We start from the raw sequence: 70,354 nt of genomic DNA, 5'->3' as shown, positions 1-70,354 counted from the left end.
GCCTCTAGCAAGACGTGCCAACTCCTATACGCACACGAAGATCATATCAGACGAACCGTCACAACATCATGTATATGTTATTCCCTTTGCCTCACGATATTTGGTCTAGCTTCAAGCCGACCGCTCTTTCTCGATCCTGTGATTCGGAATCCCTTTGTAGGTTAACTCTTAACCGTACGTAGCATGGCCATGCATTTCCGGATCCGATCACTCGAGGGGCCCAGAGATATCACTCTCAATCAGAGAGGGGCAAATCCCATCTTGATTGACCATACCTCACAGCATGCTTCCTAACAAACCCGAAAGCTACCTTTTTAACTACCCTGTTACGGTGTAGCGTTTGATAGCCCCTAAGTAAGTCGATCCACATCTTGAGTACATGCGATAATCTCAGGTCTAAGGACAAAGCGTACATGTTGTGTAAAGAGAGAACTAATTCTCGCGTTGGGTCAGTCCTAGTACATGTCTCCACATATGCCTACATTATTAGTTTGACATCTCCATGTCCATGACTTGTGAAATATAGTCATCAACTAATACATGTACTAGTCTAATATTCATGTGTGTCCACACATGAACTCCGACTAGGGACAACTTTTAGAATAATCATACAAGTAAAGAGTTTCACATGCAATTCACATAATTGCAAATCAATTCGAGTAGCCTTTAATGAATATTCAAGGAACACAATATAAATCATGGATACAAATGGAATATCATCATCTCTATGATTGCCTCTAGGGCATACCTCCAACAAGGAAGGGGCTGGCCGATCGGCCGGTGAGGTGAGGGGAGGAAGAGGAAGGGAGAGGAAGGGAGAGACAGGAGAGAGAGAGAGAGGGGAGAGAGGAGATGAGGATGAGGCCGGGCATGGACCAGGGAGGAGATAAGGGAATTACTAAAAAAATCTAAGTGTTTGGTGCATGGACGGGGAGGCTTCTCTGGTACTAAAACTAACATTAGTACCGGATCCAAATATAATCGGTACAAATGCTAGAGATAAGAGGTCATATTTCTAGTATTGATCGTACCACTAACTATCTGCTTTCATGCAAGTCCCACGTATTATTTCCCGGGCATGTTTGTATTTTTTTTATTTAAACACATAATTAGTACACAAACTTAGCAGTGCACCTAAGTATATATATCATCTTTCTAACTGCTTATTTAGGAACAACAACCTGACAGTTTGGTGCGGATGTGTCATCGGGATGATGCGTGGGCAAAAAAGCCACGTTGGCAGCTAACTGTTAGCCGGTGTTTTTTTTAAAGAAAAAAGGTATTTGTTCTTCTTACAATTTAGTTGAGTTGATGAAGGTACGTTTTAGCCAGAGAATGTTGTAAAATATTTTAAAATCATATATTTTCTGGAAAATAATCATTTTCTTGCAATGCCATAGGAAAATCATCCCTCATGTTGTACTTCTAGATTGACAATTATCGAATTGCGTACAGTCCAGTGACATACAAATGTTCAATGTAGCATTTAGTTTTCATTTTTCATAGAAACAAAAGTGCAAACATTCAGCAAAATTGAATCAAATTAGACCTATCTACCCAAGATCAATCAATTTTACATAATTCTGCTTCATACGCTAGCTCGGTAATCTAACATTTCTTGGTCATCAACGCTAAGAGAAATCTGCAAAAACACAAATAGTAGAGAAAGTAGATCGAAAATCAATTAAACTTGTTGTAATCTGGAGTTGATTTGCCATGTTCCCTCTTCTTTGATCCCATAGCATCGATCACTCATCAGCATCGCACTGTTGCCGCCGTCACACATCTTTCTCCATAACGAAAATCCAAAACTCTCTCCATGAAAACCGAGTCGAAATAAATAACGAGCAAATAAACTAGGAGGCTATATATTTACAACAGTGATGTACCACCGGTTATGGACAAGTCAGCTGCCAACATGGCGTTTTTTGCCCATGTGTCATCTCAACGACCCATGCATCTGTCGAGTTGTTTTTCCCAAACGAGCAATTAGAGAGATGGTGTATCAAAGTACATCTTTCCGTCAAATTTGTATACTAATTATAATGATGCATTTAACTCTTTTTTCATGCAAAGGTTTGGACTAATTGATTAGGCGGATGATATAGTATATGTCTGGTTGGGTTACACGACATAGTATGTTATTTTAAGTTTGCACTATTTTGTGTGAGGCAGTTATAAAAAACAAAATGGAAGAACGTCGTAAGTATTTGAGCTTGCATGTGTCTTACATTATCTGATGTGAGCAACCAGCAAATAAAAAATCAAAGGCCAAATTAAATGCACAAGATGTTCTTGCATGTGAAGTGACACCTACTGAGATGTAGACATGTTCAATAATCAGTATTGATCAACTAACGAAATGAAAAAAAAAATGAAAACCAACATGATGCATATCATCGAAAATCAAATCATGGCTCCTGACCAGAAAATCTTAATATTGCACTTGCTGAACTAACCGTTGTTGTCTACCTCATTGGCTATAACAAAAGGACCATCTGATGATCATTATTTGGATCTTGATATATAATTTCCTATTTGGAAAGGGATAATTTTGTCTCTTCTTGGTAGCTAAATCTTTCATATCAGTAAGATGGAAAAAACGGTTATCTGACACAAGAACACGGCTTCAAGATGAAGATTGCGACCAATAATGGGCCTGTTTTACTGATAAAGAAGATAACAGTTACATTGCACAAAGTTGCTCGTGGCATACATCAGTTAAAGATCTAGCTAGATGCTTCCTCTTGTCCTAGAAGCCTGCTAGAAATCTCTCTTCCAAAGTGATTCTCACTTGGTTTAAAGGGCTAAAGAGCCCGGTTCGTGTCGCTGCATGCAGTTGAACGGGGAAGAAAAAGAGAGAACAAGTTCTTGTTTTGCTTTGGCCTACTGCTCTTTATATCTCCTTTCACCTTTTGTCTTTTCCTTTGCATCACTCTCCCATGTAGTATGTAGAGCTCCCAATCTTTCTCTGATCACACCTAATAATTTCGATGTAATGAGCTCACGAAGTACACTGAGCAAAGATATCACGAACTCTATAAAGTGTGGCCGATCGATTTGATCCAGTGAAAAGCAAGCACTTGCTGATCAATCATTTCGTATATAATTTGATTCCGTTTCATCCAACAGGCTGCATATGCATGCGGAGATTGATGCAGTGAAATAGGAGATTACTTCGCAACAAAGCAATTCATGTGAATGTGATCTGCGGCTTGCAAGTAGAAAAGATGCCCTGAATGCGTGGCAGACTGAATTGTACCACCTCCATCTATCTTGCGTTGTTTGGCATCTTATCTTTTCTGGAAAGAGACTTCACATTCATTTCATGCATGGCTAGAAAGTAGAAAAAAAAATACTGTTTCATAGTACCAGATAGTGCGGCAACAACGATCATGTCCTTGTAGGAAAAAAACAAATAGCATCTTAAGATCAGAAAACAATCGAGTACTTGGTCATAGAGTTAGATACCACCCAAGAAATCAATTATGCGGTGACCAAAAGAGGTGCAATAATTTTTTAATTTAGTGCATGAAATCATGTAGTGAGCTCCTTATATTACTGTTGATCCAAGTAGTTTCAGGCAATCACATGACAGTTAGGAGTCAAGATAATGTTTCCCTGATTAGAAAAAAAAAAGAACACTTGTGAGTCCTGGTAAGCATTTCGTGGCTGGGGAATTGAAGAAACACAAGTTGATCTGATCTATGTTATTAATATTCTAATCATGGGCCTATAGTTAGTTGCACGGGCAGAGCTGCAGGTAGGCCCGTGGTATAAAAAGGACCGATCGAAATATCAGTAGAAATCGATGACGAACACTTTGCGAGTTGGCGTCACATGGCCACTACTCTTAGACCCATATGCACGACAGGGGGTAAAGAGCCCTCCTCTACAAAGGTAAACTTAAACTGAAAGATGCATATGGTAGGGACCGTACGTAATGTACGCAATGCCGATCGATCATCAGCAAAAAATGCAGACACGATTAATCTGATGCTGCATTACGTGTGCATGCACTATTGCATGCTCATGCATGTACGTGTGCAAACAAGGGCTTTCGCAAAGGTTAAGATTACATTGTGGCTAAGACGACCCGGCAGATCGATCTGGCCTCGACAAAACTGGTAGGATTTGGCCACATGCATGTGCTTGTTGGGATGGATCACGCATGCTGCGTTACTTGATTTTTGGTGTGCATCATTGCTTGCAGCCTTACAGCAGCCAGCTGCTACCTAGTAGATCAAGGCTAGATAAACCACTATAAGACCCGATTAAGATGATGATCTCTCACAGATGTTGTGGATTACCTAGTACTTAGTAGCTAATATATATTCTAGCTAGGTTAATAATGTGATCCGATCCAGCAAGGCTAATGCTTTGATTTAAAAGTATGAGAGTTTTTTTTTTTAGTCTCACTTAGAGATGTTCTCTTGAATCTTGATGGGAATATGATAGAATATGTGCCGGCAAGCTGATTCAATTCGTAGCCGAATCCACGAAATCGTTTAAATATAGTCTGGGTGGTCCCGAAAGTTCGTCCGAATATGAACCAGTAGCTAGGGCAAGTATATTGCACGGAAAAACTACCAGAAAATATCCAAAATGCGTGGCAGAAAATATCCGGTAAGAATTTGAAAGGTACCATATCCACCGGTATCCGATCCATTTTCGTTCAGCACCCTGGTACATGCATCACGTCAAGAACCTCGTGAAAAAGCACACGAGAGAAGACGTGTAAAATCCATGTGGTGTTCTGAGCATTCCAGTACACATACAAAAGGTTTACCCATGAAGTTGAAAGCGAGAGCTGCAAAGCGGCGCCTTCGCCCCTTGGTCCGGTGGAGACGCAGCCCCTAGAAAAGCGCGCGACGAAGGCGCAGCACCACGCTAGCTATAGGTACTGGAGAGAGAGAGAGAGAGCTTTGCAAAAGCACAAGGCCAGCATCAAAACTGAAGATCGAGAAAGTGGGAGGGAGAGAGGGAGAGTATGGATACGATTACGAACTCATATGATACAAACGCACGCTTTCCGATGTGCTATGTGGGGTTCGCCGGCCCCAACGCAAGAACATGCATGTCTCTCTTTACATTTTTTTTCGCTTTAGTTTCCTTTCGATCAAGAGCAAGCGGTGGAGCGATCCAAACTTGCAAGCCCCATCTTTGCATGCACAGCACATTTTACTGCTTTTGTTTACAAGTGTCCTTTAGCATCAAACACTTTTGATTAACTGTTCGTTCAAACACTTTTGATTAACTGTTCGTTCAAAGAACGACACTTTGGATTAACTACGGTACTAATATAATAGACAGTTAGCTGTAATTCAACTAGAAGGAGTTACAGTTCATCTTTATTATTAGTTTGTCCCGTTCTTGGATATAGCTAGCGACCGAATGCAGGGCCGGCGCAAATAAATTTTTTGTTGCGCCACTAGCTGTAGCTTTCACTGGAAATTTATATGCTGAAGACTGAGATCGAAATATATGGGTTTTTTTTGACATATTTCGACTCGAATTTTGGTTACATTTCGGCTCAAATCAAGTTATGGTTCCATATAAGGTTGGTTTTTGGATCACTCCCTTTCCCTTTTTCAGATTAACATGCTTGTGATTGTCTTGTTTGTGGCGCTTTTAGCAAGCGCGCCCCAAGATTCCTTTTTGTTTTGTTTGGGCTGTCCACACTTTGGCGTGCATGCATGAGATGGTGAGCTACTCATGCAGCCATGTGAAGGTGTTAGAAACTTCCTAGGACAGGAAAAGGGTGAAATTAAAAGGTGCGATGTAATGTACCAACTTGTTTCGAATCAATCAAGTTGATAATTTAGACTGGATAGATCATCAACTAGCATCGAAACCGATTGATTGGTAATACCCTTTTTTTCCAAAAAAATGTCTTCTAAGTAAATAAACAGAAAGTAGCAATACAAACTCGATCTGCACAATTCACAATTTTGCAGTGGAAAATGGGCAATGGCAGATTCTTTTGTTTCTTTCCGTTTTTTACTGTCATGAGAAACTGTTCCCTGAAGGGACAAATATATCTCAACGTGTTTCCAAACGGAACAAGAACACCAACAAATAAACTGCCATCTTGTTCCAGGACTAGAACACAGCTACCGAGGACAGGGACGTAGTATCCAGTATCCAGTTATCCACTGTGTCCAGTCTACTCCATCTCTGCATGGCGGAATGGGCGGATGCGCTTCCAGAACCATGCGTGGCAGGCAGCTAGAACTCCAATGCGGCAGCCGCCATCAATGTCCAAGACGCATGCAGAGATGCACTGGCAGGCAGTTCACAAACCACCAACCCAACGGCCGCAATGCAATGATGGTGATGGAATCCCCTGCCATGCTGAGCAACCCCACCGGCCGGCGACCCATCGGCGGCGGCGACCACCCACCCAGCCATCATCACCGTGCATTGCACTGCATCCAACCGAGCGCGAGCAGCCATCCGCGCTTCCTGGCGCCGTCCCCTGGGCCGGCCGGACACAATGATTCGCCCATGATCACACGCGCCAACCAGTCGAAGCAGCAAACCTTCCTGCAGTGGCAGTGGCACCACCACCACTGCCCACTGCCACTGCGCCCTGTTGCCCACTCGCCAACACTAGCATGTCGCAGTCTCGACGCAGAGCTGGGCAGCAGGCTGATCACCTGACCGCCACTGGAGTTTGGGTGCAGAGGGATCGGAGATATGGGTAGTGAGTGGCGTCGCTGGGGGCGGCCGGACGGGCGGTGGACACGGATGACTAGTGCGGCAGTGGTCGCAGTCGTCACAGCGCCGGCCAGGGTTTGGAGAGACATGCGTGGCGCTTTCCCGCCGTGGGCGAGCTCGAGATCGATTGACTCAGCTAGCTGGCTGCAGCTAGTGAGCGGCAGCCAGTGTGGCGGGCCGGCCGTCTGACGGCCGTGTTTCCTGCCTGCCTGGTTTCCGAGCTCCATCGTGCAACAGCAAGGCCGGATGGGTTTATCCGGTCCGATATCACTGTAACAGAAGCGGTGGGCGGAAAAAGGGGGCATGATGGAGAACAGGAGAAGCACTGTGGGCATCAGCTGCGTGATATATTACGGCAGGCACGCTGGGCCGAGGATCAGGAGGGCGTGTGTGCTAGCTGAGCTCTCCCTGACTTCCAACGACTGTTCCAAACCCGTCTCTTTTTACTTGAAACAGATATCTTCTCAACCATGCTCTAAATTTGTAATACTAGCTAGTTCATCGATTCTGCGCTCCCACACAGACTAGCAATTTTGAGAGATATTAGTATTAGCAATTCAGCCATGGAAAATATTAGAACCTATATCTACTAACTAAAATTGGTTACCTTGCTATCTCTCGCATCCTTCTCATTAACGTGCACATCCATATGTGTGTTGTGTTTAGTTTGAGTTATGTGTTTAACATGAAAATCAGTATTCTTGTCGCTTCCTCGTACTTGTATACATGGTCTATATTGTGACATACACCATGCACATATAGATTATGTTAGTATTTTCTATATTAATAATGATAGATATAGATAATTTAGAATGTGTACTTTGGGATTAGTATTTTATAATGACATATGTACGTAATTTAGATTTAGAGGTTACTTTACCATATTTTTAATAATACAAGTAGATGTTTGTAATTGGGATGCTTACTTTAGGTTATTTTAATGATGAAATATGGATAATTTAGATATAGATTTAGAGAGTTAATTAGATTATTCCATAGTGGCAGATAATGTTTTAAAAAACATAATAAATCAAATATGATGATTAGATCATACCGGATTGATTCGATGTTTTTTATTTTTCTAAGAATATCTATGATTTATTTTTTACCTAGTGTGTATGGTGAGGATTAACGTGGAAGTTCCAAAAGAAACCTCCAATTAGCATATGTAAATTTGAAGGGTTCTCCAATTGGTAATTAAAAGATATAATTTTCTTATTTCGGTCCACATCAAAGAGATACGATGAGGTACTTTTCACGGTTCACTTCTGTCTATGTGCATACAGGGAAAACACTATAAACATTGAAATTTTGCAAATTCGCCAAAAAACTGTAATCTCAGATGTAGGTGTACCAAGTTCTAGATTTCTACTGCAAGAATTCTCAAATATAGGTGTAATCTCATCCTGGGCTAAAGAGAAAAGATAGAAAAATAGAAAGCGAATCCAATAGCTAATTGGATTGTATTAATGTTTAAATGGGTGTGATAATTATTAGAGAGAGGAGAGGGGGTGGGATTGGAGATGCATATTTTAGAAGGTCTACCAAGATTAGTGCCGCAGGGAAAATAAAAGATCTGCTGAGGAAATCTTGACACTATAACAATCGGTATGCGCCGCATGTTGGCATGTGAGTATTTGCATGTGTACTATGTTCATAGAAAAGGCATCAAGTTGGTGCAATCAAACTTTTAAGCACATGTGAGCAAAATGTGTGTTCATCTCACTAGAGTAAAATATACGGCCGGACCTCAACCTTGGCCATCCAAGTACCCCCAACATACAGTTCATAAACTTCACATAGATCCCAATCACTATTAAGTTAAAAATTCCCATGGATCTGCTGATCTGGAACCGACATGTTGGGCCCACATGTCAGTTCTCTGCCCTTTTCTTCCTCCACAGCCACGACATGTGGGGCCCACACAGGTTGGATCGGCCTCTGTTCCATGACTTTGCCAGGGCTTGCCTTGAGGAGCGGCGGTGCTGGGAGGATGGCACTTGACCGCCCTGCGGCACTCGACGGCAGCCGGCCATGGAAAACGTCGCAGCCAAGCGGGAGCAACGGAAGGCCTCAGCTCAGTTTGATAAATGGGCGACGATGATTTTGGCGGGATGATCGGCCTACCATGGAGAACGGGATGGAGAACGACACACAAGTGAGGGAGAAGAGGGCAGCTGTGTGGGTTGTCACTGCTGCCGGAGTTGGGGAAGAAGGGAGCTTTTCCCAGGACAGGCCCCTCCGTGGCTCCACCCCCATCGCCGCTTCGGCCGCCCATCCTCCGTCTCCCTCATCTGCCACTCGATCCCTCCACCCTATCGTCGCTGGCTCACCCGACCTTGCCTAAGCCGCAGAATGAGCGGCGGGTTCATGGCCTCCCGTCGCCCCCTGGCCCAAACCGTCCCTCCAGCGTGGCCATGCATCGGCACCCTTGAACTCCTGCTCGAGTCTGAGCAACACCATTGGAGAATAGGTCATCGCTACACCCAAGCTTCTCCCCTAGCTCGGCAACACCACGTTGTCGCCATGGTCGGACGTGGGCGTGTCGACGGGCGGACGCGTCCATCAGGGACGGCTAGGACCAAGGTGGTGGCCTTGGCAGGAGACCGACGGTGGTGGTGGTACGATGAAGGGGGGAAGGGGTGAGAGAGAAAGGGCAGAAAAGATTGGATAAGGAAAGAGAGAGAGGGACCCACATGTCGGGTCCAGCATACATGTGCGCGATTTACTTGAGGATGTTTTGGACCTTAGATGAGTTGTTTAGCAAGTTTAAGGATCTAGATATGCATTTTGTAAGCTGGGGGACCTGGATGGCACACTGAGCTAAGTTGAAGGTCCAACCGTACATTTATCTTGCGAGCCGAGACGATGGAATGGATACTTGAGCTCACTACATGCTCAACACCACTCTTTAGGGCTCCGAGCCATGAATGCAAGCCCTTATAACTTGCCATGCTCGAGCTTTTCGCAGGGCCACACAACGTGGCACACGCGATGCAAACTCGAGCGGATGGGTCCTTTTCGGCCCGAGCCACGCCCGTCGAAACGTGGCACATACGACGTGAACCCCTTTTTCAAGTTGAAACCAACAAACCTCTCGTACGTCCTGGAGTGAGCTCTGCGTTGGCTTCGTCGTCGTTCCAATGCTACACAGTTGTTTTGTGGCAGTGGCGACCTGGCGACGCAACACCGCCGCTATTCCGCTAAACAAAAACCAGCATGAGGATCGCGGCGAGTCCCATCCGCGCCACGGACCCGGCCGCGTCGCTTTGCCGAGCTGGGAGCCGGACGCCGGGGGGAGCAAAGCGGTCAAGCGCGGCCTTTTGTTTTCGCAGCCGGGCTCGCCCACATCACCCGCTTTTCTGTCTCTCTTTTCTTTCTTTGGCTGCCCCAGCCCAGCCGGTGCCGGCCGCCTTTGAACGCCGCTTTAGCCGGCTGCCGGCCGCGCTCGCCGCTCGGCCTGCAATTGCATCTGCGTCCCACCACCAGGCACCATGGTGGATGGCAGCAGGGTGATATGGAACCCGTCCCTTCCTTGCTCGCCTTCCTGACCACTCACCTTTAGCATCTCATCTCCAGAATACTATTATCTGTTATTTTACAGGAATTCAGGTTCCAAAGTTATTCGTTGCTTCACCACATAAGTAACTTATCTAGGCGATATCTTGGACAGATGATTCAAAATGTTTCATTCTATCAGGCAAGCTTCATAGCTTTACGGCTGCTGTTTGGTGGGTTTCTAAGCTTGCCATGACTAAGGTTTTATCTTAACTGACCGTGATGACTGATGATGCCTGATATTTTAATTCTGAGCAACATGATTCTAATGATCAAATGAGCGATATATTATAAGGAAATTATTAGTCAAAGAGTGATCTTAGAGACCACATCATTTTGAGACCGAGGGGAATACCTGGCCGTCATTTGATCGAAAGAGCAACACGACAACCCAACAAGTGTGCACACACACCAGATCCATTTGTTTTGTTTGCTCTTTAATCATCTCAAGACCTTGATGGAGACCGGAGTGCATTCCTCTTTTCCTGTCGGGGGCGCCCTTGCCATAATTGAAAACAAAGCCTTTCCTCCCAAACACCTGCCTCTTACTACCCAATGGCACAAACTATTTGGCATCGTCCTTGGAGAATTCAAAGCTAGAAACTCCCTAGCACAGTGCGTAATATGCCGCCCATCTCTCTTTTCCATGGCTGCTTCCTCGCCCACAAAAAGCCTTCAACAGTTCGCTTCCCTCTCCTCCCAAAGAAAAGCAAAAGGAGAGAGATGAGATGAGATGAGATGAGATGAGATGAGAGAGAGAGAACCAAAGCTAGAGAGAGAGAGGAACACACAACACAAGCACTGAACCAGAGAACAGAGCACAGAGCGGAGCAATGCACTTGGTAGAGAGCAGAGTACTGGATTCCTGCGCCGGAGAAGACACCCTTCTCCCACACGCCGTCATATATACCTCAAAAGACAAAGCCCTCCTTGCCACAGGCAGCCGAGAACATATTCGATCTCCCTACCCACGGCCCTGACCTCATCATCATCTTCTTCTTCCACCTCCTCCCAGCTTCACCCTCAAGCCTCCCCTCCATCTTCTTGTGAAGCTTCTCAGGATTCTCGCATGCCTTTCTGCACCACCCTGACATTGCCTCCTCTCTCCCTACACGACCTTACTAAACCACTTCCAATGCCGACGAACATGGCGGCCGCGCTCTAGCCAGAAACTCTCCCACCACAGCAATTCTCACAAGAATTCCGACCCGGCACCCAGATGAGACCTTCGTCGCCTCTGCTCCTTCTCCTACTCCTGCATTTCGCGCTCCTCTCCGCAGATGCTGTCGCCGGTGGCGACAATGGCGGCGGCGGCGACCTGCGCGGCGACGCGGCGGCGCTGCTCGCCCTCAAGGCCGCGCTCAGCTGCCGCCCGGGTGCGCTGCCATCGTGGGAGGCGGGCAATGCCGGCGCCGTGTGCGCGTGGACAGGCGTGCGCTGCGCCGGCGGGCGCGTCGTCGCGGTCGACCTCGCCAACATGAACTTGAACGCGTCGAGCGGCGCGCCGGTCTCGGTGCGGGTGGCGGGGCTCGACGCGCTCGAGAGCCTCTCGCTCGCCGGGAACGGCATCGTGGGCTTGGTGGCGGCGTCGTCGCTCCCGGCGCTCCGGCACGTGAACGTCTCCGGCAACCAGTTCGGCGGCGGGCTCGACGGCTGGGACTTCGCGTCGCTCCCCGCGCTCGAGGTGTTCGACGCCTACGACAACAACTTCTCGGCCCCGCTCCCGCTCGGCGTCGCGGCGCTGCCGCGGCTCCGGTACCTGGACCTCGGCGGGAACTACTTCACCGGCGAGATACCGGCGGCGTACGGCGGGATGCTGGCGGTGGAGTACCTGTCGCTGAACGGCAACAACCTGAACGGCCGCATCCCGCCGGAGCTCGGCAACCTCACGACGCTTCGGGAGCTCTACCTCGGCTACTACAACGCGTTCGACGGCGGCGTCCCGCCGGAGCTCGGCCGGCTGCGCAACCTCACCGTGCTGGACATCTCCAACTGCGGCCTCACGGGGCGTATCCCCGGGGAGCTCGGCGCGCTCTCCTCCCTCGAGACGCTCTTCCTCCACACCAACCAGCTGTCGGGCCCCATCCCGCCGGAGCTCGGCAACCTCACCTCCCTCACCGCGCTGGACCTCTCCAACAACGCGCTCACCGGCGAGGTCCCCCGCTCGCTGGCGTCGCTGACCTCGATCCGGCTGCTCAACCTCTTCCTCAACCGGCTCCACGGCCCCGTGCCGGAGTTCGTCGCCGCGCTGCCGCGGCTGGAGACGGTGCAGCTGTTCATGAACAACCTCACTGGCCGCGTCCCGGCGGGGCTCGGCTCCACCGCCGCGCTCCGCCTCGTCGACCTGTCGTCCAACCGGCTCACCGGCGTGATCCCGGAGACGCTCTGCAAATCCGGCGAGCTCCACACGGCCATCCTCATGAACAATTTCCTGTTCGGGCCCATCCCCGGCGCGCTCGGCTCGTGCGCGAGCCTGACCCGTGTCCGGCTCGGCCAGAACTACCTCAACGGCAGCATCCCCGCCGGCCTCCTCTACCTGCCGCGACTCAACTTGCTTGAGCTCCAGAACAACCTCCTCTCCGGCGAGGTCCCCTCGAACCCGAGCCCGGGCGGCTCGTCGCAGCTGGCGCAGCTGAACCTGTGCAACAACTTGCTGTCCGGACCGCTGCCGGCGACGCTGGCGAACCTCACCGCGCTGCAGACGCTGCTGGCGAGCAACAACCGTCTCTCCGGCGCCGTGCCGCCGGAGGTCGGGGAGCTCCGGAGGCTCGTGAAGCTCGACCTCAGCAGCAACGAGCTGTCGGGACCGGTCCCGGCGGCCGTCGGGCGGTGCGGCGAGCTCACGTACCTGGACCTCAGCCGGAACAACCTGTCCGGGCCGATCCCGGAGGCGATCGCCGGCGTCCGGGTGCTGAACTACCTGAACCTGTCCCGGAACGCGCTCGAGGGCGCGATCCCGGCGGCGGTCGGCGCGATGAGCAGCCTCACGGCGGCGGACTTCTCGTACAACGACTTGTCCGGGCGGCTCCCCGACACGGGGCAGCTGGGGTACCTGAACGCGACGGCGTTCGCGGGCAACCCGGGGCTGTGCGGGCTGGTGCTTGGGCGGCCGTGTGGCGGCGTTGAGGCGCCTGCCTCGGCGGGGGGAGGAGCCCGGCGCGGCGGCGCGGGGGAGCTGAAGCTGGTGCTTGCGCTGGGCCTGCTGGCGTGCTCGGTGGTGTTCGCCGCGGCGGCCGTGCTGCGCGCGCGTTCCTTCCGCACCGGCGGCGGCGACGGCGGCGCGTGGAGGTTCACGGCGTTCCACAAGGTGGACTTCGGGGTGGCGGAGGTGATCGAGTGCATGAAGGAGGGCAACGTGGTGGGCCGCGGCGGGGCCGGGGTCGTGTACGCGGGGCGCACCCGGTCCGGCGGCGCGATCGCCGTGAAGCGCCTGCAGCGGAACGGCGGCGCCGGCGCTGGGAACGGCGAGAACGACGACCGGGGGTTCCGAGCGGAGGTGCGGACGCTGGGCAGCATCCGGCACCGAAACATCGTGCGGCTGCTGGCCTTCTGCGAGAGCCGGGACGCGAACGTGCTGGTGTACGAGTACATGGGCGGCGGCAGCCTGGGCGAGGTGCTCCACCACGGGAAGCGCGGCGCGTTCCTGGCGTGGGGGCGGCGGTACCGGATCGCGCTGGAGGCGGCGCGCGGGCTCTGCTACCTCCACCACGACTGCACCCCCATGATCGTGCACCGCGACGTCAAGTCCAACAACATCCTCCTCGGCGGCGGGGATGGGGACGGCGGCGACGAGGCACGCGTCGCCGACTTCGGCCTCGCCAAGTTCTTGCGTGGAGGAGGCGCCGCCGGCGCCGGCAACGCCACCTCCGAGTGCATGTCCGCCGTCGCCGGCTCCTACGGCTACATCGCGCCAGGTACGCCCCGCAGCTTGTTAGTACGTTACATGAGGTGGTGTCGATCGGACGGGTACGTTAATTAGGGACCCGATCGATGGATCGATGGTGTGGTTGTCGCGTCGCACGGTGGCGTGTACGCCCCGTGGCAGGGCTGTCGTCGGTCCCTTGGGCGTGGGGCCGAGAGGGAAGAAGTCAATGGCGGTGTGTCAGCGAGTGTCCGAGGCGTATCGTGGGGGAGTCGTCGATCTGGTTCTGGTCTCTCACTCTCGGCGCGGCGGGTCAATGGGGCTCGACGTCACGTAGACAGTGACAGTGACCGGCCGGGGCAGGAGCTCGTACGCACACAGTGCCCCCGTGTTTTGGGTCGAAATGTCGAAAACTACCCGTGTTTTGGGTCGAAGAAAAACAAACGAAATGTGAATGATTGGGGTATTATTGTTATATAGAAAACGGCAAGATCTGGGAGCACCATGCCTGCCACTTTAGTACACTACCGTACACAGCAGCCTCTGCAGGGGCCAATACGTACAGTACGTAGTACACGCACATCAGCCAGCACGTACACAGCAGTAGCAGCCAGCAGGCCGCGCCACGTCAGCGCGGGACGGGGGCCCCGGCGGCGAAAGCGGCCGAAAAGAGGTCCTCTGGTCAGGCTCGCTCGGCTCATCCACGGACAGCGGGGCCGGCGCACTCGAGCGCCCAATAATTCCCGGCGCGGGGCCCCCGACGGTGACCGGGCGACGCGTCCTGGGCCCGGGGTCGAGCCGGGTCAAGTGTGGGCCTCGGCGGCGCTGCCATTGCATTTGCCATCGCCCCCGGCGCGGCACAGAGCACGCACAGTGGCAGTGGCATTGCACGCGAGGGGGCGCGGCGGGGGTGCGCCCCCCACGACACGGCACGGCAGCTAGCCTGCCTTGGAAGCCGCGCATTGAACGAGCAGGGTCCCGTGTGGCGCGGCAGTGGTCGGACGTGCGCGTATGCTTGTGCCCCCTGAGGCGGCCGGCGTGGCAGCGGGCGACCTGGCACGTCAAGCCGCCGGCCATGCATGGCCAGATCAGGCCAGGCCGGAGATGCGCCGCTGGGAGCAGCAGCAGCATCGATCGGACTCGCCTGCCTATAGGATCCAAACGCCATCAATGGCTATAGCCTGAAAACCCGATTTCATCGAGTTCAAATCTCTCTCGCCAAAATCCAAACCCAAGGCACACTGTCTGGAGTAGTATACTACAGTAGCATAGATAGGAGTAAAAGTAAAATCGGAGGCGCAATGTGGAGGACCTGGCCGGCCTTGGTCCCCCGGCCGGGCTCGATCGGCTCCGGCTGCCGTATCTTTGACCGGCATGCGGCATGGGTGGTACGTACGCCTTGCAACCCAACCCCAAAAGCACCCGGTCATCCGCTGCTCCGGCCGGCCGGCCGTCGGCCTAGGGCTTCGCCAAAGCGAGCTTGCTCCTGTTACGTCGTCGCCAAAGCGAGACGGCCGGCCGGGCCATGCGTGGAACGGCGTCACGCCGTTGCCTTTTTTATTTCTACTGTTGCAGCAACAGCTACCACTCTACCACCAACTTTATTTTTTGTTACTCTTTCGGTAACAGTGAAGTGAAGATCACCTTCGCTCCAAATAACTTTTTTTTCTAAAATAAGTCGCTCCCTCCAAATACTTTATCGTCCGTTTTTCATGCATGCGGACGTGCTCAAGATTTGGGTTTAGGGCCAGGATCTTGGCCGGGTATGGGCGAAATGGACAAAGATTGGGGGAGCTGAGGGAGAACAATCTCTTGGTCCGGACGGGGGGATTTTCCTTGGATTTGGCGAAGCGTTTGTGGAATGGTTTGGGAGAGATTCCGATGGATTTGACGGGGCCGTGCGACGCATTCCCCTTGGGATTCGTTGCCGTGCTCTAGGTGTGGGAGCTACGTCTCTTGTCCACCATGCATGTTTAGGACCAGTGCTTAGTGCTGATAGCCAGTTTGTTCACTAGATCTATTATTCAAATCAAACATGCGAGTGACCTAGTCGTGTTTAAAAACAGCTTATACCTAGATACACTTGGATTTGCATTGCTCCTTTTCATAACCCATTATGTTACTGTTGCTTTAGCTTGAATAGCTAATTCTTTTTTTTTTCTCTCATTAATAATGCAGAGTATGCGTACACTCTGAGAGTAGACGAGAAGAGCGACGTGTACAGCTACGGCGTGGTCCTGCTGGAGCTCATCACGGGCCGCCGCCCCGTGGGGGACTTCGGCGAGGGTGTCGACATCGTGCAGTGGGCCAGGCGGGCCACGGGCGGCCGCCGGGAGGCCGTGCCGGGGATCACCGACCGCCGCCTCGGCGGTGACGACGCGCCCGCCGACGAGGTCGCGCACCTCTTCTTCGTCTCCATGCTCTGCGTGCAGGAGAACAGCGTCGAGCGCCCCACCATGCGGGAGGTCGTCCAGATGCTCGCCGAGTTCCCACGCCACGCCGCGTCGTCCTCGTCGTCGTCGTCGGCGCAGACGTCGCCGTCGGCGTCCTCGACGTCGGCGGTGCCGCCACCCCCGGGCAGGGAGGAGAGCAGCCCCGACGGGAAGGACCCGACGCCGCCGGCGGCGCCCAGCTGCTACAAGCTGTTCGTCCCGGACCTTCTGGCCTGATGAACCGCCGCATGATCATGATTCATGCAGGAGTAAAGTTACAGCAACTAGTGCAGATTGGAGCTAGCGTTCTACAGTTTGGTCGGCCGACATTGGAGATGGTGACAAGAGCTGGGGATCAATCAATAACATGTAACTTTATTTCATTTTTTTTGTAACTTTATTTTTTTTGTCTTCTTTGTTTTTGGTTCGTCTATCAAAGGTGTATAGGGTTTGATCATATGCTATCACCTACTTAGCAGCTACTAGGGGTTTGTGCTCTCCAATATGCAATAGCATCCTCCTAGCTTCCATCATCATCATAGCTTGGGCACTTTGTAATCTCCTGGTAATCTTTAGCCACCATCCATTGTCCTCTACCACTCTACTCATGCATCACTTTTACACTAATCCTTGTTTATGCCCATTGAGTACTCCCGGTACTTGTTCATAGCTTTTTGTATTATTTGGGCCATTTTTTGTCAGCAAGGGGTGTGCTGATCGCCTGTTGGAAGATTCTTGACCGGGGGCTTTGGTTTCAGGGAAAGCATGAAAGAGAAATGCGAGAAAAGAGTGGTACTTGACAGTCTGCGAAAACATCTCAGTTCCCAACGCTTAAAGCACTAGCTACACAACTGAATTGCACAACTTTCATGGAAGCAAAGGAGATAGGCTGAATCACTGAGAGATTTACAATTGGAAAAAAAATCAGAGATTCATGAATAGATGATATGCGCGTATATATTGACATGCAGCATGGTTTCAGGACTTGCAGTGTCAGCATGCAGTTTCAGAGTTCACACCAGAAGACCATTTCGACCATCGCGCTTATATAGCTTTAATCATGAGAGGTAAAGGATTGATGGAAGCTGCAAGGTTTATCAGGGGGGCAAAAGACACGAGGTAAAGGTGCTTACTTTACTGGAAGGCCTTGATGTACACTTTATACCAAGTCATTTCACCAAACAGGATTGACAGCATGATTGATTGCCAAGAACCTGGTAAAAGAGTGTCAAGATGAACTGTGACCTGACATGGCAACAGCTCATGTAGCTATGAAAACGATTAAGTGAAGGAGAGAATATTCTGATTACCTCTGATAGCACGGTCAACGAGAAACTCATCGCACCAGAAATCAACTGTTTGTGTTGGCCTTTTCATCTCTTCTGTAGTTATAAGACTGCTGTTAGCACTCTGTTTTGTACAAAGTATGGAAAACGGAAGCATCATAGGCAATTTAAAGGACAATAACTCAGAATAAACATGTTTAGAGATGTGACAATTATTGGGGAGATCCACTTGTACAAAAACTGTGTATGACAAAATTGGTCAGAATTCAGATAGTGCTGTTTTCGCTCAAGTGTTTGTCTAGACTCTGATCACAAGATCAGTTCAAACATCAACTGAATCCTGCTGCCATCAGCAATTGTTACAATTTGAACATGCTGCTGTTTCAACAGCAAATCCTTGTCTTCCCACAACCAAAAGCAGTAACAGTTACACCGTTTGCCTTTTTATTACTCATAACAGTACAAGCACACTGTAGTTGTGGTTATCAAGGAAAATCTCATGAGTAGTTAACCGCTTCCTTGTGCATCAGCGCCCTCCAACCAATGTCGCGCCTAACAAACCCTTCTGGCCAATCAACAGCGTCTACCGCATCATATGCTCTTGCCCTTGCTTCTTCGATGTCGTTGCCCTTGGCTGTGACACCAAGAACTCGGCCTCCGACGGCGACAAGATTCCCATCTCCATCTAGAGCTGTCCCAGCATGGAATATCTTGACTGCTGGAGAGACCTGCTCAGCCTTGTCAAGGTTTTTTATTACAGTCCCCTTCTTATAAGAGCCAGGGTATCCCTGGCTTGCCATCACAACCACCATTGCCATTTCAGGTGACCAGGTTACTGAAACATTGCCTAAATCTCCCCGGCAAGCGGATAACAGAACTTGTGCTAAATCAGATTCCAATCGCATCATCAGAACCTACAACGACAGAAAGAATATATTATAGTAGGGATAACGTTCAGCATATGATGACTGATATTTCACAGCACAGGTCAAATAAATACTATATACTAAATATTAAATCTGAAATTTGTACAGCATAATTTTGACACATACGAGACAAGCATAATGAAGATGCAGCAAAGGAAATTTTCCATAAAGATTAGCAAACATACTATATCACAATGTACTAGTGCATCAAGATTTTTGGCTACAGCAACAGTAATTTGAACTGATGATGGCTTGCAATTCAGATTCATATGTACTTCGGATAACAACACCGGATAAAAAAACAATTATACCTTTTGTACTTACAGTTTTTAAGGTTCAATTTTGATATGATAGTAATCCTTGTGATCCCGCATATTTACTGATACATATCATAGTTCCTAATATTTCATCCATCCCTGCCCCTGGTGTGGCTGCCGGGCATCAACATAGTCTCACAGCTTGGGTTCAGGCTATCTAAAGTATGCCCATGACGCTAATAAAAGATTTTTTTTTTTTGCAGCAGCAGCAGGTAGATTAAAAGATTGTAGATTCCACAGGGGTAAAAAAAATGTAAGCTTCCAAAATTACACGGATGAGAGGAACTTTATGGTGGTTGACATTGATCAAATAAATAACAAGGAAACTTATAATGATTCACAGATTAATCATAAATAGACAGTTACTGATCTAAAAAAAGAGGCATGCATTGCAATTTCACTGGGCTCTGCGTTGTTTTCACTATACATCATATAACTGATCACCAAGGCTAACTCCACTATGCTATCGTATCATGTAACACAGAAATGCACCATTCCCATGGCACTATAGGAACGGAATCTACTCAGCTTTTGTACTGGAAGAAAATAGAGTGAGCTATTAGAGGCAGACCTAGAGAGCCAATTTCAGGGCAAAAGTGCAGTGCAAGGACAGACTCTGTTGGAAGATACGCAAATCCATTGCGTTCTCTTGTCCAACAAAAATACCTTGATCATATTGTGATGTATATAAAGTAAGACCCAAATTGCAATGATCAGATTTAGAAATGTATATGAACTATGCATCGTTCATCCAGAACACTTTTAACTTCCTTGCTTTGCGGCTGCAAATGTTTAGTTCTGTACTTTTTTTACTGTGCTAGATCCTTGCTGGATGCACTCTGACACTCCCCTTTGCTTACATTGTACAAACCTTTTGTTTTGATCTTGTTGGACAATTAATATTGTGGAACTTCTTGCATTGTTAATATACAGAAATGAATACAAGATGTTGGATAGGGATTACTAACCTGGCATTCTGGGTCACCAAATCTTACATTGTACTCAATAAGCTTAGGAAGCCCAGATTTCTTCTCAATCATAAGCCCAGCATATAGTACACCAACAAACTTGCACCCTTCTGCTGCCATACCTTTAACGGTAGGGATAATTATGCTTTCCATGATAATGTGCTTGAGCTCATCAGTAACTATTGGTGCAGGGGAATATGCACCCATACCACCAGTATTTGGACCAACATCACCATCACCAACTCTCTTGTGATCCTGTGCCGATTCAAGAGGCAACGCATTTTCACCATCTACCAATGCAAAGAAAGAGGCTTCTTCACCCTCCAGAAACTCTTCAATAATAACCCGTGAACCAGCAGAACCAAATGAACCTTCAACCAACATAGAGTCTATGGCTTCGAATGCCTCATCCAAAGTCATTGCGACAACCACACCCTTTCCAGCAGCCAGTCCATCAGCTTTAACAACAATAGGAGCTCCTTCATGTTTGACATAATTTTTAGCTTCCACAGCATCCGTAAATGTCCGATACTACAAGGGAGAAGATATGTGCTAGTATTAGCATGGTCGGTATGAACTAACATATGGAATTCTCAACACCTACAAATGAATGGGCTGTGTTTTTCCCCTTTTTTTTGGTATACTGACTTTACATTCTCTCTTTTCTAGAGCAACACAAATTAGAAACTATTAAAATTACAAATAGTTCTTTAATGTAGTTTGGACAGGAAGCCAAATATACCCATGGATAATCACATTTGACTACTTATAGTGTCTGTGACAATAGATATGAATCTAGTAATATATGGACAGGGATCGCAACCTTGTCTCATCAAAGGAAATATCTCTATGATAATGCCTATTGTCTATACCTATATATCATCACCTATATGGCATCTTCTAAACAAAATCCTGTATTCATACCAAGACTAGCCTATAGAGTTAACAGTCAACACAAATGTAACAGGAAGTACCTTGGCTGTTGGGATATTGTACTTATCACACAACTTCTTCATGAAGTCCTTGGATCCTTCTAGCGCTGCAGCCTCTGAAGAAGGGCCAAAGGTTGGTATCCCAACTTTAACAAGGTCATTGGCAAGACCAGCGACAAGAGGGGCTTCAGGACCCACTACAACCATTCCCACTCCCCTTTTGCGACAGAACGAGATAACATCATCGCTACTGGAGATGTCCAAGTCTGAGATACAGGTTGCATCCCCGGACTGAGCAATACCCACATTACCAGGGGCGCATAGAACTGCATTGCAAGACGGGGAACGGTTCAAGGCATAGCAAAGGGCATGCTCCCTGCCTCCACCACCAATTACTAATACAGTTATCTTCTCATCTGAAAGAAGACAATGGACTGAAATGAAACTAGTTCACTCTTGAATTTTCTTTTACACCAACATTAGTATGTTTAGTCTAAGATAGCAAATTGGAAGTCCGAAAGTACTTTACCAGTAACGATGCCTGCATCGGTTGCTGAAGCTTTCAGGGTGGATCGCCACCTTGCTGAAGCCCGAACACTCAATTGACAATGTGATGTGACATGCCGCGTCGCAACCGAAGACCAATTCCTGCTCCACCCCTGAGCAACGGGGTAAGATACCGAAGACTTGAAACCGTTGCACGAATAATACACATCGGAGCCGTGCCTTGCAGCGAGTTTGAGAGGGCCCCTGATACTGTAAGCAGTGCTCGCCATGGCAGGGGCGGGATTGGTTTGCGGCGCGGGGCTTCAGCTCAAAACCCCAAAATTTCTGGAAAACAAGCTGTAACCGCACGTTGATTGGCAGCAAGAGGTCCTGTATGCCAACTGATGGGTTGGAAAGAATTAGAAGTGCACCACGCAGGACAAGAACCCACAACAAAATGAATAAAAAGAAATTGGACTTTAATAAACCCTGCAAGTACTTTAATAAACCCAGCACATGCAAGATCTGGGGCGACGGCATGCACATTCCAGGTTCATTGAACCCGGACTACCCCTGCCACCACCGCCCCCGGCCGCCGGCCGCGCCACCCACATGCCGCCCTCCGCCCCTCCATTCGCTAACTGAGGAAGCCGTTCGCCCCGCCATCGGCCCTTCCCGCCGGTTGTCGTCCGCCGGCCGACCGGTGGAGCTCACGCCTCCTCGCCACGCCACCGCCGCCGTGCCTACAGCAGCCTCAAGACGCTCCTCTAAGCCCGCCGGCCATGGAGCTCTCCCCCGAAAACCCCGAACCCGAAACCCCAACCCTAACCCAGCCACCACCATGCCTCAATCCGAGAGAGGAGGAGGAGGAGGACCCACCTCGTCGCCGGCCGTCTACCACTATCCACCAGAGCTGGACGAGCACGAATCGGAGAAGGAGGGGAAAAGAGCGCGGCTGAGCTCGGACGGAGAAGAAGGCCCTGCTGTGGCTGTGGCGAGAAGTCCGGTAGGGGATCCGTTGAGGAGGCGGCAGCGGCGGCGGCGGCGGCGCCGGCTGCTGCTGCGTAGAGTTTGTCGAAGGCAGCGCCCACTATCCAGTATCCCACACAATCGAATCGAACCAACAACAGAGTAAAGTGGATCGGACGGCCCAATGAGGGGAGCGGAAAGGCCCTTGGACGGCCCATCATGCCAGGAGGCAGCCCGACATCAGGTCAGCCATTAGTACTTTCTTTTCCTTTAACCCCTTGTCACTGAATCACTAATACCAAAATCGCCACCCCAATCACTAAATTATAAGATATTTGGTACTAAATATCTTATAATTTATCTATTTTTATATGAACTTTAAAATTGAAATACTACTTATGTTACTAAGTATATGAAGTTTAGAAAAACTAGTGGAGATGCACGTGCCACAGGCACATGTTAGAAAAAACTAATAATCAAAAGTTTTATATTATATAAGATGTAGTAAACAAAAAAAGTATTGTTATATTAAAGATGTAGGTAAACAATACATTAGATGCCTATGCACGTTTTTCTCCTAAAAACCTAGTTAAGTTTTTTTACATATTTATAGAAAATCTTGTAAACAATACTTTCATATATATATATATTGATCAACATTACTGCTAATGTAAATTCTACACTACATCAAATAAATGGTAGATATGAATTTTAAGAAATTTTTTCTATAGGTCTAAAGAATTCTTTGCGCCTTTATTTCACAATATGTATCCTTGCCCTCACAAAAAACCTGCAGAACCATAGTTGCTACAAGTGCTAAGTTGTTGACAGGGCAAACCATTGAGTAATGTAATTTCTTAAGAATTCCTGCAAGGAGTGACTGCCTGATTGGATATATCCTTTCAGTCCCAAACAATTCAACAAACAAGCTGTTGGCAAGAGGTTTGCTCCACATTGGCAATAAAAGCCTAATGACCCGTTCTCTATTCTAATTCTAATTAGAATTTGCTTCATATTGTCACTCCAAAAAAACAGACTTCAGATGGATACATAACCATCCCTGTGTTATTGTATCGTAAGATTATTAAAATAGTACTACCACTGTTGTGAGGATGCTATGCAGTACATGTAATGGAAGAATAATCCATTCATATCCTTCCTGCAAGTACTGTTCTAGCCAGTAACTGAGCAATTGTACTGTCACCTCATACATAAACCTGCAGAGTGCAGACAAACAAACCCACTAATTTCTTGTCTACTAATTTTATTGAAAAAATAACTTAATTCAGGGGCAGAGAAATACAAGAAAAACAATCCAAAAAATAGAAAATAGGAGAACAGAATATATTTATGAAGTTGTATCCAGCCTGAGCCTATAGGATATCTTGGACGTGAAAATTCTTTGTGAAATTAGAATTCATGGCCTACTAATTCTACTCAATAGCTGACTGCTCACAACCTGCAACACAATGCTCGATCTATTCTATTTAATATTTTAGTGACAGAGTTTACCTCTTTCTCCCCTTTCCTCCAGGCAGAAACGATACCTCTATTCTGTATCCTGCTATTGTCAGTTTTTTTTCATCCACTTTAGGAAGCTTAATTGGAAAAGGTCACCAAAAAAGAAAATACAAGGTTCACTTAATGGTTTTCAATGTGCTTGTACAATATTTTTTTTAAATGAAAGATAACTTCCATTAAACAACCACCAATCTAGAAATGTACAGTTACATGACCAGAGGACACTACGCATGCACCATGGGCTGCAAGGCAGTCTGCTACTTTGTTGTAGACTCTTAGGGACTGACATCTTACAGTATACAAATTCATTATGAATGAGATCTCTAATCTGCATGAATAAACTCCCATTACAACTATGGTTCATCTCGGGATTGAAGTGCTAAAGCAAGTGCTAGGGCATCAATTTCGAGCACCTACCATCCTTGTAATTCCCAGCCAGGCAATGTGCAACACAATACTGCCGGTGCTTACGAGGCATGCACATAATACTACCAACCCCTGCCACCATACTTACCCTATGCTATCTCTTGCCACAAAACTTGCACACCATTCCCCTCGTTGGCAGAGAAAGCTGCATCAATCAATATCGATCTTGTATGTTCCCTCAACCGGTGGACTTGAGTCTGTTCTCCCTCGATTAGCGTTCAGTTTTCCAAATTCTAGCAAGTGGTATGTTACTGAGGAACTTACATCTGCAACCTCCCACATTCTCTCCCCAGCATCCTCAGCATTTCAGTTGCTTTTGTTGCTCTAGGCCCCAAATATTCCTCAATTGTTCTTCACCTGAGCGACATGCCCCTCAATTGTTCTTCACCTGAGCGACATGCCACCTGGTCACGGGGTACATGTTAATATTCAGTTCAAGCCATGCCTCACACACCTAACATTGAAAAAAAACTGGCCACAATCTCCATCTAAGCGACTACACACCGAGCATATTGTAACAAGATTCACCTCTTTTCTTGTCAAATTTCATCTTACCAGGAGGCTATTATCAGCGACAAAAGGAATTTTGCTTGAATCAGTATATGACTACATCTTATTGAATGCAATATGCATTTCTTGCACAGGCAATGAATTTTGTAGAAAGGGCCAACAACCTTAGAAAGGGTTGCAATTAACTACAAAATAAAAATCAGCGTTTGTGTTCCATCTCCAGCAGTCTAGCTTCCATCCCGCAGTTTATCATGAAGCAATTACAAAGAAATCAGCCACGGTTGCAAGAAACCCATTGACAAGGAAGATGAGAGATGTAGATATAACGTGTCGTGGGATTTTCTATGAATCTATGAAAGAAAAGAGTAAACTACCGAAAAGCAGGAAATCCTTAATTTGGAAATGCTTCTTGACCAAGAAGAATTCGGTAGTCCTCTAGTTTATCATTACACATCCAAAAGTAGTGCCTACAACTGCAAGTATGTTTGTTTGCAGTATAAATTAATGAATCTGTGAGAAATACGTGTTGACCAATGATCAAATCTAATATTTAACACCCTCCCATTTTTACTTCCTGTTTGAACTTCGCAATTGTCTATACCGTTTAGTACTTACGGGTTTGCAATGACATTCAACATTCGCATGCTAGTATCTATTTATTAAGATCAAAAGTACAAATTGATGATCTGCCAGAAGAAGAAAAATATGCATTCCTAGATACAGCAACATTGACCCTAGCTTCAGACATATCACTATATAATACTGGATACAGCAATATTGGTCCTAGCATCAAACATGCATCAATTTAATCATAGATATAAATATGTTAAAAATACTATTAGTCATTTTCATCAAACAATAAGTTGATGCTATCCAATCAAAACATCAGCTAGGCATTTCATCAAACACAAAGAAAGACTGAAACCTTGGGTTCAATGCAACCAGGTATAGTCATTCAACAGAAATGTCAAGGCTTATAATGCTAGTAGTAACTGAGGGCAGCACATCACAGCAAGGTTAAGCGTTTTATCAGGAGGGGCAACTGCAATTACCTAGACAGCAGCCGCGATGCGTTGAGAGGGTGTGAAGTTCAAGCAGCAAGTAAAAATGCAGTTCTGATGCAATGCGGCATTCACTGATACTTGAGAGGATGTTTTTTCATATATATTTTTCGTGCATCAGAATTCCAGGACAAATGTATTTACTATTTAGACATCTCATTTGGCTCAACTTCCTTCCAACAAACAGGAGGAAACACCTGCAGAAATTATAGGACAATTTAGAGGTGTGAGGTGTCATTAAAATCTGCAACAAACATGTGTACTAATCTATTTTTCATACATATACATGTGGGAAAACAAAAGAATCATTTATCAATCAGCCAACTGACAAATTTGAAATAATTAATTGTAGATATTAGTATCTTACCTTGCCTTCCAAGGAATGTCTTACCACAATGATCAGATGAGATGGGAACAACTTTTTGGAATTTCTTACGACAACGATGAGATACACCAACAAATAGAACGATCACATATTTGCATCAATACGGACATACAGGGACCGGGCCATAAATTTTGTTCAACGGTGACAACAAAGGGGGATGATGTACTCACTGTGTGCTTGATCAACACACAGGTATATGAGAGGGAAGATCAATGGCAGATCAAAGACTACATCGCAAGAGTGTCCTGCAAACCCCTCGACATCGAATTAGAGCTGATGGTGTCCGCTTGGTTATTTCATTAAGCAAATAGCGTGCATCAGTTAGAGGTGTACCTTATTGGAGATGGCGAGGTGATTCTATTGGTCGTGCCACCACGCTGAATGTCATGAAGGAACTTCTATTCGACGGTGGCTCAGTTTTTTCTTCACACATTTTGATAAATGGCAAGGATACTTGTTTTCTGCAGAAACATGGTCATGGTTATTTGGTTAGCTCATACCTCCCCGAGACAAACCATCGAGTGAATGGTGTGCATCCATTGGATGTGCCTAGTGGATGTGAGGTCGTTCTTGTGTAGGCGCTTGGCATCGATGGATCAGCGCGGGAACCTCGGGGAGATGGGATCATGGCAGCGTCAGCGCGGAGGAGCACGGCCACCCCCCTGGTACGCCATCTCCGCGTTCGCCTCCTCAAGGACTTGTGGGGCTGCTGCCTGCCGCAGTGCCTTGTCTGCCTCCTCATGATCCTGTAGCCTGCTGTCGCCGCCGATGAGGATGGGTTAGGGATCGGATGGTGCGGGATTGGGTCTAGAGAGGTGAGAAAGAAGATCATGCTGCACACGAGAGGCTGCTGGAGTTGGGAGAAGGCAACGAAATCAAAAGGTGGAAATAAATCACGGAGGGGAGCTCGGGAGTCGGGAGGAGTAATCTGCGGGAGGAGATCACGGAGGCGATGAAAGGAATTGAAGGAAAGGGAGAAAAGAACGGAGGCGTGATTGACGGAAGTCATGAAAGAGCTGGGCAGGTACGCGTGGGCGGGTAAGCCCGTAGTCGCGGTGTCAAAAACTATCGTCAATGGGCGGAATCATTTTCCTTCCATCAAAAAAAATTAGGTCTCCACCCCTTCTGTCAAACAATTTTATCTTCACTCAAAAAAAATAATTTTATCTGATTGGGTCTCTTTTGTGAGGAGCAGGGGTGTATAACTTTACGTGGAAATTGTTTTCAATTCTCTCGTTTTTTATAGTATTAGTAGAAATGCTCGTGTGTTGCTACGCATTTTTATATTCGCAGCTTATTATTCTTTTTTTTCATGTATGGTTGTTTTTTTTTTTGAAAATAGTATGGTTGCTTAGCGTCTCTACAAAACATTTAGAGCACCCAAGAGAGATGTATATTAAAATAAAAGATCTCATGATGTTTGAAGTTTAGATAACTTATATTGAATACAAAGCTATCTAAATAAAGTTATAATGTGAAAATATTATATCACCACAAACTCTCCTATGTAATACGCTAAGATACGGAATGACTAATGCAGTCCAAACCAGCCCACTACACCCTACCGGCCAACTCCCCGCAGTCACAAGGTCGTCATGTTTGTCCCGTCACCATGCTCGGGTTTGACGCGCCGGCCCACATCCTTAACTCTAACTCCATGGTTCCACCTGACGCTGCTGGCCGGTGCCGCTACTACGGCCTGCCCTTGCTCGCCGCTGACCGTCCACGGGATTCCGGCTCGCAGGATGGCGGGAGGGACACTACTACGCGTCTACACCAGGCGCGTGAGTCCGAACTGAAGTCACGCTGCATCCTGTCTGCGTCACCGGCCACTGGCGGCGGAGGAGCAGGGCAGCAACCAAGTGGCGGTGAGGCGACCATGGAGGAGCAGCAGCTTCGCGCTCTACTCCACGACCTCGATGCGCTCAAGCAGCGCCCCGACGACCCCACCTCCATCGATCGGGTAAGCCCCCTCCCACCTCTCCGCTTCCTGGATCTCGGCAACTTGCCTTGCCATCTTCCCTTCTCCCGTGGCTTCCAATTCTTAATCACTGTTACTCTGATTGCTAGATGCGAGATCTCAGCTGGCACATCTCGTGGAAGGGTGGCGACATATTAGATTGAGCGCTTCGCTGGGACCACGGGCCTCGAATCTCTGGTGAGTCCATGTCGCTAGTGGGACCACGGGCCTCGGGAAGCAGAGTAGAGTAGAGAGAGGAAGATGCGGATTCGATTTTTGGTCTGGGGGTTTTTGTTTGGCGAACAAGGACTGCGGGTTGATTACTGAAAACTTGAGGGGATTTTTTTGCAAAATGCCTGCGACAGTTGATGGTTGAAAGAAACATCCTCTCTTTAATATTAGGTATAGATATAGATATAGATATAGATATAGATATAGATATAGATATAGATATAGATATAGATTATTTGGTTGGACCAATGTAGTAATATGTTTTCTACAAAACAGAGTGAGTAGTGAAATTCTTATATTTAACTGGGGATATGCGAATGTTATTCTCCTTTTTCAGGCTCATTACTGCTCATACCATGCTCTTGACTCTTTCCAATCCTCTCGACTCTTCAAAGTATCTGGTTCTTCGTGTACTTTTGGTACTGAGTTGATTGAACTATGGAAGTAAAACCTTAAGCTCAGCGAGCGGTGTAGACGCAGTTGTGCACACCGTCCTTTGAAATGATTGAAAACCTCGGACAATCCCATGTATGCGCCGCCTCCTAAGCTACTGCTGTCCCTCCATCCGCCGTGCAGCGGATCGAGGGAGAGCGGTGTCTTCGAACCAACGCCGGTGATCTGAAGGATCAGGTTTCTGGGAAGCTTACTCGCGACCACTCGTCACTGCTTCCTCTACTCCGACTTCATCTACATCTACGTCAACCTCTTCGTCCAGGCATCTTCGCTCCCGTGCGTGATCCACTATAAGCATAACGGGCTATCTGTTTTCTGCACGTGCCATTCCTAGCATGTGTAGGGTTTGTTGATCACTCATATGACACTACTACAGAACCCTTGCCGGCTCTAAAACCCCATTAACCGCCGATTTTGGATCCGTTATATGCAATTCGACAGTGATAGGCAGAGGCGGGCGCAGGATCTGGACTATGGGTATTCAAAATTGGAGATGGCAAAAAAAATTTTTTGACAGAATAAATTATAGTTTCATAACACAGAATTAAGTGGTAGCATCATTGATTAATAAAATTGATCACAAATTGAAATTGTCCAGCTACTAATGATCAATATATCAAAGTGGCAACATGTGAAATAAATAGAGGCTAAAACAACAAAATGGTAACAAAGATTACAACTTACAAGCTATAGGACAACTTTCCGTTCTGCCATGCTTTGAAAATGAGCGATGATGTCCTTATCCTTAGCTTGCATGAAGAATTCCCTTTCAATCAATGTGACCAAGCAACCATTCAAATATTTCTGCCCCATCTTACTTCTTCTCTTGTTCTTTATCAAATTCATTATAGAAAAGACCCTCTCAACACCAGCCGTTGCAACAGGGAGAACTAGCACCAATTTGAGAAGTTTATAAACAATTTCATACCGAGAAACCTTTCCTTGTTTAACTAGCATCATAGACAACTCTGCTAGACTTCTCAAATTTTTGAAGTTTTCATCATTTCTGACATCATTGATATAGTGGTGCAACTGAAAATGAAGCTGGTGTATTTCTTGAAATTCAAAGTCATGTGGATAGAACCCAGCAAGCTTAACCAAGTTCTCAACATTAAAAGCAGAAAAGGAATTGACTGGACTGAATGATGCCATGCATCTAAGTAGCTATGTGTTTACCTCATCAAACCAATTATTGAGCTCTTGAACTTGTCTATCAATGACACCCAAAAACATATTAGCATGAAATCGGTGATAATTAATAGCACCTCTGTAGAACTGCCTTGATCTTTGCATAGGAATATACTTCCCATTCATGTCAACAACTTTAACATTGTGCTTCTCACAAAAAGAAGTGACCTTGGTAAGGAATTCTTGCCATCCAGAATCTTGTCTCAAAACATCCAGTTCTACCTTTGTGAACTCCAGAAGATCCATTGCATTTACGATATCTTGCTCCCTCTTTTGCAAAGCATTGCACAAGTCATTTGTGTATCCAAATATTTCATTCATCAAGTGTAGCAGAAAAACAAACTCAAAGGACTTAAATACTGTGAGCATAGTTTGAGCTCCATTAGCCTCAGCCCCTTTACTTTCATTCCCAATCCTAAAGAGAACTTTCTTGATTGAAGGATACAAGAACATAACATGCATTACAGTTCTGTAGTGAGATCCCCATTGTGTATCACCTGGCCTTGCTAAGCCCATCTCTTGATTCAATCCTTGCCCGGTTTCAATTTCACCCAATTTCAATGCTTCAATCATGTATTCAGCTTGAGCAATGTGAAGCATGCGGATCTTTTTACAAGACATCCCTAGAACATTCAACAAATAGGCAAGTTGCCCAAAGAACCAATCACAATCAGTATTCTCCTTAGCAACTGCTACAAGTGTTAGTTGAAGTTGATGGGCGAAGCAATGAACATAATAAGCAGAAGGGGACTCATCCATAATTAGTTTCTTCAAACCATTAACATGACCCTTCATATTACTAGCTCCATCATACCCTTGACCACGTACCTTGGATAGGGGCAATTGATATTTGATAAGCAAGGATTGAATTGCTTCTTTAAGGGTCAATGATGTAGTATCTTCAACTTGGACAAGACCTAGAAACCGCTCAACTGGTTCTCCTTTTTTATTAACAAAACGCAAACAAAGAGCCAATTGTTCCAGTAGGTATGCATCACTTGACTCATCAGCAAGAATTGCAAAACACTCATCACCAAGTTCGTCAATGATAAATTTAGTTGTTTCATGAGCACAAGCATCAATGAGTTGTTTCTGGATCTTGTGATCTATCATCTGACAATTTTGTGGTGCATTCTCTAGTACCACCAGATTAACCTCTTCAAAGTTTCCTGCTAGCCATGCTAAAAGTTCCCAAAAATTCCCCTTGTTGAGTGAATCCTTTGTTTCATCATGACCCCTAAAAGCCAACCCTTGACGCAACAGAAATCTTATGCACTTAAGTGACCATGTCAAGCGAGCTAGATACTTAGCCTTGAACTGTGCAGTGTTTGATGCAACAGATTCACGGATTGATGCCTTAGGTCTTGTGAACAATCTATATTTCTCTTCAGCTTCACTATGAGCACTATCGATACCACCAACATGCCTATGAATTCTCCTTTTCATATTCCAATTTCTAAACCCTTCAATAACAAAAGCATCTCCACCAGGAAATTTGCAGCTATCTTTGAACAAATAGCAAACAAAGCAAAATGCAGCATCTTTATCCACACTGTACTCAATCCACCTAAATTCAGCAAACCACTTATGTTGGAAGCGGCGCATACCTCCACAATCATGTTGCGGAAAAGCATCCCTCTTCATCTTTGGTTGACATGGCCCCAATGCAATGTATGCCCTTCTAACTGAATCTTGGTCATTGACATCATAGCTTGAGATCGGAGCCCTCAATCCAGGATCATGCTCAATGCCATAATCATTCTTGTCTTCATCACTAGAATCATTTTCTTCCACGGGTATGGATTCACCAATTCCTGTTGTACCGTCATTTGGTGGCTGATTAGATCTCACAGGTTCAGGTGGTACCGTGCTTGTTTCACTACCACTTTGTCCTTGGAATAACACTACTTGCATTTGACTTTCATTGCAAGATTGATTAACATTCTCCGGTTCAGGTTGTCTCTTCTTTGCAGCAGCCCTTGCCATGAAAATCCTCAAATCAGTAGCGGCACTACCCTTCCTCTTCATGGTTCAAACCTAAAAGTTACACTATTTCACATTGAACTAAATTCATGAGCATCCACATTTTGCAAGTTGATGTGCTATCCTAATTTGACAAACAATTGAAAATGCTCACCTCAATTTCAGATCACAAACAAAATCCTCAAATCACTGTCGGACAGTAGGGGCTCGACTCAACCGACTGGACTTGCGGAGGGCGCTGCGCCTGCGCGCCCGCCGCCGGCCCGTGCGGCCGTGCCCGTCGGCCGCCGCTCGGGCGCTCGGCTCCAGGCCGTGTGCCGTGTGCGCACTGGCGCACTGGCGCACTGCGCCCTGACTGCGCAGGCCGCCGGCCGGCCGAGGGGCGAGGGCTCGGCCTTCCTAGCCCACTGGCCGCAGACTTCCGCCGACCGCCGTCCGCCGAGCGCCGCCACTGCCGGTCCGGCGCCGCCGCCGGACGCCGCCGCCACCGCTCGGCTCCAGGCGCAGGCGACCACAGCCCGCCCGCCGCCTCCTAGGCTCCTAGCCCGCCAGCCGCGGCCTCCTGCCGGTCCGCCGCCGCCGCCGGAGGCCGGACGCCGCCGCCGCCGGACCTGCGCTGCGCCCTAGGGTTCGCGCCGCGCGCAGACCTGGTCACCTGGAGCCGTGGACCGTGCGTGTGAATGTGCTCGCGTGGGGTGGGCCTGGTGGGCCGGTGGGGGACTGGGGCAGTTGAGTGAGCAACTGAGCATGCGCAGGCCGAATGGGCCAGTTGGGCCAGTCGAGGGATAAGTGGGCATGCGCAGGCCGGATGGTTTGTGTATTTTTGTTTTTTCATACATATACCTAAAATACACTATATATATGAAATTTTTTTGCAAAAATAATGGGTATTCAATTGAATACCATTGAATCTATGTGGGCCCACCCCTGGTGATAGGAGTACCCATCACCGCCGATTTTGGAACCACCATTGAAACCTTATTAAAAAAAATTAGCCCCACCCTGCTGCCCCGCCCCTCGCGCACTGCCTGCACCGCACCTCCGGCGACCCCGCCGCCGCCTACTAGCCCCTTCGCCTCCGCGACCTCACCACTGCTGCTGACCCCTTCACCTCCGCGCCTCCATCGACCCCATCGCCACCTGCTCGCCCCTTCACTGCCGTGCCTCCACGTCCCCGCCGCCTCCACCACGCCTCTCCTGCCGCCGCTTCACCTGCAGTGCACTCCGCAGATCCCATCGCCATCTCGCTCCCTCCATGTTCACCCACCACGCCTCCACCTCCGTCAGAGAGAGAGGGAGGGAGGGACGGAGGGCAGGCGGCGAACCTGGCTTGGCCCAGATCTGAGAGATGCCTTGCCCCGCCGGAGCTCGCCGCACCTGCATAAGCCGCAGCTGCCGCGCCGGCCACCACGCCTCACCCGCCGTCTGCTGCCACCGCTCCTCACTACAGCCAGTGAGGGGCGAGTGGAGGGGGGAGGAGAGGGGCAGCGAGAGGTCTTGTGGAGAGGGAGAGGGAGGGAGAGAAGGGGCTCGCCGTCGGGAGGGGAGGGGAAGCTCACCGCCAGGATGGGAGGGGAGGGATTCGGGGGGGGGGGGGGGGTTGGCGGAGTTGTGTTGTCTAGAACAATTTTTTTTAGCATTTGTTGCCCGGATTCAGCTATCACTGCCGGATTTTCTTAAACCGGCAGTAATAGCCCGTCCGGATAGCTATTTGTGTACCAACATGTATTTTCTTAGGTGCTAGTAGTGATTTCGCTATCAAATTAATCTTAGGCCCCGTTAATTTTGCAACACTTATCACTCACATTTGCTTTCGAACTACTAGGCATGGACAGTGTTTCTGTTCAGCTAGCGCAGAAATCATGACAACAGGAAGCACTCTGATTTCTTCCTGTGCATACATGCTAACAGGCACAAAATAATGAAAGGAAAGCTGAATTGAACCATACTGGATGCACCCTGAAATAGACTAAATGCTTGCACAAGCAATTAGACCTGAAATATATAAACTGCACGTATGCTACATTATATGCATGATGTTATTTTGTTAATTTTGTCAAAGCACAGGACAGGCACCTCAAATACATTCCAGCATATAGGGTAACAGAATGCCAATGCTAAGATTTTTAGAACAAGCAACCTGTTACAGTTGTTAATAAATCCAAAACTCTTATGCTCTCAACGCGTAATTCTCTGAATGACTGAACTTGACAAATGCACATATGTAGGGGACCTATTAAGGACCTTCGATGTGCATGTGCAGCACTAGACATCAATCTACAGCCTAGGGCCCACGCGGTGACGCCACCCCTCTACGAGGATGTGTGTTGAGGGATATGGGTACCCAGGAGTCCCCACCGACTAGGATGCTAACCCGCCTGACAGGTGGACTCCACCCGATCTTGGCATGCGGGGCAAGGCATGAAGTTACGTGGAGCACAAGTTTAGAGACCGGGCGAACCAATTCCACCCGGATATTGCGGGATACACGTTGTAATCCAACTCTGATTGATTTTCTTGTAACAACCAACTAGGATTAGATCCTATCCGACTTGTAACTGTAGGTCGTCGGCCTATATAAGGCGGACAAGAAGAAACCCTCCTCCCCCCATCCAGAGGGCATCTCATCTCACATCAGCAATACAATCTATCAGAACACATAACGTAGGGTGTTACGCCTTCTTAGTGGCCCGAACTTGTCTAAACTCTTACAACCCTGCATTACCATACTAGTTTTTATTCTTGCAATCTTACACAGGATATGAAAGGCAAAGGAGATAGTAGGAAATGGCCTAAGGCTTCAATTGGACGCGCCAATTTTGGCCGCCACGGGAATCACATCGGTCGTTGAATTCAATTAGATGGTCAAGATCATCTCGCGACTTAAACAGGCTGACTGAAACTATCTGGATGCGGTATTGCGGCTTACCCTAGGTTTTTAGGACTTAGCCCATGCGTAAGCAAGTCTATTTATCTATCGACAAATTTTAAGAGGTAAAATTTATCGAATTTTATAGTATTGTGAATACTATTATGTAATGTTGCAGGTGTTATCCTTCCATGTTTCATATAACTGGAATATGAAGTACGTGCAACATGCGAGGTAATGTTTTAAACGTTCTAAAATAGCTCAAAAAATCATTTTATCTTTTTCTCACTTAAAATTATGAAATATTTTGAAATGTCACATACGTATGGTCAGAGGACAGCATTTGCAAAAAAACATTTCGAAAGATTTTTTCCATTGATCTAAAAAAGATAAATAGCAAATCTCAAACCCTGATGTATATGCTATTTGGACCGATTAAAAAAGATCTCCGCTTCCCCGGAAAAAAAAAAAGAAAAAAACCTCCGCTGCTTTCCAGTTCCAGCCAGGACGACCCTGGCTGCGCGTTCCTTTTTCTTTCCTCCCTTCGTCTTTCTCCCCTCTACTCTCGCCCTTTCTTTCGTAGCCGCGAGCCGGCGACGACAGGGCAAGCGGACACCCTTTGCCAGGTCTTCGTCGGGCGCTTCGCCGGCGACGAGCATCCGACAGGTATGCCCGCCTATTCCCTCCCCTTCCCTTATTGCTCTGCGAAATCGAACACCCAAACCCTGATGTATATGCTATTTGTATTCGGATTTCACCATGTATTTACCTGCTACGATTCTTTTGCAAAAAATATCGGGTGTACATGTGCTCTTCGTCGAGTTCCTGTTCTTTCCCTACGCGAGCTGGCGCCTTCTGAGAAGTAAACGCGGAAATTTCTCGGGTTTACTAGGTTTCCCATGCTCCGGCTGTGGGAATTGAATCATAGGAGTCAAGGCTTGGGTAAAACAGGGGTGCATGTTAGTTCCTCAAATAGCTTGTGGTTTTCAAGTGGTATGGCTAGCCGATGTAATTTGAGATAATACAGTATGTAACAGCTGTACTAACTTACTATATTTCTACAGCATCAATAAAGCTGCTAGCCCAAGCACCTGGTTTTACAATGTATGGTGAATCATGTTTTAGGGTTTTCCGCATCATTAATGATCCTTTTTCCTGTGGTCAATAAAATTGAATTATTTTAATTCAACGTCAGTGATTGAGTTTTGCTCTCGACCTTCATGCCTGATGGCTGATGCGTATTTCAAATCTCCAAAGTATTCGGAGTCTGTCATTTGTAGATGACTTGCATGCCATGTTATCCATGTTATGAATGATCTCCAAATTCCTTGAGCTGTTCATATTTGGTTTATGGTGCCATCTCAATTACATATGTTTGTTTCTAAGTTAACAAAGTTCACCTCTTGGGAATACATTTTATTTAGGGGTTTTCAAAATCAACATGTTAATCCAAAAGAGGCATAGTGAACAAGCTAATCTTCGTGCATGATAAATCTTGAGGTTTAGTATGCATTTGACAGAAAACAGGACTGGTCTGTATTCCCTATCTGAGATTTGGTTATGAAACAGAGTTAAAATATGGATCCTAACAAGACACTGGTACAAATATATATTAGCTTTCTTAAGTTACCACTGGGGTGCTCCATGCCAGCCGGAGCCCTGTGAGCTATTTAAGTCTGTTGCGATTTTGCAATGCTTATAGATGGGGCATCAAGATCAGAGCGTTGATGAACGCTTCAGTGTGTCATGTGTTCTCGTGGAAGTTGTAATAATGCCCTGCTTCAGTATTCTCTGATGAGTGACTTTTTTTGGGTATTAAGTTAAATACCAAAAAGTTCTTGTTAAGCTTTGTGTCTCATCTTGTTTATTCGGCCTGTACAAGGAACATGGATTTAGGATTTATTCTCTTGATTAATGGTTATTCCTTATGATCCATCTGTGCTAAAAAAAGATCTTAACATTTTAATGATCGAGCTTAGCTGTAGGTTTCACAAGGTGAAGTGTTTCATCTTGGAACTTGTCATGCACTCCCCTGTTTTTCACTGTATGTCTGATATGCTTGCAAATTACAACACAGCCCTTACATTTAAATTCTTAAGGTTTATGGAACCTCTTAAAAGCTATCCCTCCAGGAGCCATTTCACAGAGGTAATTTTTCTTGATTCTCCTTACTTATCATCTTCAACCTCCAACTTACACTATGCCTACTTGTTTATTTTGGTGATTCAGTTGTCTCTGAACTTTCTCGTCGTATGTGTGATCTGTACAACTCTGCCATTTGAAGATCAACTGCATGCCTAACTATGTCATCCATGTTGTTTTCTCGCTTCCAAAAAATCTCCCAAATTTCTTTTGTAATAGAACAACTGAGTTCTCCATGTTTTGTTTATGGTGCCATTCCAATTTCGTATGTTTGTTTCCAAGTTAAAAAATTTCACCTCTTGAGAGTACATTTTATTTAGTAATTTAGAAAATCTACTCTGTAACCTGAAAAGATTCAATGCAAACAAACTCATCTAGTGCATGGCAAATCATAAAGGCTACAACACCTTTATATTAGTATGATTTTGACTGAGAAAACAGCACCAGTCCGTATTCCCTGTCTGAGAATTGGTAACGAAATGGAGTTTACATAGGGATCATAAGAGCACTGGTAAAAATAGGGATAGGAGAATAAAAGAAGCTGGACAGCATGTGTTTGCTTGTCTAAATTACCAATGTAACTTGAGATAATACCGTATGATACCAGCTCTACTAACTTGATATATTTCTATAGCATCAATGAAGCTGCTAGCTCAGGCATCTGACTTTACAATGTATGGTGAATCATGTTTTAGGGTTTGCCACATCATTCATGATCCTTTTTCCTGTGATCGCCTAAATTTTATTTTAATTCAACTTCAATTATTGAGTTTTGCTCTTGACCTTCGTGCCTGATGTGTAGTTCAAATCTCCCAAGTATTTGTATTCTGTCATTTGTAGATCAACTGCATGCCATGTTATTGTTATCCATGTTATTAATGATCTCCAACTTTCTTGAGTTCTTTGTATTTGGTTTATGGTCCCATCTCAATTTCATGTTTGTTTCTGAGTTAAAAAAGTTTACCTCTTGGGAATACATTTTATTTAGGAGTTTTCAAAATCTATACCGTAATCCAAAAGGGACACAGTGAACAAGCTCATTTTCGAGCATGATAAATCTCGAAGGACATAACTTATTTTAGTATGTATTTGACAAAAAACAGGCGTGGCTTGCAGTCCCTATCTGAGATTTGGTTACAAAACAGAGTTAAACTATGATCCTAACAAGACACTGGTACAAGTACTAGCTTCCCTAAGTTACCTCTGCAAAATGAGATAACGCTAAACTGTATGACACCAGTTCTACTACTTGATCTTTGTATAGCATTAATGAATCTGCTTGCCCAAGCACCTGACTATATCTATTTAGATGTGCATGATTATCAGTAGGTATAGTGCGAATTTGAATTACAGAAACTCTAAAGTATTTTCTTGGTTTCTTCATTTTCAAGCTTTTGGCTAGTAATTATTTCTTTCCAGAAATACAGAACAAGGAGCTGATTTAATAGCATTCTTGGACTTCAATATGCTGTCTGATGAAAATAACAGAATCTTTTCCTAATTACCTTTTTTCTCTTTGTTACAGTTCATAATAACATTGTCTACTTTTCGTTACTAGAAAACATAATGTGATGTGTGACCAAATTAAAATTCTGATAGTCTTTTTATCCAAATTAAATTGTTTTGTTTTGAATATTGTGCTAGTTAATACACAACAATGGTTCACCATACTGATATCCAACCTACAGCAATTGAAGTTGAAACTATACTCGTCTTGTTTGTGTTTTATGTGTTAATTTATTTTAAACATGGAGCTTGGTAGCATTTGAACATAGTTATTTGTATGTTTTACTTTCTTTTAAATAGAATCACAAACCTACACTACAAATTTCAGGGATTCTTCTCAGCATTTGCCATCCTATAACTTAGTATTGGCTTATTAAAGAAGCATAGAGTTTGATTTCAGCCTGCTCTTTGTTCATCTTAGGTACTATTATCAATTTTCTTTTTTGTGCTGCAGCATTATACATAATTTGTTGCGTAACAACAGTTTTGTCTTTTCTCAATGCTGCCTGAACTACTGTGAAGCTAATCTTGATGCCGTATCAGTTGCAGTAAACTGAGCTAATCTTGATGGTGTATCAGTTGCAACAAAGAGAAAAGAGGTACTAAGAGATCAAAGCTGGCCGTGCAAGACTTCCACAGTTCCACGGTTACACCACACCCTGGTAAGTTCCCTCATGATTCACAAACTTAATAGCCATAGAGCAAGCTCAGAAACAAACTAATACAGTCAAATAAGTGCACTTCCATGTAACACCAGTGAAACTTTGACATGTCTCGTATTCACTCAATTGTTACAGACATTTACATGTCAAAAGATGTGAGGCTTCAAAAATCCGCCACCTACAAGGCTAAAGGCACCTGTGCCAGTCTTGCATCTTTTGTTAGGGCCATTACTATAAACTGGCCTAGGCCTCTTAGGCTTGTTGAGAAATTTACATGATTTACATACATATCGCTTTGGCACCTGATGAAAATCACTAATACCAGCACACCTAGTGTGCTGCCACACATGGCAAGAGTCACAAGACAGCATCCTCTCACCATCATCATCTGTGGCTCCACAAGAGCAACTGACTGTCCATTTGTCCACGCCTCTCTCCATCCGATAAATTCCAACCCTGCGTTCACCACCAATACACTTGCCTTGGACACGAACATTACCATTTGCTCCAAATAAGAGTTTGAGTTGAGTTGACTCGCTTGCTGTTCCACAATCAAGAAGCTGGTTGGCTACAAAAGTCTGTAACATCAGATAGATGTCACGGAATGTCTTTGTTGCCTCCAACTTCAGATCAGCAACAGTTGCTGTTTGCGGAAGTGTTAGGAGCTCCTGTGGGATGGAAGGCAGATCACCAACCTGGTCTAACAGCTCTACATGGCACCAAATATTCAACATGGATGGATTTTGAGGCAAGAACTCCTGTTCCAGGTCATAATGCTTGGTGAGTTGCTTGCAATCCAAAAGGATCATGGCAGATCTCTTGGCATGCTCATAGTCCTTTTCCGGCTTGTAAGGATTCATTGTATGTGGGTGGAGGAGAACGTCATGCAAAAACTTTATGTCACGGCGAAGATGGTCTCGGGTTGGCATGGATACATTGGGCAGCAAGACAGTTTCATCTGTAAGCCTGCAAATAGTTTAGAATTTTCATGTTGAAACAATAAAACAATGCCAGTATCTTAATCACCCACCTGTACTCTAGTGTGTTTGTCTCATCGTTGCATCTCACTGCAACTGTCAATCCATCAACTGTTCTTGCAGCAAGGGTCTTGAGGCAGTAATCCACCAGCTGAGGTGAACCAATTGGATGGGATATAGCAGCCTTTAGGGTTCGCATCGCCACCCACCTTGTTCTACCAACAGCTCGAAGAACTTTTAGAGCAATGTCTGTTGCTCTCTTTATTTCCTCATCATCCCATGTGTCTTGCATGTTGGTATGCGATTGTTCTGTTTTATGCATTGACCCATAGTGGATATGCATCTTGTTGCTGGTGGCAAGCCCCAGCACATAGTGGAAAAGTTCACGGATTGTGGTGAGAGGGTGCTTTGAAAGGGATTGGTAGAATGAAATGGTATCTTGTAGCTGGTTTCGAGGAAATCGGGAATGTGGGAAGAAGTGCAATAATGGGGTTGAGGAAAGGCTGTCTATAGCTTCAAAGTATTCTTTTGATGTGATTCCAAAGCTTCCCTTGCTGAGTTTGAATCCCCATTGGCCATACCAAGAATGACCAGTGGTGACAGCATGTAATATCCGGTAGTCAGTTCCATACTTCTTAGAGACATCCATCAACGAGACCTTTCTGCAATTAAGTTTTTTTACATGTCAGTTCATACTTACTAGAGACCTTAATGCAATTAACTAAAAAACTAAATTGAGCTCAGGTGAAACTGACTTTACAATTTATATGGGATAGCATTGTATGACATGTGCAATACGGTTTATACTTCATATCTAATTCTAGTCAGATGTGCAACATGTTGCAAATTAGCTGTTTTCATGGTTCACAGATTCAGTGGAATTGCTGAAATATACTGGATCTGAACATCGGTTTCTTGTGTCCACAACTTCAGCGTTAATATCTACAGGACACCATTTTACAAATGTTCGTATCTTCAAGCAAGATGTTATGTCAATGATATACTTTTTTTTTGTTCAGTTCAGCTGAATGCTGCTACATCTGGTTTAATGCAACAGACAAGAAAAATAATGCAGAAGCTTTTCATGTCACAGTTAACCTATGTTCTGGTCATGTGAAGCACCAAAGTCCAGTCTATTATATTCCATAACATTTCTGTTACTGCTGCAGTGTTGCTTGTGCCAAAAAACAGAGCACAGTAGACAATCTCAACATCATGCTGTGTGTGTAAAGGAAATCATTGAAGCAAGTTGGCTTTACCTGACTCTGAGGTATCTGCAGAGCCGATCCCAGAAATCCATCAGTTGAGTCCCTGTCAGAAGACCGGAACCACCCTCTCTGCCATTTATCCGGACAAGGTGGCCGAAGCCATTGTCATGAACAATGCCGTGCAACAAATGGCGTGGATTATCTAACTGCCTATAGTCCCAGTCTTCTGGATCATCATAAGACATCCCATGGTTGCATGACTGGCACCTGATTAATGACAGATGATCAGTACTAGCAGGGACTTTGAGTTGCTTGAATGAAACAATCGCAAACTACAGTACTACTTTCCAGCTGTCTGGGATTATTGCTTTGGGGATTTTGATGTTATACTACTGGAGTGGGTTACTAGTACTGATAGAACAGAATTGATTAGCTCACCTTGTTTCACACAGTTGGGCCATAAGCCCACAGTGCTTGCAGGTTTTGTAGTCCTGAATGTCATATACGTTCCGGATTATGAAGTGGTACCTCCTCCCACAAACAGGGTGCCTGCTCCAGCCTATCAAGAGTCAAGACAAATGCAACGACATTGAGATTCTTCAGCCATAACAATCACCAGCTCGTTCAATAGATTTTGTTTTTCGTTTGGCATCTGTAAAAGAAACCGCAAACTTTCAGGTGAATTGGCCCAGTTCGGCTTCTAGCGTAGGCACAAGCTAGGCAGAGTATGCGTATGCAGAATTGCAGAGCCAGGAATCCTATTCTTGATTTCGTTTTTCTAGTAATCAGAAACATTATCACCAGCGAAGCAGAGGACAATTATAACTAAAGAAGAAGGTGAAGAAAGAAAGGCACGCCAACGCCACTGAACACACTAGTACTAATCCGGTCGGTCAGCGAGAGAGACATGGACCCGGCCACGGACGGCGGGACAGAGTCCGGCACGGTGACTCACCGGCGACGGTGCAGTGCTCGCAGTAGACCCGTCCGGCCCCGGCCCTGGCCACGTCCTCCTCCACGACTTCCATCCCCACGAGGGCCGACGCCGCCGCCCCCTCCTCCTCCCCGGCGCGGAACCCCACCCACCACGCTCCGTCCGCCGGCACCGCGCACCGCGCCAGGAACGCCCGCACGCACTCCCTGAACGCGCCCCGCGGCGGCAGCGGCGGCCCCTCCCCGCCGCCCGGGAACGCCCGCAGGTCCAGCGGGCGCGGCCCCGCCGTCACCCGCGCCCGCTTCGGTGGCCGCGCCGTGATCACCGCCATCTCCGACCGGATCCCCACCGGGTGGTGGTGGCTCGGCTGGTCAACAACTGACCGGGGGCGGCAGATCCGGTCGGTTTTGGAATCGGGAGCAGGCGGCGGTTTTCAAATCTGGGAGCGGCGCGGGAAGGTAAGCGCGGGGAATCTGGGATTTGGATTTGGGATTGGAATTTTTGGTTTGGGATTGGGGAGCGCGCGCGGGAGCGGGAGGAGGAGAGGCGGCGGGATTTCTGGCGGTTTTGGATCAGGGGGAAATTTTGGGGGAGGTGGAGAGGTTTTATAGGCGGAGGGGAGCGGAGTCGGTTTGGGAGAGCATATGCCCCTGCGTGGGGGCCGCGTGGCGCCGGGGTCGCACGCGAGGTGGGAAAGCGGGAAGGGGAGGAGGAGGGGAGCGGGGTTCAGATGGGAAATTTTGGGGAAGGTTCTAGGAGGCCTGCCGCCTTTAGTTGGGTTTGGTTATTTAATGTAGTTGCTGGGCCGTTGAGGGGAATGGGGGATGATGATGGGGCTGAGGTGGGCTCGAATGGGCTGTGGGGGATTTGTTGGATAGGCTGTAGCGAATCAAAATTGTTCCGCGTATGGCTGGACCAGGCCGACGGAATAAGGGAAGCCCAGAACAGACACTAATTGAATAGAATGAACTGCGACTCTTTTTTTTTTGGATAGAATGAATTGCGACTCTATTTGGTTTCGATAACACTCTATGGAAACCTCGTTCCCTTCCATATTAATTTGTTTCGAATGTAACGTATAGAGGAGATCGGAACAGTTACGATACGAACAGCCACAAGTTTATGTTTCAGTTCGGACGGACGGCACTGCCTGGATCGATGTGCTCTTTTTTTATCCACCAAAAGATTGGACGGAATACACAAAAAAAAATCCATCTATGCCTTCTAAAAAAACTTTCATCTCAGTTATTATTATTTTCCTTACGACATCTTAGGGAAAAAAAAGCTACATCATCAGGTGAGCACTGCAATTCTGCACAAATGAACCATGTTCACATTAGGTGAGCCCAAACGCGAAATTTTTCTAGCCCATGAACAACTCTTGGGTAATGACGTATCAACTTGGGCTTGAAGGGTTCTGGTGAAAAAGTCATATTTACCTCCCTGAACATTGGGCCGAGTCCGTAATTTCACCCATAACTCCAAAACCGTTCAACCTGCCTCCTCGTGCTATCAAAACCGGACACGTAACCCCCTTATCCGATTCCACCATGGTTTTGTCCGACGTGGCGCCACGTCGACATACCGATGTGTCATGAGCTCTCGTCTTCTCCCTCTCCATTCAACCATTCCCCATCCGCTCCATGAGTCCCGCGGGCGCGGAGCTCCGGGGCGCGCCGGGCTGGTCCAGCTGGTCTAGCGATGCCTGCGCCGCCCGTTGCTCCCGCCCCCGCTTCGTGGCCGCGGCTCGCAGCACGACGCTGACGAGTGACGACGACTCGACGAGGCCGCTGCCGTGGACTCGGACGCCGATGAGGGAGCATCCGCGCGCTCGCGTCCGTCAGCGACGACGGTGTCCGCGAGACCTTATGGTACAGCTCGGCCCTCGCCGCGCGTGCTCACCAGCAGCTTCCGGGACCGCGCGTCCTGATCGCAGCCGCAACCTCCTCATCCTCACTGCCGCCGCCGTCGCTGCCGCTTCTATCCGACTCCGCCACCGCCACTAGTCGAGGAAGAATTGAGCAGAGGCCCTTCCCGCATCCCGCGCGGGCCTATCAAATCGATGCTGAATTGATTTGTTTTGTTGTGGATCATGGCAGCATTGAGCATCCATTCATAAGCATATCGATTTGTTGCTTCGTTCCTCTGAATTGTTCGTGGATCCATGAATGTGAGTCGACGCTTGGTGGCCGAGCATGCAGCAGCCTGAGCGGGACCCTGGATCAGCTCGCGGCCAGCACGATTTGTCCGCCCTGCACTCCTGCTCGTCAATGCTGGCCACCGCACGATTTCTTCGTCGATTCCTGCTCGGTCTGCGATTGAACTCGAATTAATGTCCGGCGGCTGAGATAAGAGTGAATCACTACCCGGCTTGGGGGGTAGAAATCCGCTCGCGGTCCCCTTTTCCTGCCGCTCCTCTAAATCCATCAAGTGCCGCCTCGCCGCGGCTTGGGGGCAACGACCGTCCGGCGCCGGGGCAGGCACGACCGCACGACCACGCCCAACGCGCAGCTCTGCGTTGCCACCTCGTCATCCTAGGAACTGACGTGTGGAGCCCGCCGAACATGTTGCCATACAGGATTCATGACGTGGCGCCATGTAGGCCAAAACCAGGTCGGAATCGGATCAAGGGGGTCGCGTGTCTGGTTTATGTAGTCCGAGGAGCCAGTCGGACGGTTTTGGAGTCACGGGTGAAAACGCGAACTCGACCTATTGTGCAGGGAGATAAATGGACTTTTTCCTTTGGTTAAATCCACTGAGAGCCGAGCCCACAGCCCATGGCAGGTGGTGGCGTCGATTCGGCTCCCTTCAACGATTATACAATAGTAAAATTACAACTAATTTTGTTTGATTAAAAATGTCCTTGATTACGTGCCTTTTCCTAAAGATAGTTATTCATATCTAAAAAATGTAGCAATCGATTTTTGTTTGGTTGAGAAAGTGTTTGATTACATTCCATTAATATGATATCTAAAGGTCAAAAGCAAGGAGATATACTTTTTTTGTTTTAATTGGTAACAAGTAGCTGCACTTATATAAACAAAAAATTAGTAAAAAGTAGCTGCATTGAGGCGTCCCCACATAAGCAAAGACTAAATGCGATACGAATATCAGTCCCAAGAGGCTGATAACACATTTATTCAACATATGATTTATAAACCGTACAACTCCCGAGGGAGTGGGTGCGAAAGCCATGCCGAAATGATAAGTAAATAAACAACAACAGCGAGCCAAGCCACTGTTAAGAGACAACACTCAGGACTACACGGCAACGGAAGCATTCTGCAAAGGCCAACACCACAGGTAGCGCTGGGTGCGGAAGTGACCTCCTACTCGAAATCCTCGGCGGAGAAGTTCAGGTCTTCCTCTGAAGCAACAAAATGAGGGTGAATACAAAAGTATTCAACTAAACCAACCCCATCCACGAAGGGGGATACAAGCAAAAGTATGCATAGGATATAATAAGGATAAGGCTAAGGTTTATTTGCAATAATGCTAGATTTTAACACATGCAAGGTTTTGTTTCCAAAAGGATTTCCGCAAAGCATTTGTTTTAGTAACCAAATTAATAAGTAGGGTTGATCATACACAAACTGTCGGTGTCAAGAATCACGGGTCAAGACTCCGGCAAGTAAATTTATTTTCTATGCGCGTAAGCCTCGGATGGTTGCACGAGAGGACACGAAGTTTATACTGGTTTGGGCAGGAATAGCCCTACGTCCAGTGTGGGAGACTGCTCGTATTACTCATGCCAAGTTTGTAGTAGGGGTTACAAACGAGCGAGAGAGGGAAGCTGGTCCCAAGTCTCTATGGGTGTGCACTGATGCTCGTGTGGAAGGGTTGTGAGTCGGGGGTCGTTCAGTCCGCTTGAGAGCCGTCCCTTTCTCGGGCCCCTGGCCCTCCTTTTATAGCGTAAGGAGGACACATGAGTTACAATCGAGCCGAGAGTCAGGGGAAGAAAAAAGATAAAGCCTGGGAGATAAAGTACAGGGAGATGGGTCGGGCCACCGGGGACGTCACCTATGCTCCTGGTCTCTGTGTCTCGTCAGCATGGCCATCGGGGAGGGGTGGTTGCCGTTGGGTCCCGTCGAAGGCTTGGTGGTCGGCCACTGTAGCCGAGTACGCAAGACATGCGTGGCGGCGGGCGACCACTACAGCCATGCGTGCTGACCGGGGGGCGCGGCGGACATGCCCCTGCTGCCAGGCCAAGCGGAAAACCGGACGGCACACCCTGCAGCATGGGCAATGAGTGCCCTATGACGAATGTTACAGGGGAGGGTTAGGACGGGGCAGCTGTAGCCCTGTGCAGTCGTGGCAGCAGTGCACCACCCAAAAACTCTGGTGGGTCACGTCGAGGAACGCGGGCACCTCTCCGTGTGTCAAAGCCGTATTTCGAACACGCGTGCCCCATCGGTTGCATTTATGGCGAGATCGGTGGGGGCCCACAAGATCTGCGCCCTTGTCCGCTGGTCCGCGCACGTCTTGGGCGAGGCAAAGCTCTGTCCTGTGGGTCCGGATACGTCTGACCCCTAGCACCCGGGGTCGGCCGAGGCGGAGCCTTGTGACAAGGGGTCGGGCGAGGCGGGGACCTACAACGAGGGGTCGGGCGCGTCTGACCCCTCTTGCCCGGAGGTTGGGCGAGGCAGAACTCTCTCGGCTGGGATGAGGAGCGGCCTCGGGGGGTCGGGCGTGTCCGACCCTGTGACCCGAGGGTCGGGCCAAGTCGACGGAGGTCACTGTTGCAGGGGGTGGGCCTGGGCCCTTATGACCGTCGTTTAAGGAATATAAGGAAGTCGTTAATATTTCCCCCCACACGAACAATCCAAGTTTTAATGCTACCGAACTCCTTGTCCGCAGTAGCTCACGCCACAACTGCCAGACACTTCTAGAATCCAACACACACCATGAAAATCATCCATCTCCCAACACTAGTCATGTATCCAAGCCGTAACTCGTCCAATGCCGTGGACACAGCTACCCGGATAGGTTTTAACTCTGCATAGGTGTACACTTACCCACAAGTAGGGTACCGCATCACGATCACCTTAGTGTCGATGCAGATCCTATCAAAGCCATTTCCCACCTTAGCTAAACTTGACTAGCCAACACGGAAGCAACCAAGGGGTTAATGACCTACCAACGAGGTCTCAACCGGGATCTAAGTCACACAGTTCTTACTCCTTCTCTATGGTCTCCCGTTGCTCACCAGCTCTCATGATGATTAACAGACCGGTCGAGTGGTTGCATGATAAATTGGGTTAGGCAAGATGGCACATCAACTCAATCCTTAACTGTGACAAGATGGATATCTCCCAACCTGCTCAACAATAAAGGTACGAGCCCAACTTGGCATTTCACACAAGAAACACCCATCCATCTCATCTAAGTATTTTCTTTCCTTTATTTCCCAAAAACCCATTTTTCTCATTTAAAACACTCACACATTTATTCTTTGATAAAATATAATGTAGTCATATTTGGGGTGTAATAAAATGAGTAACAAGGTCCTAAGCATTCTAGCAGTAATTATCATCCAAACTGAGCAAGTCATATTTAGAGATAATTACTGGACGTCAAGGAATATTCATAATAATCAAGGGGTGGCTATCCAACCGTGTTTTAGCAGTAAAACAATATGCAATTTTATAAATCAGGCCAATAGGTTGTGTTTGAAAAACTAGGATAAATATGCATCAAAGGTTGAGATTGGACTTGCCGTCCTAAAAGTCGGCCGGGAGTTCTTGCTCGCGGTACTGGTCTTTGGGCTCCAGTTCAGGGTACTGGGCTTCAAGCTCCTCTTCGGGCTCCTCCACGGTCACTGCGCGATCTACGACACACACAAACAAGCACACGATAAATAAAAGCAAATAAAGTTTTACCCGTTGAGCTTGAAGAGAGGGAGTGAACTAAAAATAGGAAATGAGGAGTATTTTTAGGGATCTTGTAGATGACTCGGCGGAAATATATTTGAGAATGACATGGTCGAATTTGAGGTTCAGTGGAGAGGATTTGGCGCATAAAATGACGAGGTAAAGGTGGTTTTAGGGGCTAAACAGAGGATCAGGGGCTTATTTGTAAGGGGTTAGGGACTTTTCTGTAATTATTTTCGAAAGTGGAAGGGTCTCTGATGAAAATGGCAAAGAGAGAGGTGGGAGGGTCTGGGTGTGAAAAGGAATAAGCGGATGGGTAAAAAGGCAAAACAACCCTTTCTTCTTCCTCGGGACAGAACACCACGAGAAGAACAGAAGGAGATGGCCGGTTGGGCAGAGGCGGTACCGGAGCACAGCGAGCGCTGGGGAGGCCGAGCGTGCGGTGAGCGGCGTGCGCCAAGCGGGGGCGCTGGCAGGGCCGGGACGTGGGGCTAGCTGCGTGCGAGGGGACGGCGCTGCGGGGTGTGGGCCTGAGGGCGCATGTGCGGGCTGGGGGCGTAGCGTGCAGGGGCGCCAGGGAGGGGTGCTATGCTAGGTGGGCGCGTGCGAGGGGAGCTGGCGCAGCGCGGGCGTGGCACAGGAGCGGAGCGGGGGCCCGGGGTGGTACGCGGCAGGAGCTGGGAGGCAGGCGCCAGGAGATGGCGTGCACAGCCGTAGCTAGGGCCGGCAGGGGCACTAGTGGGGAGGCGCGCCAGGGAGGGAGCGTGGCAGGAAGGAGGAGGCAGGCGCTCGCCCAGGAGAAGGAAGAAAAGGAAGAAAAAGAAAGAGAAGGAAGAGAAGAAAAAGGAAGGGAAAAGGGGGAAGGAAAGGAGAAGAAAAAGAGAGAGACGGCGGCGATTGCGGGAACGTTCGCGGGCACGCGCGGTGGTCTTCCGTCTGGCACGCGGCATGACTCGTGGAGAGGTAAAGGAAAAAAAAGAAATGGTCGGCGGTCGGCTTCGGTACCGAGATGGCGAAATCGCCGGGAAGACGGGACTTGGGAGCTCAAACGGTGAAAAGATTCTGAAAATGATTTTTAGCGAGTGATTTTGGTTGGTGAAATTTACGGGCATTACTGTAACAACTCTACCTAAATTAAGTACTTTTAACTCTAAACCAGTGATAAATCCCTAAGTTAAGAAGTGAAATGACCTTTATAAACCTAAGAAGCTCTTTTTGGAGTTTGAATTAAAACTTGAAATTTTTATACAAACTTAAGTTTCTGCCCAAATAAGAGTTGTAAAACTTTTTAATTCCAACAACTTTTGTTAAAGGCACTTTGACTAATTCGGAGTGGAAGGGAGTCAAAAACAGCAATCCAAAACCGGTTTACTAAAGGACCCTGAAAATCTCTTAAGTCCTGGAATTCAAGTTTTCCTCCATCTTTGCAAGCTTTCATCTCCCGTTTTCCTATCTAAACTCAAGTCAGGACCTGAATGAAAATTGTAGTACCTCAAGAGTGTTCCAACTTTGTTACACTGACCCAGATCCAAATCGGGCCCGAGCTTGTTCAAAACCCCGGTCAAAGGGAGGTAAACCAGTCAACTCACCCCTGGTGCCTTAAAAATCCTAAGTCTGGAATCCCAGATTTTTGGCTAGCTTTGGCCGGAAATATCTTTGAATCCTTTCATAATCTAAACCAACACCTTAAACAAAGTTTGAAGAACGATCAGAGTTGAGCAAGTTTGTTTAAGGGAGTTTCGGGAGTTGTATTGAAAGACTCGGAGAAGGATCGCTCCAAAGCTGTTCGGGCTTGCTGCCCGAAAGGAGCCTCGACGCCCGCGCGCTAGAGCACGTTCGCTCGCGCGCCGCGCGCCACGTGGCCGCCGGCCACCGGCAGCTCGCCGGCACCCTATCACCAGCGCGATAGCGACAGGACGAGAGCCACGGCGCCCAACCCGCGCCCGCGACAGGACGGAGCGAGTGCAGGGCCAGCCAACCGCTGGCCACGCGCGTGCCACCTTCCGCCTGCCACGGCTCTGCTCCGCCAACCCTGTTCCACCCGTCCGCCGAGAAAGCTAACACGCCCCCGACGTCCCACGCCTCCGCCCGTTCGCCCAACCCCCACGGTAGCCTTCCGCCTCGCCCGCCCGACAGACCGGAAGCCCCAGACGCGTGCCGCCCAAGGCCAATCACTGCCGAAGACCACCTGGAGCTCCGCCTCCTCTGCCCAATGGCGTCGTCAGCCAATGGCCGCCTTGCCCGCGCACTCGCCGCTCCCGGCCTTATCCTTTCCCCACCGGAGCCCCGCCTCGACCCTCCGCGCCACCCCGGCCCTATAAAAGGGAACCCCCTCACTAGCAATGCCATCCCTTGCCACCGCCCGCACCTGCGCCGCCGCTTTCTCCTCTACGCCCCTACTTTCTCCTCTGAGCCACCACCTTCTCCCCGCGCCGCCGCTGAGCTTCCGTGGAGCTCACCCCTTTGCGCCACCCCCACACTCCAGCGATTTTGCCGCCACCCTCTTGGGAAAGTTCCCCTCTCCGCTCCAGCCGCTTCTTCCAACCCACCAGCCGCCCGCTCCTCCGCGCGGTACTCAAGCTTGCTGGTGTCCGCAAGAAGCACCGCCGCCGCCGGACCACCGTCGAAGTCTCGCCGCTGCCCAAGCCTTAGCGCGTATGACTTCCCGTCCCAGCCTACTCCTGTTCGGCCCCAAGGCTTCACCGGTAGACCTGGAGGTAAGCGACCGACCCCTTGTGTTCCGTCTCGCCCGACCCCTATCCTTTTTCGTTTCGCCCGACCCCTTTGTTTCGTTTCGCCCGACCCCTTTTCTTTTCGTCTCGCCCGACCTTTTCCCGTTCGCCTCGCCCGACCCTGCCAAGTTTCGCCGACCCTTTCTCAGCCTCGCCCGAGGGCTCGGCTGTAACTTTTTCTTTGACCCGAGGGTATCGGTGAAATATTTTCGGGGATTCCTCTGTGTTGAGTCTGAGGACCTCAGTACGGTTTTCCTTAAACCTGAGGGTCAAACCCTAAGTTTCCCCCAATCCGACCATCTCATCCTGATCTCCTCCAACAGAAGTTGAACTCCCCCACCTTTCCTGTAGCCTTGCTACAAGTGTCCGTGTTAAAATATTAGTGTGTTGAAATAACCATCTAAAATGTTTAACCCCTGCATTGCATTTCCGTGTAGAGTTGAATCTCGCCGACGGAACGTACGAGCTTCACCCGGCACCGGAAGAAGACCCCGTCGAGGAGCTTCACCCCTTCGAAGGAGAGCCCGAACCAGAGCAAGACCCCGAGGACCCGCAAGCTTTTCTTGAAGGCAAGCCCCGCTGCATGAACTCCCTGTTTTACTTTCATGCCACTCACTGGTTACTTGATTGCGCATTTACGTTCCAGGAGTTGTAATGAAACCTTAGATGCATAAACTTAGTACCTTGTCTGAATACTAGTTGCTAAGGTCGAGTAGTGCAATGCTTAATAGGTTTCGGTAAAAGTCGAGTGATTTCCTGTCACTCGCGAGTTATAGGAGTTGAATGTTCCAGTTATGCCGCAACTATAAGGACGACGGACGGGGTCAGGCTTATGTTCGATACTTGGTGGATTGCCCCGTCTATCTAAATGAAAATGGACTAAGGTCGAAATGTGTCGGCGTTCGTGATCAAGTGTTTGAAAGTACTAATCTCATACCTAGTATGGGATGGGGAAGCCTAGTACCTGATTGAACTGGGGCGTGGCATACCCTCCGACTGTCCTTGGAACGTCGTTCCCATGGTGCATCATGTGGGTGCAAGTGCGGTCACAGTGCAGCAATAGGCTGGGACTGTGGAGCATTGCATGCCAAAGGAAGTTAGCCCTGACACGTGCCTAAGGGATCGATGGGGACGGCTGACAAATGAAGCGACCCTTCGTGGTGCGCGGATGTCGTGAGATTAGGTTGGCCATGCATGGTTAATAAATTCGAATCGATTCGTCTGCCTCTTACAGATTGGGACTACTTGATCACTATTCTGCACTGAGTAAAGATGGAACATGATGATGATTTTAATCTTGATGCTTGTTCAAGAATTGCTTGGAAACCATGTTTGTTTAGTATAAGTTGCTAACCTAGAATGGATAAAGAACATAGAACATGAGCTAAAATGTTGAAAGTAAGGACTGACTTTAGACGCTTTTGGCAAAGAAAACCCCAGAGCCAGAAAGCCTTGCATGTCTAGGTCTCGGTCGTGTCTTTCCGACGGGTCAGTCTTGCTGAGTACTAGTTGCTCAGCCTTGTTGTGGCTAATCTTTTTCAGGTAATGTCAATAGTTTGGTTGCTGGTACCACTTGGCCGACCCAGCTCTCTCCAGGCTGGACCGTCGAGTGGGATCCTTCCTCGGATGGCGAAGGAAGGAATTTTTGATGTCACGATCGGCTCCGTCGTGATGTCATGTATCGACGTTTAGTTTCCGTTGTTTTCCTTTGACTTCGAACCATGCAAAATTTCGGTTTGAATTTCAAAAAAAACTCTGATGTAATAAATTGTTGAACTATGTTGTCATGATGGAATGTTGTAACCTCTGTGCTACTCACCTTCGCGTGAGCGATGCTTCTCGATCCTGTTTATGTGGTTTATCGGAGGAAATCCGACGGTCGACCAAGTTGACTTGCTTAAAGTGCATAATCGCGTGTCAGGCGACTTCAATGCATTTTAGTCAGGTTAATTTGGGCGGTTCCGCCACAATTACATGCATTGATATAAAACTAGCAAATGTGCTCGTGCGTTTAGACAGGAGAAAAATTCCTCGCACGTTTGATAGCCAATATACATGGAAAAAAAACTCGACTGATTCCGCCACCATGTAAGATGTGCCGCTAACCACTAAGATTCTTTGATGCTACTGGACTCAAAAGGCAAGCGTCATCATTCCCAATCACCAGCTCTACCCGTTCCCCCTCCTCTTGTGGTCTGTCGGCTGTCGCCTGTAGCCTGCTCATGAAGTCCGCCTAGAGTTTACTACGCTCTTGGAGTCCCACGAGCTCAGGCATATACTGCCCCGCCACATTAATCTACCGCTGCCCGACTCCACATCTCATTCTTCAAGCGCCTCCCTCGTGATGTGCTTCATGGTGTCATCTTTGAGCAGACGCACCCCATCAAATTTATCGTCTGGACCGACTCTGCGACTCTAGATCCCTAGACGTAGGCCAACCCGAACTAATGGGTCAACATCGTCCAGCTCAATAGCATGTACCCTGCCACCGCATCTTGCTCTGTCTTGAGGCTCTCGATTGTTCTTGTTGTCTCGCTCGTCACTGGCGATCGCATCTTAGTGTAGCAGTATATGATGGTAGTGCGTGTGGGCTAAACACGTTGTTGTCATCAAGGTCAAAAGAAATTTATTACGTTATGGCTGAAGAAATGACAACATTATGCTGATGTCACGCCATATGACCTGTGACCTTCAATTTTTTTCGTTAGATTAAATTGCAGGTGACGTGTATTTGCTGATGTTGCCTACTGTGTCTCCAAGCGTGATCCATTTATCCGCAGCCTGGCTTGGGGGGCTAGCTAGCTGGTCCAGCCGGTGGAAAGCTGGACCAGCTAGCCACTACGCTTGGCCCAGACACGCACGTGTGGGAGTCAACATAGAGATCGCGGGTTGATTAAATAAAAAATAATGGACTTTTTTACAAAACAATTACAGTTGGAAAAAACTACCCCACTTTAATATTAGGTATAGAAAATAGCTGAATGCCATGTATAGATGTTTATTTTAATGGCCATGAGTATTTGAGAAGAATCCATGCTGCTTACTCGGATTAGCCCAAGTTGAGACTGAAGGCCACATGGCTGTTTTTATTAGCGTATCAAAAATAACAGATGTTTCTTGATGTGCATAAACATCTGCACACTAAGATTTTGCTGCTTGCCTGCCCAAGCGCTGCCATTACATTTTTTTAGAAGCCTCTGTCATTACATTTAGCAACCTGAGAGAAGAGGCCCACGCAAGTTGGGAGTGAGAGCAAGATCGGGCCTTGTGGACTGCTGGGCCATATTGGGCCAGCAAGAGGAAATGATTTGCCCTTGTTTTTTCTCCCAGAAAGGAACTCTATTCAGTATTTCAGTTGATGTAAGTACCTTTCTTTTACTAATGCAAATCAACTTAAAGAACTCCAATAAAATAAACAAACAAAGTAGGGCCCCATAATCAACCTTTGCATAGAATTTCTTGAAGTGCTAGATATTCATGAATATTTCGGAAAACATGATCTGCAAATTAAAGTCCAGAAAATTCAGATAAGTTCAAAAAAAAATCAGAAAGCAGTGGAAATTCAAAGGGAAAGATGTAGTTAAAAAATTAACCTTAGTATGAGGTGCTTTTGGCTCAAGACAGTTGATTGTATTCTTGTTTATTTTTATTCAATTTTTTCTCAATTTTCATCTGAATTCACTGGCCATTTGAACTTGGATAATTTAAAGACCTAGAGATTTCATGTTTCTCCCGGTTGCCATTTATGGGCACCACAAGATCAATTATTTTTAAGTCTCTTAAATATGTTATTTAATTTCCCAGACAAATAAAAATTGCAACTGGGGTTCCAAATTATTAGAGGTTCTTGACATTGTTGACAGCTGACACCATCCCTACCTTATGGCCACCTCTTTTGTCATTACGTACTAGTTGAGCCAGATAGATAGTTGGGGCAATGTTTTTTATGGGATCGGCATGTACACATTTCATCGTTCCTAAATGACCTCCATTGTGGTTTAAGTAACAATATTATGAAAGTTATATATGTACGAAATCTATATATACAGCGTGCTGAACATAGTTTTCCTTTTGAAGACAACCTCTCTTTCTTTTATGCTGAATATAGTTTTCTTGTCAAAACCACCTCTTTTATTTTGCGAGGATTCAAGGCAATCGCTTGGTACAACTTTCACATGTAAAACAGATTAATATCCATAACGAAAAACAATTCAATAACCAAAGGCTATAAGGCTTGACTGTACACATTCTACGACCTCACGTACTGCGACGGTAAGGACGAGAGACAAGATTCCATCTCCGCAAACTCATCAATCTAGCAGCATCAGGACCGCATAGGAAAAGACTGAAAAAGCAAATACGAAGAGCAAAGGCTGCTACAAAACAAATAATTGAAAGAGAAAGATCAAAAGCTGCTAGCTGCTAATCTAGCTCGGAGTTGGAGACATGACTTGGGGGAGAATAGTATCTAGTACCAGTCCAGGTGTTCTGACGACGCTGCACAAAAAGAGCAAGCACAAGGTATCAGCTGCCTCGCTACCCTTCAGGCTTCCGGCACAAGCACCGCCAGGGACATGTGTCGACGTCTTGCCTGCTACGTATCGACGTCTTGTGTACTGAGCACGAAGTGTTCAGGACGAGATTTCCTATAGCCTCTCCATGGCGCCCGCCGTTCTTTACGCATGCGCCGTCGGGGTCTCCTCCGGCCTGAATCTGATGGCTGATGGCTGACGGATGGTTCATCTTCCTGGCGCCTTTGTGTTGCTTTTTATTCCTGTTGTTGTCCAGTGCGAGTGCCATGGATTATTGCTCCCACTGCTTTTTTGATCCGTGGATATGGCTCATGGCCATGGAGCGTGATTCTTTCCTGCCAGGCTCAGAGGAGAGCCAGGATTGGATCATGTGAGGAGTGATGCGAAATTGATTCGATCCTATATCTTGTCGAAATTAACGATTTTGGAAAGTACAATTTTTAAGTTGATGAATCCATGATCCACGATTAGACTATAGCTACAAAGTATGTCTCGTTGCCGATTAATCTATTAATAGGCTGGCCTGTTTGGCTGTTTACAGAATTGTCTTTCATACACCGGAGCTTGAAGCAGACTAGAGTAACTCAAAATCAACCACTCCTGTTGTGCCTTTGTACTAAGAGTCAGAGAGATTGAGCCGTATGTGATTGAAAGAGAGTCAGGGATTGAGCCAGTTGTTGATCTACACAAACCTTAATTGGACTCCATAAATGATTGCAACGGAGCTCATTATAGTGATATATTCCTAGAGTACTTAGTCTAAATTGGGGACCCTGGGTTATGAGGGCCAGTGTGGTATGTGCCCAAGGCATCTCTGCTTATTAATCCAGCTATTTATTTCTATGATACTCCATCCGTCCCAAATTACTACTTATTTTGACTTTCACTTTTATTGTATATCCGTCAGTAGAAAAACTAAAACAAATAGTAATTTGGGATGGAGGGAGTAAGATATATGACTGTTGGGCGAAGCTAGCATAAAATCCAACTGTTTTTAAGCCCTCATGTGGTAAAAATGAGCTACCTAGTAGTACCTTATTTCTTGCCCAGTGCCAGTGCAAATACCCTACCTCAACGTGGTGTTGCCCCTGCCCGTCGTCATCGAGGCAGGCACGTGTAGTGACTTTTTTAATTATCAAAATGCATGTGGCCCTCGCTCTAGTCAATTTGACTAAAGAAGAGTATCCTAAATTTTAAAACAGTATGAAGAAGTTTCTTTTGCCTAAAGGACGATATATATACGATCAAGCTTACCCTAACAGCAAATATTGGAATAAAATTGAAACACTAGGATTTCTAGGCACAAATGCTACGGTATATGAGGTGCATGACGCTCTCCACTTTGCGGGGAACCAACTCTAGACTTGCTTTCTAGGGACATGAACAACACACGGGGCATCCCCGTGCTGTTGGCCACCAAGCGTGTCATGGTGTCCAATCACGGCACAATTGTCCTACCGGCCTTTACCATGTTACTCATTCTGTCAATAATTTTTGGAGCCAAAGCATATACTGCGTCCACATAAACCTAGCTGCTTTTTGTCACAAGAAACTAACACTCGTGGCACTTCAAATTTAGTTAATTTACCAAGAAAATGTTCTTTGCATTGTATGCGCTGCGCCGCAACATTCTATTTTAAATGCTGGAATGAGTGACTGTAAGAGAAGATGTCTTGCAGAAGAATATGCAGATGATGTATGGTTATTATTGAATATATACATGTAATATCTGAAGCGAGAACATTTGATAAATGCGAAGTTTACAAACGAAGCTACAACAAAAGCATAGAGCAAACTGAGTGTGAGTGGATTTGTAGCCAATTGCACATGAGCTGCTACTATTCTCAGCGATTGCATGCCACAAGAGGTTGTGAGATAAGATATCATGTACGAAAAATCTACAATTTTCATATCCTTATTATTCGTCTAGTATAGTCTAGTTCCAAGCCAGTCCATGCAAATCCAATCGACATATGCCAGTGTCCCTTCCCGCCCTTTGGCATGTTACTCGTCAATAATATTCAGCACCAAGCATATATACTCCACATATATGGCTTTCTTAATAGGATCCCATCGCTCGTCACACCTAAACTTTATTAGTTATTACACCCAAAAAAATTCTCTTATTAAGATACAAATAAGTGGATGTAAAAGAAGATATCAAGCACATGAACATTAAATGCGTAAATTTCCATATCTTAGAAGAGGCATGCATATATTTTAGGTACCAGCTAGTGTTAAGAAGATATATACTCCCTCCGTTTCAAATTATAGGTCGTTTTGACTTTTTTAGATTTATAGATATTATCATGCATCTAGATATACACTATATCTAAGTGTATACAAAACTATGCACCTAAAAAAGCTAAAACGACCTACAATTTGGAACGGAGGTAGTAGCTCTAAAGAGAGTATACCATATAATTTCTTTTGCAATAAACAACATCAAGACCACATAATGCGTCAGCAGGGGCGGCCCATTACAACAAAGAGTGCAGTGCTAGGATTTTTCAGAAAGATTATTGCGGAAGCCAAATGACTTAGGTCCCCTAATTATTAATTAACTGCTAAAGTCTTTTTGTGACAAATTTTGAATGCTACAATTCTCTGCATGGTGGTGGTGGTGGTGGTGGTGGGGGGGGGGGGGGGGTTAGTGAATTTAGCTACTGCATCGAATGACTATAATGAAGATAACATCCATGAAAAACCTTGGATTTCCATACCTTCATCATTATTTGGAAAAGGTTATATGGTAGCTAGTATCCAATAACTAGTATCCAATAACATGCAATTTAATTTAATCATCTACATCTAAGACCATGGCTACCATAGCTGTTGTCGTTATTCCTTGCTTGCTGGCTTTGTAACTAACTATGGTCCTGATTTTAGTTGCATGGTACAACAAAAGGTAGCCTAGACAGGGGACAAGAAGGCGACTGATGTTATCACTCACCACGCTTGCTTTCTTTGAAGCACCTTGTTGGAGCTATTGGATTGAAAGACAGGTTTGGCATCCGGAGTGCAGCTTGGATCCATGGCTGCTTTCCAGCTCCATATCCAGACAAAGGAAGCTGAGGCACAAAGATTGGCCTGTCTTTTAGGAAATAGAAACATCACAATGCAAATTGTTATTCTATTTTGCTGTCACATATCTAATTGAAGCCATTTTTATTGCTGAGGGAATCGGACTCGAAATTGTGATATCCTTGATGTGGAAAAGTATAGGTATTATTCTGCAAAGAGATTTGCATGCCTTTTAGGGGCTGCTTGATTTATGCCAAAACATGTAATATTCCCTGGAAAAAATTGTGAGTGCGCGTGTCACCAGTTTCGTCCTTGCATTGTCTTAGATTTGCTCGTCAATCTTGCTTATAGACCTTCATATTTACGCATAACATCCGGTGCACATTCAATTATTCCTAATGCCAAACACACGTGTTGACCTCAGATAACACGGACCTGCATCCGTTAGAATTTAGAGGATTTTTTTATTGGAAGCATTATACCCCTAAATTGTTTTGAACTTGAAAACTTAGCTTCAAACATGATCGAAAATAGCAAAAAGGTTGATGTAGAAATTTACAGAAAGCAGTCGCATAAACAATCCGTAAGGGTTTTGACACTCCAGGTTATGCTCATGTGTGAAAGTTACAGTAGCAAAAGAAATGATAGGGTCTTCAAAGGTAAAGTTACACTTCCTTACGATATATTGTGGTGGCTTCAAGCGTGAGCAAGTACATACCATTGGGGAGGCGTGCTGCTGGATCACAACATGCACAGTGGATTCATCATTCTTCATATATCCAAATGGCTAGTATCTTGTTGTGTTTCGTGGCAGGCTGTTTCTTTTTTTTCTTGCACTGTAATTTTCCTTTAATTTTGTTGTGGTCAAGTGAGGTGCATGCTGTAAAACTCTTTTCCTTCTTAATGAATTGCTCTGCTAGGCAAATTCTAAAAAAAATGGTAGAAATATACCGAGAAAGCTTTTCTGCATTAATCATCTCGAGAATCACTCTATGAAAATATTTTGAGGAGACATTTCACGGTATATATGTTGTCACAAAATAATTAGATTAGGCATGCAAGTAAACAAGGAAAAGTTGGGGAGTTATCGACCACATATGCTTGTCAATGCACGTAATTAGATGCCCATTTGACAAAAAGTGTGACCAAGACAGTTGTCTCTTCTTAGTTCACTTTTCAAACACTTTACGGAGTATGACCTGTTCCGAAATGACATATTTATATCTCTGTAAATAAGGCAAGAGCAAACTAGATGGCTAAATAGCTTGAATTTTTCATCAAGACCCCAACATATGCACCTGTCTTTCATAGACACGAAAATACAAAACTTTATTCATCTCTTGGAATTGCATTAATCGGTAAGCTAAGGCATGACAGACGTTTAGTGGCAGACCAAACTAATTCAGTGATCCGCTTTAGTTTTATTTTAAATCATTTGCATTTACATAGCTACATAGCATTTTTTTTCTGCTCCCATGCAAGGAGACTCGGTTCAGCTATCCAAACCACTAGCTTCTACAGTACTACTCATGCATCCTTCATCCTTGCAGGAGTTGAATTTACAGAACTAGCCTTAAAACTTGGCCTGCTAACCAAGTTTAGGTTCAGTCACCTAACACCTTTTTGTGATTAATTTAACTCATACTCATCATATATATCTTCCCAAATGCAAAGCAAAAACCATAAAAGCAGCAAAATAAAAAAAGGTTAACTACACTTAGCACTAGGTTAATTTTGATTAATCGGCTGATGATAGGTTTCATATTTCGTGGGCCCACATTTCAGGGACGACCCATGTTGTTAATAATCTAGCACTCCGAGGTGTCCTTCTCGTCATCCTGCTCACCGCCGCCTCGGACGACTCCGGCGACCTGCACCGTCTCTACGCTCTTGGAATACCACCTCGCCCAGAAGAGGTAGTTGAAGAAGTTGAGGATGCTGAGGCCGGCGAGGAGCCAGTAGAAGAGGTCCAGCCTGTCCTTGTTGAGGTCGTTGTTGGCGAGCCAGCCGCCATCGCCGGCGGCGGAGGTGCTCGTGACCCTGTTGACGAGCGACACGAGCACGGAGCTGAGGTAGAAGCCGAAGGAGTAGGAGCAGTAGGTCATGGAGGTCAGGAAGGCCTGCATGCCGGCGAGCGACTGCTTGTAGAAGAATTCGATGAGCCCGACGGCGGTGAACATCTCGGAGAGCCCGAACACCAGGAACTGCGGCGCGATCCAGAGGATGGAGAGGAGGTGGCCGTTGCCGTCGGCGGCGGCGTGGAGGCGCCGGGCTTCGACGAGCGCGGCGGCGACCATGGAGAAGGTGACGGCGAAGAGCCCCACGCCGATGCGCTGGAGCGGGGTGATCCCCGTGGCGACGCCGGTGAGGCGGCGCACGGCGGGCACGAATGCGGCCTCGTAGGCCGGGACGAGGGCCACGAGCATGGCGTAGGGGATCGCCTGCAGCGACGCCGGTGGGACATGGAAGGAGGCGGCGAGGCGGGTGTCCATGGCGCTGCCCTGCTGCACGGAGAAGGTCTGCAGCTGGGCGAGGATGGTGTTGAAGACGATGGTGCACGCGAAGATGGGGACCACGCACAGGAGCACCTTCACCTGCTCCACCTCCGCCGGCGTGCACAGGCGCCACGGGCTCTCCTTCCCCGCCGACGACGCCCCGCCGGGGCCGTCCTGGGCCTTCACGCATGCCTTGTCCAAGAACCTGGGTATTTGCAAACGAAGATTAATCATTAATGTGAGACAGTGAGAGAATTTAACAAACCTTGCAGGAAACTAATTTGATGCTACTTTGCATGATTTTAGCCCTGCCATATGCTTTTGTTTTAAGGTAACAAACTAGTGACAGGTAGACTCTACAATAATGGATGGAACATTATCCATGTCAAGACCATCTTGTAAAATTTTCTCTTATGCAAGCAACTGCACACTGGTTGAATCTTATAAATGTTGAAAGATTTTTTATGTTTATTTTTTTGTGCAAAATATACAACCTGAAAGTTCATTTCACACCTGAACTTGTTGATGTGGCGAATGTTCGTAGTGTTAACCGACATCTCATGGGCGGTAATGCTTGCGTTGGCCTGCACGGTGGCGGTCGACGGGCAAACTTGCTTCCGCTTAGTCACAGCGGCGACGAATACCTACAAAACAAGTCCCAATGAGTTCAAAGTAAAGGAGGCTACTCTAAAAAATTTGCAAATCATTGTAAACTATGCGCCTTTTTGGTTTTAAGGAAAAACAAACACGTCGAATTGGTCGCGCGTTCATGTCGTCTGGTGCAACCACATGTTACACGCCCCCACTACACATGATTGATTGATGCATTGCGGGCGTAACAGAATGGGCCTCCAGCTATGTGTTTAACAATAATCACACAGCTCAGGCACCTTCCAACAGCTAGTGTGCGCGTCTGTTGCTGTTGTTGACCCACCCAGTGGAAAGCTGAGCCACTAGCCCTTGTCAACTTGTCCCACAGGTAAAAGTAGAGGGAGAGGCCAGTGCCAGTGCTCAAATCATCGAGCCTTACTCTAAAAAACAGACAATTTGAATGTAACGGAATAAAACTGCAAAAACTCCCACTAAAAAGCAGACAATTTGAATGTAACTGATAGAGCTTTCAAGGTGTTTTTTTGCAAAAAAAAATGTGTAATTTTTTTCTTTATTTTGCCATGTCATATACAATGTTAATTAGTACATTACATGAGAAGCTATCAGGTTTTTATCTTTTTCTTTTCTGCAAGAGTCATGCTTAATTTTAATCCTTTTGCTGACAGTCTTCAAATTTGTTTTCTAAAAGAGAAACAAATCAGGCAGGCTTCGAACCCATAACCTCCACCACTACTGCTCAACTCTTGTTCTTGATAGGTGATCCCTGTGGCTTTTGGACCAAAAAAGCCTTTTGCCGATTAAACAACACCCGGCGGCCATCAGCTTTGCTCCTAAAGCAGAGCATATCCGGAGTCCTACTTTCTTCATAAGGAATCATGATACGTATTATGGTCAAACTTTTTTTTCCTTTTTCAGTGTTGGATACACACACCTGCTTGCTCATCCATGTGTACACACCTTTAAATTTTACTCTTTTTTTAAAGGCCTTTAAATTTTACTCTGCTTGGGTGCTAGTGCGTCCCTTGTAATTGGGCCTCGCGTATTATAAGTGTAGCTAGTGCGAATACGTGCAGCGAGGGCCGGCGGCGACTCTCTAATTTGTAGATAGTGCACATACGTGGAGCTAGGGCCGGCTGGTGACCATATTGTGCACGATTGCGTCTTAAATATATGAGTTTGGGCTTGTGGTATCTTTGGCTGCGGTTTTTGTTAATCGACATACGACAATATGCGCTTCGACTTTACATATTCATTATATATTATTACCGGAAAACTGAGCATTGATTTTAGGTTTTAGCCCTTAGTACCAGTTAGTTTTTGACCTGATACTAATGTGAGCATTAGTACCGGGTCTAACGGCTAGTTCTCCTGAAGCCCCTCATGACCCCCTTTAGTACCGGTTGGGAGCTTCAATCGGTACTAAAGGTCACCCATTAATACCGGAGACCCATTAGTACTTGGTGGAGGCTCCACCCGGTACTAATGGGTGACCTTTAGTATCGGTCCGATCGGATCCGAAATCTTTCTCAAATCCAGTTAAGCGCGCTTGACGTCCGCGCTCCCTCTCTCTCCCTCTACCGCTTCTCCCTTTCTCTCCCCTGGTCCCACTTCTCTCCTCCCTCTCTCCTTATCCCGCTAGCCCCCTCACTCCCTCCGCTGCTGACCCCTTCCCTCCCTCCCTCCGCCGCCGCTGACCCTCTCTCTCCCTCCCTCCCCGGCCTCCCCTCTCCTCCCCCCCTCCGCTCGCCCCTCACCTCGTGCCTGAGGTGAGGCGGCGGGGCGAGGCACGGCGGCCATTGGGGCACGGAGCGACGACGGCTAGCGGGCTTGGCGCGACAGGATGTAGCAGCACGGATGGAGCGGCGGCGGTGGGGATGAGATCTGGGGGCGATGAGATCCGATGCACTCCCTCCCCCTCTCTCCCTCTCCCCCTTGCCGGACCTGCCCCTCTCCCAGCCGCATCCTGCCGGCTGCGCCCAGCCGTCCCTCCCTCGTGACCCACCGGCCACCCGTTCTTCGTGGCTGGCTGCCGCTCCTCCTCGCCGGACCTCTGAGGCGCTCCTCAGAGATCCAGCGAGTAGGAGCGGCGGTTGGCCGGGAAGAAGGGGTGGCCGGTGGGTTGTGGGGGAGGGGCAACCAGACCGACGGGATGCGGGGTCGAGCGTCGTTAATTTATTTGGCTTCCTTGTTATATTGTTTGATGGTAGAAGTAGGTTTGAAACATTCAAGTGGACTTGCAGTGTTGTACTTTTAGGATGCATGTGAAATCGACACTAGCAGTAAAATGCTAGACCATTATAAAGATTTATTGTGTGCTCCACCAGTGATCTTACTGAAGAAGCAAAGGCTGAGAGATCCAAAGCTTTGCAGTGTATAACATTGGCCATATTTTCTAAAGATAATTGAGGTATGTTTCTTACTTCTCTCTTTTCCTTTCTCCAGATCAGGTCTTGTTATTTGGTGGTGCTGCTCTGCTTGATGAATAGAGTGCTAATGTCTGCTGGATGGATGAAGTGCTCCTGTATCTGAAATTATACTACTTATTGTTCTTTTATTTTGATGAACTATTGTCATGAAAGACTACCAGTTTGAGTCCTAATATTTTATTATCTAGAGTCTGCTATCAGTTTGAGTCGTGCTACCGGTTTGAGTCTTGATTCTAGTTTGAGTCCTTCTGCTACCAATTTGAAGTATTGGACTGCTATATGTATGAAACGCATGATCGATCCAACTGCCTCTGCAAGAGGCCATCTATTTTGTTTGTTTTGTCTGTATTCGTATAAGTTCTTGTTGGGTGCATAACAGGATGGTATGCAGCTATTAAATTTTTTTCACCATGAAACTACTAATATAGAATAAAGAAATAGAAAAGAAAATGAGAAAAGAAACAGAAAATAAAAAAGGGCCTTTAGTACCGGTTGGTATAAACAATCGGTACTAAAGGCCCCCTTTAGTACGGTTATTTGACCCGGTACTAAAGACCCCCTTAGTATCGAAGTAGCAATACGGGTTGCACAACCGATACTAAAGGGGGGTTAGGAACCGGTACTGAAGGTTCTTTCCTCAACAGTGTATACGTGGACGGGTGACCTACCAATAATTTTGCATTTGGATATGGCGCGCACGTACATATATTCATCCTAGTGAGGGGACTGATGGCACGTACCCTCCCTTAAAATTTTTCACCAATATTAACTAATAATTTTCACCATGTATATTTAGGTTTTCTAAATTTACCTATCCTTGAGGCATCTCCAGCAGTTCCCTAATAAATCTTTCCCAATAACTAGTTGATTAGGATATCCCAATATGTTATTCATTATTTTTGGGAGAGTTACTTTTCCAATTCCCAATAATCTCATCCCAATAAAAGTAAAGAGGATCTGCTGAAGTACAGTTTTTTTCGAACCCTCCAATATGGTAGTTGAATTGGGAAAAAAGAGACTGCTTGAGATTTACCCTCTCTCATATTTTGTCCTAGATCTGTCCCTACATTGCTAAATGCACCGATCTCACAGCGAAATCAGCTGTCATCGGTTATGATGGAAGGATGTTCGCTTAGGTGTGTTATTGCATTATATAATTTGTACCTAATGCATACACGTGTGTAACTAGGTTATGGATTTTGTATTAGGCATGGCATTTGGTTATGTGATTTCTTTATCAGTCTTGGTAAACTATGCTTCAACACTTAACAAATTCCTCCTACGTGGATGGCCTCTTGTCATGCTACTACCTACCATATATTAGAGGTTTTTTTTAGGTCTAGGTATATTCATGAACACAAGGATCACAAAGCAAAATAATCACCTTGCCTACCGGTAAAAAAAAAATACAGGACCGAATCATAGGTGCAGTGCTATGCTATACTTGTAGCCTTGTACGTTGCCAATTTATAGCCTGTCCGTGTACGTACCTTGGCTATGGGAGTGAAGATGCTGCCCTGCGGCGGCTTGTTGCGGTAGAAGGCGACGCCGGCGACGAGGCTGACGAGGCCGACGGCCATGGCGGCGGCGGATACCCCGAACCCGACGTCCATCCCGGAGCGCGTCTGCACCCAGACGAGCACGGTGAGCGCCACCAGCTCTCCCACGCAGAAGCTGAAGTAGGCCGCGTTGAAGTAGGTCGACAGCCGCCGGGCGTCGCCGGCGCTCCCCCGCCGGAACTGGTCCGCGCCGTGCGCGATGATGTTGGGCTTGAGGCACCCGCTCCCCACCGCCACCAGGTACAGCGCCGCGAAGAAGATCCCCGCCTTCACCCCGCCGGCCTCCTCGCACGCCGCCGCCGCCGCGATCATGTCGCACGGCGGCGGCCGCAGCTGCGGCAGGTGCGCCTGCACCGCCAGCAGGATGAACCCCTGCCATACACATCCAGCAAGATCGTTGAGAAAGTTTGTTGGTTCAGGTACTGCAGCATTTCCGCTGTCGCCATTGCTCCGATGCACTGAACGAGCAAAGATTTGAGAAAGTGGATTGGCGTTTAATTCCGGGAGGAGCGCACTGAGGGCGCACTAGGGGGGTTGCCATTGGGGGTGATGATTTCCTCCTGTCCTTTCCTTTACCTTTACTTGCCTACTACACGACTCTCTCTTTCTCTTCTCACTGACAAAATGAAACCGGTTACTATTTGCCTATCATTTCGTTTTGTTTCAGGCCGTTAAAGTTGCAGCATCGCCTTTTTTTGGTTAATGTTCAATTTCCGCATCTTTAGTTTGTGTCGTACGACTAGTTTACTATAGAGAAAAAAACAAAAAGAATAGTAACCGGGAAAGAGCTCAAGTTAAACTACATGATCCTGTTCATGATTAGCCCCTCTTGCACAGAAACAAACAAGAATGCAATCAAGTTTTTTTTTAAGGAGGCCTCAGGTGGCATCTTTATTTTCTTACACCCAAATCATTGAAGGGATTGATTGTTCAGGCTGTTATGGTTGCGCTTACCGAGAGTTCGACGAATCCAAAGATGAGCATGGTCCAGAAGCTGCCGAGGTAGGAGTCGGAGAGGAAGCCGCCGAGGAGGGAGAGGAGGAAGACGGTGCCGATGAAGTTGGTGACGATGTTGGCCGCCTGCGACAGCGGGTAGTGCATCTCCCCGAACACGTACGTGATCAGGTTGTTCCCCACCGCCGCAATCGCCATCATCTCGAACGCCTGGATCCCTGCAGCAGAGACACACTTCATTAACAAAACTAAGAACCGAAAGAACAAGAACAGAGCAAACAAGAAAATTGCAAGCAAGCTTGCTGAAGAACTCTTCTGTGCTAAACATATAAACTCTGAGTCTGAACACGAACCTAGGACGAAGACGGCGGCTTTCATGCCGCCATGCTTGCGGTGGTCGCAGGGCCTGCCTCTCCAGTCAACAGAGACCTCCGATGCAGCCATGGAGTCCCCTTTGGAACCTTGCCTGGACTCAATATCCATCGTTCACTTCTTGTACCCGAGTTTGCAGCTTGCACTAGTGCACACTACTCCCTCCTACAGTGCTCTCTGGTCCCTGCTGGCTTCCAGTGTCTCCTCTCTCTGTCTCCCTACTCTGCTCTTGTTGATACTACAAGTCTATATGGTCACCAGACCTTGTTGGGTGGCCTTACAAGCTAGAGCACACTATGGAGCTAGTGTGTTGTGCTCCACCTTGTAGGAGTTGAGTGCCGACTTGGTAAATTTCTAGGTAACTGGGCCGGTTATTTATAAGGGCCCCTGGGTGGAGGAGCCAATTATCATGGCATAGTGTTTACTGTTTACCCTTGAGAAAATGCGGGAAATGTTGATAAGTATACCGAAAACATCTTAATTAATCATGCGCTCTCACTGATGAGGAACTGACTTGATGAGAAATCTGACGTAAAATGTCGAAAAAAGAAGGATAAGACAGAGGGTGTGTTATCCTTTTTACTACCTTGGATATGGTTCACTTTTATTTTGGATATGGGGATAATATGCACTCTACTGGGTGCATATTTCACGATTAGTTTTTGTAAATGGATATTGGCGAAGAAAAATTTACATGCCATGGAAGTATTTTGGGAGATGAAGGTTAATATTGTTCCACTGTGACAAATCTGAATAATACTTTGATGTGTAATAGCATTAAAAATATAAAATTCAGAAAGCTTGCATTTTGTTCTTGGACGACGACAAATATTCTTGAGCGGAGGTAATCTTCACATTGTGAAGAGATATTCTACCACATGCCATCACTTATGAGATAAGAGAGCATCTTCCTTTCTTTTTATGTCGTTTCAGAATTTAGATCCAGACAGCTGGAGATAAATGTGAAGCTTCAGGCTTGTGACTCTGATCGTGATTGACTGTTGCCATTTACAAAGTTGAACCTCTGAATCTGTTAGTTTTGTTGAACTGTTGCAACATTTTCGAAGTGAGTTTCATTAAAAAACATTTTTGAAGTGTTTATTAGAACCTTTAAGCATCTGAACTTCCTTTATTAGAACTATAATGTTACATCTATATGTGGTGAAGGGACGAAGGGTGAGTGGAATTGGTTGTGGTGAGCAGTTGCTCTCCGTGCAGGTCAGAGATTGTTTGTGCTTTGGGGGAGTGCATTGGCAGAGGCATGGGCCTGAAACCAACACTGGCCATACGCACAACTTTCCAATGGGAAGTGGACACCTCTAACCAAAATCTATTCCGACCTAGCCATGCTCAATCATGCAGCTTTTCCCACTGATGCTGGCAAACAGTACAGCACATATATTCTCCTTAAGCAGTGGCTAATCCAATGGCATCTGTGCTTTGCTGACACAAGTGGTATAGGACCAGGGAAGCAGAAAGCTTGGGCTACACTTGCTTGTAGCTTGGTACCGCAGCATCAGCGGTTAATCTCCGTAGTTTATCTTGAAGATACGATGAAACATTTAAATATTCCCGACAGAAATGGATAGGATATTTGGAATGTATCTAAATTGGGCAAATGTAGCTGTCGGATGCATGCATGATCCCCTGCTCCCCTGCATTTTTTGGATGATTTGAAGATTTGCTATCCATCATGATGCTGACTGGATCTACTGTTGAAGGTTTGATAACATTCAGGAATTAGTAAGCTCCTTTAATTTGGAAACAAAATTAAAACTCCGCCGTCCTCCAAAACCGCACCGCCCAGCTCTTCCGAGGGGCGGGCACGCGTACACATAGCACCCTGCTTACACTTTCATTCTCGCTTCATGTAAAAGGGTTAATCCGAAGGTACTATGGCTGGTTGACGAAGGTACTAAAAATATATGCATTGCGCTCATGGGCCATACTGGGCCAACCAAATTAGGCCGGGTGTCACATTATACCATGCATGAGTATTATCATTAATTAATTGCTCTAATGCTATTGGCGTCCAATATCTTTTAGTTCTTTTGCATCTGTGCTGCTCTTAAAACAGTGTCAGAAATAATGAGTAATTAAAGCTAATTTGTAAACAGAAATAAAAAAAAGATTGTGCTAAGTTGTGAAGTATTGTGGCTTTGCCGGGGTTGACATGTTGCTCAAAGCAACCTTTATCAGTGATAGCAAATTAATTAATAGCATGTTGAGTTCTTTGGGTGACTGCTCTGGTGATTGTCTGATGATGCATTGTATCTCCAGATTGTTCAGGATCCAAACAATAGATCTTGATTAGGACACCCCAGTGCAACTGGCAGCGTGCATTTGGATCAATGTGGATGACATAGTCAGCATTTGCCATTCACCACAGCATGCGAAAAAATAACATTAGAGTACTAGCCACTTGCCAGTAAAATTCATCAACATTAGTATTAGTTAAAGCATTGGATGTGGTTTGGCATCAGATTTCCGATTTGTTCCAAACTCATCAGAATCACAACCATTAGTTCTCTCTTCGCTCTCTCTGGAGAAAGATCTTGCATGAACAGAATAAGTTCTCAACTGTGTTATGCCTAACAGAAATTTCAGTGAGGGCAATGATTGGTACCATATGTTACAATATCCTGTAGTGAACTCAGCTAGTGATCCTGCTTGCTGCAGATCAGAGTTGCCTTAACCTATACCGCATTTCGCATTATATGCACATAGCTTTCTACCTGCTAGCGGGAGCAACAAATGGGAGATGATCTGTCTTCCAATCTCACTACAAGTCAACTTGCAAGATGGATCACAATTCACAAGCTGTAGCTTGATTATCATACACATATGCCAAGATTTTGACACAGTTGTCTAGTTTATGTCCACGAAAAGCAACAAGCCTTTACACCAGCATGATTATGCCAGTGACAGATTATATTCAAGGAAACTTCATGTAAAGCTTGCTTTGGCTCTGTTTGGAACAGCTTAAATCCAGCTTATGGCCAAAATAAGCTGAAACTAGAAGTCAAACGGCGTATTTTTTCAGTTTTTTTAAGCCGCGCTTCTCCTCACCACCTCCATTTATACTAAAACGTAGAAGCTGGTTCAAACTCGCTTCTCAAATAAGCGCTATTTCAATATTTATACATCATATCTAAACGCTTCTCCTTACCACGGTTGGTCTCGGTCTGCGGCTCTCTTGCAAGCCGCAACCTAGGTCAGGTTCCCATAACATCATTTGGTGTGATGTGCATGATGTCCACGTACAATGGTCATTTTCAAATTCATCTGTACTTGTTTTGAGAAAAT

The 70,354-nt window shown here is 46.8% G+C and overlaps 4 protein-coding genes, 2 long non-coding RNA genes and 1 pseudogene across 10 annotated transcripts; 2 read left to right on the top strand and 5 right to left on the bottom strand.

Annotated features, from left to right (window-relative positions):
• Positions 1–10,785: 10,785 nt before the first annotated feature.
• Positions 10,786–17,239, top strand: LOC117866713 (uncharacterized). Its single transcript, XM_034750982.2, has 2 exons — positions 10,786–14,192; positions 16,319–17,239. Exons 1-2 carry the CDS (start codon positions 11,498–11,500, stop codon positions 16,807–16,809), a joined length of 3,186 nt encoding a protein of 1,061 aa, XP_034606873.1. The 5' UTR covers positions 10,786–11,497; the 3' UTR covers positions 16,810–17,239.
• An 801-nt stretch (positions 17,240–18,040) lies between these two features.
• LOC117866714 (phosphoribosylamine--glycine ligase) lies at positions 18,041–22,604 on the bottom strand. The gene is made up of 5 exons (XM_034750983.2): positions 22,367–22,604; positions 21,531–21,888; positions 21,044–21,417; positions 20,070–20,600; positions 18,041–18,772 (listed from the first exon to the last, which is right to left on the bottom strand). The coding sequence occupies exons 2-5, from the start codon at positions 21,775–21,777 to the stop codon at positions 18,356–18,358; spliced, it is 1,569 nt and encodes a 522-aa protein (XP_034606874.1). The 5' UTR covers positions 21,778–21,888; positions 22,367–22,604; the 3' UTR covers positions 18,041–18,355.
• A 1,394-nt stretch (positions 22,605–23,998) lies between these two features.
• Positions 23,999–27,369, bottom strand: LOC117866715 (uncharacterized). The gene is made up of 3 exons (XR_004642977.2): positions 26,693–27,369; positions 25,966–26,604; positions 23,999–24,807 (listed from the first exon to the last, which is right to left on the bottom strand). It is a non-coding gene; the product is annotated as an uncharacterized lncRNA (long non-coding RNA).
• A 3,504-nt stretch (positions 27,370–30,873) lies between these two features.
• LOC140223665 (uncharacterized) lies at positions 30,874–32,219 on the bottom strand (annotated as a pseudogene).
• A 3,259-nt stretch (positions 32,220–35,478) lies between these two features.
• Positions 35,479–42,290, top strand: LOC117833042 (uncharacterized). 4 transcript variants are annotated; one of them, XR_004635321.2, is made up of 3 exons: positions 35,516–39,112; positions 39,235–39,353; positions 41,201–42,290. It is a non-coding gene; the product is annotated as an uncharacterized lncRNA (long non-coding RNA). The 4 variants fall into 4 exon arrangements; XR_004635322.2 differs by having other exon boundaries at positions 35,524–39,112; positions 41,500–42,290; XR_011898888.1 differs by having other exon boundaries at positions 35,479–39,353; positions 41,500–42,290.
• LOC117833041 (PHD finger protein At1g33420) lies at positions 39,440–43,068 on the bottom strand. The gene is made up of 5 exons (XM_034712401.2): positions 42,494–43,068; positions 41,977–42,097; positions 41,590–41,805; positions 40,384–40,992; positions 39,440–40,319 (listed from the first exon to the last, which is right to left on the bottom strand). The coding sequence occupies exons 1-5, from the start codon at positions 42,801–42,803 to the stop codon at positions 39,500–39,502; spliced, it is 2,076 nt and encodes a 691-aa protein (XP_034568292.1). The 5' UTR covers positions 42,804–43,068; the 3' UTR covers positions 39,440–39,499.
• A 16,942-nt stretch (positions 43,069–60,010) lies between these two features.
• LOC117833467 (protein NRT1/ PTR FAMILY 4.4) lies at positions 60,011–67,408 on the bottom strand. 2 transcript variants are annotated; one of them, XM_072295585.1, is made up of 5 exons: positions 67,030–67,408; positions 66,677–66,894; positions 65,654–66,094; positions 61,620–61,769; positions 60,011–61,330 (listed from the first exon to the last, which is right to left on the bottom strand). In XM_072295585.1, exons 1-5 carry the CDS (start codon positions 67,157–67,159, stop codon positions 60,473–60,475), a joined length of 1,797 nt encoding a protein of 598 aa, XP_072151686.1. In that variant the 5' UTR covers positions 67,160–67,408; the 3' UTR covers positions 60,011–60,472. The 2 variants fall into 2 exon arrangements, with proteins under 2 accessions (XP_072151686.1, XP_034568862.1); XM_034712971.1 differs by having other exon boundaries at positions 61,639–61,769.
• Between the last annotated feature and the right edge of the window lie 2,946 nt (positions 67,409–70,354).

The sequence above is a fragment of the Setaria viridis genome, chromosome 8 (assembly GCF_005286985.2).
Source record: "Setaria viridis chromosome 8, Setaria_viridis_v4.0, whole genome shotgun sequence".
NCBI classification, from domain to species: Eukaryota; Viridiplantae; Streptophyta; class Magnoliopsida; order Poales; family Poaceae; genus Setaria; species Setaria viridis.
The sequence above is the reverse complement of the archived record's forward strand: the minus strand, read 5'-3'. Positions and strand labels throughout refer to the sequence as shown.

Bases quoted from the DNA above. Each gene is read 5' to 3' on its own strand.
- LOC117866713 (XM_034750982.2), top strand. From the start codon at position 11,498: ATGAGACCTTCGTCGCCTCTGCTCCTTCTCCTACTCCTGCATTTCGCG. The intron at 14,193-16,318 runs GTACGCCCCGCA...TTAATAATGCAG, and splicing joins CTACGGCTACATCGCGCCAG to AGTATGCGTACACTCTGAGA.
- LOC117866714 (XM_034750983.2), bottom strand. From the start codon at position 21,777: ATGGCGAGCACTGCTTACAGTATCAGGGGCCCTCTCAAACTCGCTGCA. The intron at 21,418-21,530 runs GTAAAGTACTTT...GTCTTCTTTCAG, and splicing joins CGATGCAGGCATCGTTACTG to ATGAGAAGATAACTGTATTA. The intron at 20,601-21,043 runs GTACTTCCTGTT...TCTCCCTTGTAG, and splicing joins ACAATATCCCAACAGCCAAG to TATCGGACATTTACGGATGC.
- LOC117833041 (XM_034712401.2), bottom strand. From the start codon at position 42,803: ATGGCGGTGATCACGGCGCGGCCACCGAAGCGGGCGCGGGTGACGGCG. The intron at 42,098-42,493 runs GTGAGTCACCGT...GACTCTTGATAG, and splicing joins CGAGCACTGCACCGTCGCCG to GCTGGAGCAGGCACCCTGTT. The intron at 40,993-41,589 runs GTAAAGCCAACT...ACTTAATTGCAG, and splicing joins TGCAGATACCTCAGAGTCAG to AAAGGTCTCGTTGATGGATG.
- LOC117833467 (XM_034712971.1), bottom strand. From the start codon at position 67,159: ATGGATATTGAGTCCAGGCAAGGTTCCAAAGGGGACTCCATGGCTGCA. The intron at 66,895-67,029 runs GTTCGTGTTCAG...TCTCTGCTGCAG, and splicing joins AGCCGCCGTCTTCGTCCTAG to GGATCCAGGCGTTCGAGATG. The intron at 61,770-65,653 runs GTACGTACACGG...CTTGTTTTGTAG, and splicing joins TCTTCACTCCCATAGCCAAG to GTATTCGTCGCCGCTGTGAC.